General features: G+C 35.1%; 3 protein-coding genes across 3 annotated transcripts; 1 reads left to right on the top strand and 2 right to left on the bottom strand.

Annotated features, from left to right (window-relative positions):
• Positions 1-9,363: 9,363 nt before the first annotated feature.
• LOC102802122 (fibrinogen C domain-containing protein 1-A-like) lies at positions 9,364-11,168 on the bottom strand. The gene is made up of 2 exons (XM_006822632.3): positions 10,864-11,168; positions 9,364-10,458 (listed from the first exon to the last, which is right to left on the bottom strand). Exons 1-2 carry the CDS (start codon positions 11,150-11,152, stop codon positions 9,791-9,793), a joined length of 957 nt encoding a protein of 318 aa, XP_006822695.1. The 5' UTR covers positions 11,153-11,168; the 3' UTR covers positions 9,364-9,790.
• A 3,146-nt stretch (positions 11,169-14,314) lies between these two features.
• LOC144361203 (MAM and LDL-receptor class A domain-containing protein 1-like) lies at positions 14,315-21,946 on the bottom strand. The gene is made up of 11 exons (XM_078013388.1): positions 21,784-21,946; positions 21,314-21,682; positions 20,201-20,563; positions 19,999-20,109; positions 19,504-19,686; positions 18,590-18,919; positions 18,063-18,176; positions 17,054-17,395; positions 16,279-16,452; positions 15,027-15,419; positions 14,315-14,676 (listed from the first exon to the last, which is right to left on the bottom strand). The coding sequence occupies exons 1-11, from the start codon at positions 21,944-21,946 to the stop codon at positions 14,315-14,317; spliced, it is 2,904 nt and encodes a 967-aa protein (XP_077869514.1).
• A 13,755-nt stretch (positions 21,947-35,701) lies between these two features.
• On the top strand, positions 35,702-56,394 carry LOC100375888 (acyl-CoA dehydrogenase family member 10-like). Its single transcript, XM_002739636.4, has 18 exons — positions 35,702-35,842; positions 36,718-36,966; positions 37,431-37,579; positions 39,056-39,247; positions 41,520-41,678; positions 42,246-42,613; positions 43,402-43,583; positions 45,291-45,441; positions 45,953-46,098; positions 48,079-48,252; positions 49,625-49,852; positions 50,591-50,757; positions 51,558-51,836; positions 52,596-52,794; positions 53,157-53,296; positions 53,485-53,568; positions 53,978-54,121; positions 54,798-56,394. Exons 2-18 carry the CDS (start codon positions 36,747-36,749, stop codon positions 55,014-55,016), a joined length of 3,201 nt encoding a protein of 1,066 aa, XP_002739682.1. The 5' UTR covers positions 35,702-35,842; positions 36,718-36,746; the 3' UTR covers positions 55,017-56,394.
• The last annotated feature ends 15,695 nt before the right edge of the window (positions 56,395-72,089 follow it).

Here is a 72,089-nt window from a genome sequence, read left to right as displayed (position 1 = left end):
GCAACACATGTTGCATATTGATCAGAGCATGCTCGATTCGAAAAATGTACAATCTTATTTTTATTATGTAGTATCTGAGGCTAGCCATGCAGTTTGCTATATCTGATTGAGTAATATACAATATTTACACTATATAACACGCATCTTTATATTTAGCAAAAATAATACCATTGCCCTAAGTGGTCATGGCAACACACTGGTAAATATACAATTTATATTAATTCTATGGTTTACATGGCAAATATGCCATTCGAATCCATCAATAACTTAAATTTTGAGTTATAAATATTGGAATCAATCAATAAATGAGAATGCTGTTTCAATGGCAACTGGATCTACATATCTTCACCAATATTGAACGCATTTCTGTGCATCAAGGTCAAATATAATATTTTAAGTTGTAAATACAAATATTTCCTAAATTGTTTCCATATTTGAATTTCTATTAAAATGTCATTGATTGGTTCGTATAAAAGGTGACCCCTCCTTAAAATGTATCGAGAATTTATCATTAACTTTCTTTTAAATTTATTCCCGAAATTACTGTTTATATGGTCACCTTGATAATTTCATAAAATATGAATACATGTTAATGCAGTGATTAAAATATGACAGATTTTGTGCAACGCGTGGTGCAATCTGATAATATACCTAAATATATATATATATATCTATATTTGTAATATACTATAATGTATATTGCGTGTTTACTAGTTCCCTGATCAATAGTGCAAATAGTTTTATATATAAGCAGTGTGAGTCTATCGTTGTTGTCTGTTCACCAAATAATTGATTTTAATAGACGGCGATATACTCTTAATTTCATTGATACAACTTAACTGTGCAAATCCACGCAGAGCGAACTGTGTCTCAATATCCTTGCGAAGGCGAGTGTCGTTAAACCTTTGCCGCCAGTCAAATATGTGCGCACTTAGCCGAGCAGTTTAGTTCATTCGGAGGCCAAAATGTACTTAACATTACAATGTGTATACGCAAAGACTATAAAGGTCTTATAAAAACGAAAACATTTCACCACCTCCTAGGGAAAAAATCATTTGACCAACTTTGTTACAAATACTGTTGTAAAATATATATTGCATGTAAAATTGATGTCGGATAATTAACTATGTGATACGACGGTAAGATAATTAACTGTAGTGAAACATGCAAATGAGGGAATCATCGTTTTTTATGATGACGGGTAGACAGGTAAAACAAGATACCTATGTTATATCCCTTACATACGTACAGCATAATTCAAAAATAAACGACTAGTTGAACATTATTTTGTTATACCAGTGTGTTATTTCGTAATAAATCCCTCGTTATCGGGGGGGGGGGGGTTATTGCTTAAATACACAGTTCATCTGAAGTATTTATGGCAGAGAAATGGGCCATGGTTACAAGATATACTATACTCACAAACTTTGTGAAAATGTGTTATAAAGATGATGTTCAATATTGTCAAATCTGTTGAACTCTTAAATATTACATTGATCGTAGAACTGATTCTTGTCATGCTATAGATGTTATTCTGTAATTCCTATTCTCATACAGTTGATCCATTAGTCGATATAATGCCATTTAGAAAATGTAAAATTGCAGACGGCGTCATTAGGTAGTAAATGACCCACAATACATAGCTCTGAACGTCAGTGCAAGCATTAATGAAACATGAAATACAGGCATTAATAGCATTATCTACTCATTGGGGTGAACATTAGACTATTATCGATTCTACCGTCGGCAGAAGCTTTGTATTCGAAATGGTGAACAGAGGAAATCTTTACTATAAGATTTGCCTTGCAGCTACCGACTGACTGACGATGGAGCACGGAATGGTGCGTATTTCGAGCTTGATAAGTAGTTTTTAGGGGTTTTATCTACAGTATGATATCAATCTCAGTGCTATTTAGGAGAAGGTTAATAACGACCATATCAAATAAATACAACAATGGAAATAATGGCAATTATCATGTGCAACATCAACATACACTTACTGTTCAGAAATTGAGGCAGCACTTTAGATAGGCCTAAAAACTACATGGCTCCTTATTATTTCGAAACGATCGTTTTGTGACCATCGTTATCATTAGCGATCTTGGATGAATGCATTATGTGTATCGGGGATTATAGCAAAGATCACGCCCACTTAAGTTCCTTCAGCTAACTTGCTGTAACGTGTGACAGAACGTTCAGTGGCATCATGTCTAGGTACAAAAGTGTAGTCACGTATAATTTGTAGTTAAGTGCTTAAAACACAGTAGTTGCGAGATGTTGACATTTAGTTGCATCTCAAAGTTGACGTAGTAACATGTGCTTAAGACGAGGTAGTTGAGGACTGAATGTCCTCATAATACATTGCAGTAAGTGGCGGCCAGTTGGTAAAGGTTGACCACTCACTCACGCAAGCTCTCCCACATATTAGCATGTGATTTGGAATTTAAATAGAACAGTTATATTATTATTATTATTGAATTTATTACATTCATTCATTTAAATAATATTTTTATAATATTTTTCGGTAACCTTTTATTTTCATTGATTAAAGCTTTGTCAAAGAATATGAGCAGAAACAAACACAGTAGATACAATAATCGAACAAGTTATTGAAATTCTGTTGCCATTTTGTATTCCGTCATAGTCTGAAAAAAAATGATATATACACCCACATTGAACAGAGTATCAAAACTGTGCATTGTAATTACTATTTATGCTTCAAGTTTATTTTATATGTTTTTTTTTTATTTCAACTAGTAGCTCTAAGATGAGCGGCTTTAGCTGTGAGTGGCTTTCTAAGAGAGTAACTTTCGCAGTGAGTAGGGCTTTGTTGCAGTAACTGGTCCATTCGTCGGAGGTGTTTTGTGTGTCATGAACAACTGGTGTTAATCTGGGGATACTCCCCTCCCAGTTTCTTGCTTCGTTCAAGAACATTTGACCAATTATAGAATAGGCTATGCAACATGCATTCATGTTATACTGATTAGTGACACGTGTGTTGGTGTTGAAGAAGGATCGTTGAATATTGTTTATTGAATAAATCCAAGAACAATACAACAAATTAAAAAATATTGCAATAAAATACACCATCAGTAATACTTCACTGCTGTGAATGTTCTGATGACATTTGATTGAAACTGTAAACAATGAAAGATGTATATTAGATAAGAAAATGTGAATTTTTTGAATAAATTCAGAAATATGGCAAGACATTCCGGCCCGTAGAGACAATTATTAAATATAAATAAGTCCTGTCATAAGTAGAATTTCTTGTCGTATGCCAAATAAATCAGTTAAATTGCTACATTGTATGATTATTTGTATACAAATTGGAAATTTATTGCAAAGAATTTTTAATAGGGAATCTGTTCAGAACGGTTCGTTGGGGTCCGTAGCTAATGGCGACCAAGTGAATTTCTGGATTCCAACAATTTGGTTTTTGACGTAATTTCATTTCATGAATTGGTGGTAAATAATCGCAATTCAAATTTCAGCTGTGATTCTCGAAGTAATTCCTGTGGTGGCGACATTTAATTTCCAATAATAACATTTTGAAACAAACGGCACGAATAAAAATCTCCTCTCCATTTCGAGCCCAACAATGCGCAAACTACAATGTTACGAGTCAGTTCTGGTTTGACCTCCTTTTTTAATATTCATATAGATTAATAAGTGTTCGTTTCGTACATGACGTCATAGTCTAGAGCTAAAGCCGCACTAGCTGTTTCGTGGCCTTGCTAATTGAAATGAAGATCGACAAAATGTTGACTCTTAGTATATCAGTGTTCTTGTCAAACTGGGGACTTCCCACGGCGAAACTACCAGTGTCGGGTCACCAGTGGAATTCCTGAAAGAAGCGATTCTGTAATCATTGTGGTACACAACCTCTAATAACTAATGAAGTGAGTCGCATCGTAAATGGGGCGGTGAACAAAATCACGGGACTAAAACGTTGAACAATTGGACGCCAACCCCAACATATTATATCACTCAACACTTTCAAAAAGAAGGTAACACTTTCAAATAATGATGACAGTGAACAAAATTTTCACAAATGGTATGGCTGAAACTGTCCAGTTGATTAATGAACAATTGATATGCCGCGCGGAAACGGCGACATTGTTTTGTATTCATTTCTTTTTATGTCTAACTACGAAAAATCTCCACAGGTTACTCGAAAGTCCTCCAGTCTTATTGTGATTCTTATTCCTCACATAGACAACTCAATTTTGTTACAGACAATAAAAAATAATGTTACTGTTCTGTAGTGTACATTGCAGGTCGCCCACGAGATAATAATGCAAACTAAGCGTGGGAAGATAACTGATTGGAAACATTGTAAATCTCACTTGCTTTTAATCTATTATTTTCGTCGGGCACGTGGCCGCCGACTCGATGTGCAAATTACTGACAGCATCCCCTAGCACGTCAATAAGACAGTCTCGAATTAAATACAAGATCTTCATATTCGCCGTTAATTTCAAAATCTTATTTTCGAAAGGGCGATATTGCCACTTAGGGCATAACTTTGAAAACTACTGTTATTTTTGTTAAATTGTGATTACTTACCGCCAGTTTATCAGTTGAAATTACGTCAAAAACAAACAAATAAACGAGATTTAAAAATCACCATTATTTAGCGGTTTAGCAATTGTCAACTTGTCCATGGGGCTACAGTTTTATTTTATTTTTAAATATGTTATTCACTGACATTTATTTTGTAGTTACATTTTCATGTATAACACAGGGTCCGTAGAATCCTTTGCTACACTGTGTGCTCCAGCATAAATATCGGATTATTCTGAAACGTAAGATTGTAATGTGAATCTCGTTCATTAATGCTGTATGATGATGCCATCTTCGTGTCTTACCTGTTATTCAGATTCGGCTATGTGTCAGACCGTTTACCTATTTAATTACTTGTCAGTGGTACATACAAAATACGACAAGAAAAACGTCAGAATATTAAATATTAAAGCTAAAAGTCAGTTTCCCGTGTCAATTAGCCACAGAGTCACAACAATCTCATAGAAATTGAAAACGGTGGATGTGGGCAGATTACATCGAAATGAACACTAAATACAGCTATCCCGTACAGTAATCGAATATTCAATATTCATGAGTGATATAAATGGTATTACCATCTATTTTCGTCTATTCTCGGTATCCTTAAAACGCTCAAGTGTATTTTGTACAGTGACGTAAACATTTCCAAAATAGCAGACGCGCTTACACGAAGTTAATTCTGAGTGAAGGACTATCTATACAGGAGATGTTCCAGTAAGGAATTGGTAATTGAATTGGCATATAAAAATCCATGAATAGAACACGTTCTATATTCACCAAAAACAGCAGTGCTATTTTTCTATGCACGCAACGAACAAAGAACCCGTCCGATCCAAATGACCTGCGTCCTTGGAAATCTAGTCTTATTGTTTCTAAGTGAAAAAGGTCGTGGTGAAAAACAACCGATTTTCGCCTAGTCTTCTATGATTTTTTTGGTTATGTCTTTAATTCAGCCCAGCGGTTAGACTCCTTCATCAGAGGCGCCCTTGGAACAAAGATTTGAATTAAACATGGCGAGAACGGTCAAAAAATTGTTATGCTAATTGTTTCCGCCATGTTAGTTGAAAAAAAGAAAGTTTTTTTTTTAATTTCCTTGGTGATAGTACGTAAATTGAGACCAAAACGTTATTATCGACACGATTTCAGGGACGGCAGTAACGACCACCAAAACGTAATTGAAGGCAAATAAACACGTTTCAAATCATAGCATAAAGTACGGGACTAAACCAGTGTTTGCACTTGTGTCAAAAAATAAAGTGTCATAATAAGCGATGGTGAAAACAGTGTTTATGCTATGAAAAAGTGAAGCCCTTAAACGTACTTTATGTACTTTAGTACAATGCCATTTTTTTGGATTGCCTAACAATTTTAGGTTCATGTGCTGTAAGTTAGAGCGCATATATCTAAGCGGCCGTCCCTCAGAAAATTTAGCCCAAGCATTTTCCATGTCAAAATCGCGAAACTATTCGTTTTTACGCAATCTGGGGAGTCCGAATTACTAAACGAAATAGAGGACGACGAAGCTGAAATATCCAAGAACCAACACATACCAAGTATTATATATAAAAATGAAATATTTGTGGTATATTTTATGACTAACCGAACCGGAAGTGAGAATTGGTTACTTCTTTAAATATCCAAACATATTTTTGTATAAAATTATCTGATTGCAATTTCTGATATGCATGAAATATCGAATTAATAAGACTCTGCAATGAGTACATTCCACAGGGTTGAGAGAAAAGTAGAATTGATAACTGATGCTTATGTGTAGAAATTAAGTATTTGAACAAAATTGCTCATTGGAAATTGTCTGAATCTTTGTGCGCTCTTTTTTCAGACGTACTTATTTATTTTTAGTGTCCATTCAGAATAAGAGCGTATGAATATTGATGTATTGTAGCATTATTTATTTGAAGTGGTGCTGTGTGCTTTTACTATAGACAGTTTAAGTGTGTTGAGAATGAAGAATTAAAAACATGGCCTCTGGCCGTGACCTAGACATAATTTTCAATTACTCTGTGTGTATGAGATAGTATGCTCATATAGCACAAGTTCAATGTAGGTGTTGCTCTGGAGTGCCTGGATGCATGGAATCGGGAACAGCCACCGATGACGCTGCATACAATCGAAACCCATTGAGGCTTGCTTAAGCTCATTCAGACTTGAGTGTAAAGGCCAGAAACAGTTGTTAAATTTGGTGACCAGTCTAGTATGATGGAAAGCGTGTACAGTCTTCAAATTACCACAATATACGTGATTCTGGCGTTTCTATTATTAATTGCACTTTCAACAATAATACTCATGAGTTATGTCTACGTCATAATCTCGTTAAAGGTAATTAGCATATTGTGTACGCAGTGCGCATGCTTCAGTCCCCTTTTTCGTATTCCACAATCAATGCATCGTCACAGTAAGGTCATTTGCAATTTACGTTTCAGTGACGTTCAGCACCGTCAATGAGGTTTGTCAATCAAACCTCATTGATGGTGCTAAACGTTGTGTTTGTAAGCATAAGCGACGCTACCAGATATATACACAGGCCACGCCAGCCCAGTGACTGCTCAGCAAAAAATGTGTACACACTCCTACCATGTCATACTCTGTAATTTGCAATTACAATTCTGGTTCCCAAATAACTCTCGGTATATATAGAGAGTTGCGACTCTAGAGAGATTATGTTCAATTGTATGACCCCTATCACACGTCGTGGTATTGTTACGGTCATTCATTGTTATATTTGTTAGCACCAAATTGTGCTTATTTGTGACGCTTTAATACCACCACAAGTAGTGGGATTGTTGATATCCTGGGTTCAATGGTCTTCTTCCTTTTAGTCAAAATTTACTTCGGACAATAATATCTGATTGAAATTACTTTGAACAATGAGGGCGCTACATTTTCTTGCAAAAAGGTAGTTGCCACTGTTTTAACGAATCCATTACACTTGTATGTGTACTTTTATTTCTAATAAGCAACAATATTAATTAAAGACCATTATGAGGGGAAAATACAAAACAACATGCACTGCAAATATGGTACAGAAAAATACTAATATGCTGATTTGTGCACTGTGTAAAATATACTCAATATGACCATAACTTGCTTTAATTTACTACAATTGACACTGCTAGATGACCTATTTCTGTATATGCTCTATTAAGTGCATGTAAATCAAAAAAGCACAAATAGAGTAGATTATAAATCAGTCAGAATTTCCTTATCATGCTTTCAGCTTTAATATATACAAGAAAGGCTCCAGTTTCTTTTTTTGAGATTTACTGCGATAAAATGCACGCTCTTATGTAAATGATATGGTAATTAACATGGTAGTTTTGGATCACATTGCAATTTTCCAATAATATAAAACATTGTATGACTGTCAATTAATATAACCATAGAAATTAATAAATGTAATGAGATGTAATGATTAACTAATGATGAAAGTTACGAAATGTCTGATTATTCATTGATTTATTTTGTTTGTATTGGCACAACACACTTTAGAAATAAGAGGTCAAACATTATTACTAAATACCGAAATAAAAATATTTTTTTTTTAAATATGGAACTATTCTTTTATATTCAAAACGCACGCCAATATTAGAGCACTTCCGCCGCCACTCCATACCAATCAGGCCGTCCAATTTCATTCGATTCGAAAAACGGTGTGCTGTATTGAAAAATGATGGGAGCACAGCGTTCATATTTACACAGGATACTGTTCCGTTGCCTTTTCATTTAAAACAAATTTATTTACGTGATTTATGTTACACTGTAATACGTAGGTCCGGTTATATGTGGATGTCACTCGAACCTAAATTCCGACATTTCTTGAATAAAACTCATATTCGTTTATTAATTTCTAACAGTCGTTATGGAAATTCTCGACGAATTAGAAGACTTCGTGAATTTACAGCATTAACAACGTACCGTTATTACAATAATTTGCCTGTAAATTATCACCTTCAAACCGCGGCTGGTTATCACTCACTCGGTACGAATAGGTTGTTGGTCAACGTCGCTCGAAACGCTGTATATCCATTTGATAAATAGTGGATTGAAAAGGGTTTATTTAGATACAATCTGTCGCCATAGTTTTCTACCGATGTTCTTTCGGCATAGCGATAGTGATAAAGAGGTTTACAGTAACGATTTCACATAGAGGCAGCGGTTTCCATTGTATTACATTGCCAAGTCGGTACAAACCAAGTCAAAATCAGTAATGACATGGTACCCCCGTATCAAAACAGTAGAAATCGTCGACCATTTCTACATTAAATTACTGCTAATGGCCAGGTGCGCTAAAAAGCGTCATGAACGCAATGTTACCAAACCGGTTTACGTCGAATGTATTATATAATACTTATATACACGGTATTGCCATATATACATTAATATTTATATAATAGTTAGGTTCAGAAAAGCGGCAGATCACTCAATTCGCCAATTAAGTGTTAACGACAGTTACTATTCCGACTTTGAGCATATTCCTGTGAACAGATGCATGCGCCACCAATGACTGTAAGGGGGAACAAATGTCTGGTATATACAAATGACGCCGACGAGGGCGCACATGCATACAAGACATATAGTCAAATAATGAATTGATATTTGTAATTGATACCCAAATTCTTTGAAATGTGAAGCTCAAAGAAATGGACATTTTTTTCACAATAATGAACAACATTACTGTTTTATTCACTATATTAGATGATTATTGTCGCTCGGATGTGCATAAGATACGACATAACAAATGAATGATATTCGCTGCAATGACAACATACACACACAGTATATCCTACAACATACATAGTACATATCATAAAAAACGATCGAACGTATATAATTCATGAACGCAAACAAAACAGGCAAGCAAAACAAATACACAAAGCTGAAATATGTCTATTCCAAAATATTGTTAGTAAAACGTGTTGGGCCTTTTTTTCGTATATACGTTTTCTTGTTTCAGCTGGGTGTGTAATACAGTCATAAAACATTCCCAATCTGTAATATAGTATAGTATTATAAATAAAAGTTCAAATAGCATTGATGCGTAGTCTTCAATATGCAAATAAATGTTAGTTTAATAACAGCTGTATAATTTTTTGCATTCAAATAATCACTTGCGTGATTAGGCACCTCACCATTTTTTTACACCAAAAAATATTGCCTTGATAGTCAATGGTGAAACAAGAACGATCGATGTTATTGCGACTTCAAACTAAATCTCTAACGGCCTAAGTTTCATAACAGTTTCTTTAAGGGAATATTCTGCCCCGAGCCAGGAGGTCCACAGTATGCCATGCCATTTGGGATGCTTCTCGTTTGCATTGTAATACTTTCCGTTGAGATTTGCTTTAAAACAATTATTGTACCACCAAGCTCCTTCATAATCATTGGCGCAATTCGAGTCAGGGGCTTGGTCATGATCTAAATCTCTGCAAGTGAAAGACTGGCCGTGTGCTATGGCTATTGAACTGACATGCAACATGGAATCCCCAGCAGTCCCACCCATGAATGCCCCCAATGTTAGTTCGTACTTCTGTGTAGCTCCACCGACCTGAACGCCGCTGTACAGCGCAGACGCTTTCCCTTTTCCCCAGTCTGTTAATTCTATACGCATTTCGTAGAGTCTCCCGTTACCTTGGGTTATGTAATGAAGATTATCGTTTCCCAGCCAGTGTTCTCCAGAGAGGTCCCCGAAGCCATCCTTGTAATCAATCCAATCTCGAAAGAAATCGATAGACCCATCCGAACGTCGTTGGAAAACCACCCATCCTGTGCCTCGAGAAAACTGGCAGTATGCACTAATTGGGTAGGGCGCCGTTAATGGCCAGATGTCATAAACCCCATTGCTCCGCAGTCCCGCGCTGTATACATCTTGACAATCTGTAAGAATTAAATGAAAATTAAACCGAGTAAATAACAGAACAGAATACAATGTAAAATAAACTGAATCACTAAAATGAACTGTTATCATGTCATGGCATCTGCGAAGTCAGCTCGTTATACGTTGCCCGGAGATATACTATGTTATTTTTTGAGATATTTTTTTTTAACAAAATCAACACTAACTAACACCTTACCACGAAGAATATCGCCAACTGAAGATAATATTAATCAATCAAATCAAATCAAAATGCAGTTTCGGTTTAAGCCTTTGATACCGAGTAATATGATTCGTGTAGTTAATACGATTGAAACATAATGAAATTTTCAAATGAGTATGGAGTTACCAAATGAATTTATGTAAAATGTTAAAACGCAAGGCACTTATACACTAAAAAAATCAACCTAATAGTCTTGAGCCATCATTCAGGTTACTGCTGCTTGGCGGTGATATAAGCATCCGTTTCAATTCATACACATCATCTGCTAGTCGTTCGAGTTTTTCAGCTAGCTCCTCTGTCTGTACGCACGATTCCATCGGCGACTGGCTTGCTGGAACCACAAATTTATAAATGCATCTGTTGCTGGATTCTTTGGCAGGCGATTGGTTCAAAACCTTGGCCGCAACGCGGAAAGTATTTAGTATACCGAATAGCGTTACAGTAGCTATAAGGAACGCATGGTGACTGGCCATATTGCTACCGTGAATGAAGTTGTTGAACAGATGGTGTCTGGAGGTCATATTTGCAGCGCAGGCAGGTTATGTTTAGGTTAATGAACTTTCAGATGCGAGTATAATTTTGAATAAGCATATTTCATGTTATACACGAGCGATCACCCTGAAATTAACTAAGAGTAACCAGAACCTTTTTTACAACCAAAATAAATTAAGATATTTTACATATTTGTTTTACTTTTTTAGTTGCCTCAGTTATTAACTAGATACAATCGCGTCAATGTAGTTAATTTCCATACGGTTGCTCATATATATTTAATTAGCGAAATTCGAGCGTGAGCGCTACAATCATAATATGCGTCTAGATATAAATCGAGACATTTTCTAGCAAATGCATTGTATTATGTTGTTGCCATATGAATTGTATTGATATTCTGATTATATTATTCCCAGTCCGGTCACACATTAATACTAATGACAGCATAATTCGTGAAGTAAAATCGCGCAAAATAATTTTTGATATTGTTCTCTTTACTATTTTGAAATTTGACATTTTCTTAAGAACCTATGCCATATATCGAGGAATCTATTGCCGTACAATTCGTGCTATTATTATACTGAATGTCAACGAGTTATATAACCCACGGGTTAGTAGATTTTAATGTTCATTGCAAACACAGCCCAATACCTTATCTCTGTGGACTATCTGACAATTTGCTTACGGACACCAAAATGTCACAAACTATATTCCGCTTTTCACAATCTGGATAATAAACAACAAAAAAATTGATTCGTGGCTACTACCATAGTAACATCAGTCGACGCCTGTGGCTCGCATTGATACATCTCTCTGGCGGTGTTCACTCGTCAAGCAATATTGTGGGATTATATATAATTTTATTATAGCATTATCAATACCAGTGGATTTTATGACGTCATTGCAGCAGATTATTCGCGATAATGTATCCCATTATTGATTATCAAGGCCATGTGCCATGGATATGCATACAATGTTGTTTTCGAAAAGGAATAAATGCGAAACTATTGAAAAAGAAGAGAAATTGTTAGATAACAAGTATTTAATACTAAAATCGGCATCAATTAAAACGGTCCATTACCAATAACAGCAGATTTAAATATCGAAAAATCTGACAATTTTGTGAGGGCATCGGCGTCTGTTCTGTACGCTAGAGCGCGTTCGGTTCTAGATTCCGCGACTGATGCCGCTTGCCGCTATTTTGGTGGCCTCCCGTGCTTTCAGGTTACACATGTAAGTTTCGTTTGGCTTCAAAGTATTCTTAATCGCCGCCCTCCCTCCCTCACTATTACACAGACAGGACAGTTGCCAATAACATCTACATTCATGGTTTGAAAACACTAGTGGGATGGGGTAACTATGCAAGTACGTACATGGGATACGCACCCCTACGCACAGTCGATCCAACTGGACCACGGCGGCGATCTAGCGTAGCGTAGTGCGAGGCCGCGGCTGACACCGATATGGCATACCAATCACGGTGTGCCGTTCGCTCGGACGATCACTGCAATGCTACTCCACACCACACCACACATCATTCACTCGCAATGCAAATGAGTTCAATGCAATAATGTTGATGGATTAAAACTAGTTTCTTTCTTAGTTTGCCATATGAGATTGTGGAAACACTTTCCAAAACAAAATTTTAAATTATTCAGATTCACGGGCCAGTGTCTGAAAATATTCTGTTCACTGTGGATTTTTCTTTAAATTAAATCCGCTTTTTAGAGGCAGCAAATCCACTGGTATTGACAACGCTACAAAATAATAACAATAATGGACTCAAGCACACTTTGTGCTCCATATATGTCACACAAACGTAGACGTTGTTTGGTGGTCGTGGCTAGGATTTCAAAACGCTTACTGAACGAGTCGGGAAGGAACTTGTATGGGGGGGGGGGCAAACTAACATAATAAAGCACAATAAACATTCAAATAAAATAATAATAACTAGATTTAATACTAAATATCCCTATCACAATTAATATCCTAGCACATAAAGAGAAAGATTTATCCGATCAGGTTAGTGAAAAGTGGCAATAAAGTGTCAGTGTCAAACTTCCGTGATGATCACGTAATGAAAGCCCACGGTGTATACATCGTAGTTCTCCCACACAATGGAGATGAGGAGAGTAGCTGTGCGCAGTTGAGTAAAGTTTCTGTAGCAAGTTCAGATCTGGAGCTCAATGCTGTACCAGACAACAAGTAGTCGAACAGAGACACAAAGGCAAGGATCACGAATAGAGAGCCTTCATAGAGTAGGTTCTATAATTGGATAGAGGGTCCTTAGTAACACCTACAGTCTGAAGTGTTTCCAGCTCTCGTTGACTGTATATAACAGTACGGCGTGCAGTGTCGTCTTGTACCGCTTGGAGTGTCAACTGCTTTAAGGTTACACCAAGGGCTGATTAAATGTTAGCTTAACAGCTGTTCATCAATGTCATTGGTAATGCAACAATAAACACATGTGTATATGTTTACAGGAGATGGGGAGTGCGTTTAGGATCTTGTCATCATCTTGTGATATAGACACATACACGTGGTAGAGTGTAACTCAAACTAAACGAGTGTCTAATTGCAAGTTGGCTCAGCACAGTATCAAAGGCTTGTTTCACACATGTGTTACAATCCAATTAATATGATTCAAATATACTTTCCTGCATGAACAATCGTAAACTAACGTTTCTAATCACTATACGTAACCATGCATATTGTTTCAATTGATGACAAGTTGTGTGCATTTTAATACATACAAATATAACATATGTAATCACTTGCTGTAATAAAAAAAATATTTCACAAATATAATGAGCTTTTAACATAAAAGTCACGAGTTCGGGCCTAAGTAAGAATATTGAGTCAGGTGAAGTAACATCTAAATTTCATACCAATATATTTATATAAAAGTCGTGGATTTGTAGATATCCTACTGGCAAGCAAAATCTAGATATTGTACTATTTAGTATCTGGTCTATAGGGATTCAGTCTAGTTAGTTCTTTAACAACGTTTATTCAAAACACTCCTGGCTATAGTTCTTGGTCTCATGGGCTATCTAGCTATATATTGTTTTCAGGAAGGAAATCCAATAACGTGATTTCCACATCGGTTTACAGAAACCATTATGTTCTGATACACATATCCGTCAGTTAGAACTTTGTTCAATAACAGAAATTCTCCACCCATAGCTCATATTCTCGTTTTTGTAATATGTTATCCAATCAATCCATATTTTGTTGGAATCCAACCAAAGATCCCGAGGTAATTGGGACCCGGAAAGATGCATGACTCTTGTAGACAAATCAAATGGGTCCTGGTGCAAACCGATGTCCAGATAGTCCATCCCTGGTCGTGTTGAGAAGTCTTGGAACATTATCTTCATATTGTTACCACTCGATGTAGATATATACCAGAGACAATTGTCATTATTTGCATACAAACTAGGATATCCAGGTGACGTCAGATAAAGAGTCTGTCCGGGTGTTAGAGTAATATTATATCCACATTCTGAAATCAATAAGATAATTTACAGTATATTCAAAAATATTAAACAATAGTATCAATTTAATGGCGGGTCCAATCCATAAGGTTATATAAGAAGCTTTCTAAAATATGATTGAAAAGTATCTTTTAAGTTAAAACAAAAAGTCATATTTTCTCTACTTTTACCGCAGGTTTATTCTATGCTGTTGTACATGAATCCGTATACAAATATATGGTAACTGGCCCACGTTTCGCTCAAACATTCGCCATTTACCATTGTCCTATTCAATACTTATATAAACTTATAATTGCGATTTTGTTTTCCCATATTCACACGTATTGTGTAGATAGATACAATTTTTCTAACAACTTACCAGAAAGACATGCTGAGTCAGATATTTTTACATCATCAAGAGCCACATTAGTTTTATGTAAATCCGTTGCTTCGAACATAATCTTGTAGCTGGTTGGGGTATTGAGCGGTATTTGAGCGAATCGCCAGTAGTATCCAAGGTCTCCGTGGCGGGTTAATAACAAATTCGGCGTCCATATATTGCTTGCTGTATACGCGTAGATATATACATTCAATGTAGAAGTAAATCGGTAATAGTTAGGATGTTCATAAGAGAATTCTTGGATATTACCCATTTGATACCAGAATTGTAAACATGACTTGTCGAAACTTGGCGTCAGTGTAACAGTTTTCAGTTTAGCAATATAACTGGCTGCAGACGAGATATACATGTAGTCCGGGAAAATGTATGCTCCTGTAAACAAATGCACAACATTTATCAAGAATGAAACCAGTAGACGTGCAATTTAATTAATTGTTTACTGTGATATTATAACTCAGTAATGGATTTAAATTTACGTACACATGTACTTTATACAATACTCAATACAGTTTGAGACCCTAATTATCAAAATTGTCACATTGAAAATGCCAGATTATTTTCTTTTGAACAAAAATACGGCTTTTATATCCTGGTCGCCCTACATCTTTGAAAACTCGTGTATATGTCATTAGCTCTACGTATACGAGTTCCAGTCACCGATATACACACTCAGAGATTATAGTCGTGTTTGCTTTAAAAAGTGGCGACAGAAAATTATAATAACACAAAGGTATTTTTATTCAAAAAAAAAATTATTTGCATCTGTGCAGAATATAAACCAACAGTGTAACTTGAGTTCATGTGTTATGTGTGTTCGCCGAATAAGCTGTGGTTATGCTCACGATAACAGGTGTCTTTGTCACTAAACTGTTCAGTGGCCTCGCTAAAAACATTTTGTTTACATGCCAAGCCTTCAAATCTTTGTAACCGATGGATTCCCTAAATCATATTCTTAAAAAGACAATCCATACCAAGTTTGGAATACAATGTTGCCACCGATATGAAATTTACGGGATTTATTCACACAAAATGTTTGGAAATTACACATTTAGTTACATCTATCGTGGGGCTGAAAGCGGCCTGAATTGTCAATACCTAGTATTAGGTATTCTTGAATTATTATGTATCCTGTGATATTTTGAGGTACTTTGAGGTATTTGCAGCAAATGTGGTTAACTTGAAATCCGAACCACGTCAGAAATGTCGACTACTTCATAGAGCAATCACGTACCTGATGTCGTTCCGTAAGTATGATCAACATAGACATGAGTTCTTTCGAAGTCAGCTGCACCATTCCCGTCTACCCAATCAAGGTTATCAGAGCTATCTGTCACCTGTACAAGTCCGCAGTTAGAAATGGTCTGGTCAAAGTTGCCTAAATAACCACGTTCGATCAGATTAGGTGCTAGAATGAAAATATATACACATATATAATATATTGTTATAGATCTGTCACCGTAAAGCCATAAGTTACGCGGTAAGTGGTATTTTACGGAGTATTTTCATTCTATCATATTACGGAATGACTAAGCGCATAAGCGTCCTCTAATAATAATTAAAAAAAACATGGCTGCCACCAGGGTTTGAACGGACCCCACACACATATGTTCTCTGATTCCGTTCTAAACATTTTGGATTTCGGCATTCCCATTATTTATCCTTGGAAGGAAAAGAATGATGTATAATAATGATAGTACGAGGAAACCTCAAAGTATGCACTCAGACAGTACACCGTCGCATCGACTTCCGCTGTGCGTCGGTCGATATACCACCGTACTGACTTCATACATACTTCGAAGTATTATCGTAATAACCTCATAATATATTACGCAACATAATATGGGAGAGTTATCAAATGCAACTTCTTTGCATTTTGCATTAAATAAATTATAATTTCAAATCACTTGTTTAGCGCATACCACGCGCGAAATATTGAGCAAAATCACTTTGGGGTTTTATGGTGGTTTTGATACCTATAAACAACGTTTCGTGAAAGTAACATGTACCTGATATTGTACTAACTTGTAGATTCCATCCCTGTGCATTTCCGGATATGTCATCAGATGTGAACTGCAGCCACATATCACGTCCATCAGAATTCCAGGTAGGGATAGACGTTCCATTTACACGTAAATCGTAGTGCAAGCTGACAAATCGGTTGTTACTAAAGTCCAGGTAATCGTTACCTTCAATATCAAAGTCCAATATAGTAACAACTAATGCATATCCCTCATCTGTCTGTACATGCCAAACGCATTCTTGATTGTCGCCATAGTAATCCGGATAGTTAGGTGACTGTATATTGGACAGTTGGTTCGGTGGTATGTTCACAACCCCGCCACAGTGTCCTAGAGTGAATTAACATGAATTTACATTTCCTAGTCAAGGCTCACATTAATAAAAAGTATGAGACGTACAGTAACTGAAAACTCGTTAATGAAAACAAATTTATACGATGACTCTCATTACATCATTATAATAAAGCAAAAAACCACACTGACTAAACCAGTCACTAATAAATAACTCTAGACTGCATTTACGTTTCCTTTAAATATTCGTGTTAAATATTAGATGTTCAAATTAAACAGCGTATGCACAATCCTTTATAGTTATATGACAATGGATGACGACAATTACACATACATACAACCTTTTTAGATAATAAACCATATGTGTTATTACTTATCCAATCAACAAATAATTATTAGCTAATACAAACTTTAAGGTACAATAATATCTTAACTAAAAGTCTAATTATGAAACAATATTCAATGGTTAAGAGTTATTTTCATAAATCATGGAATCCTTAGATGAACGTAGTTTAAATTTCAGCCATGGTCATGAACTATTTATTGGTTTTAATATATTACCATTTTTCATCTATTACTTGCTAACTGAATTAGCAGAGTCATATTATTCGCGTTTCTGACCACGTGAATACACAAACATTGAAGCACCATATGTTATGATTTTGAGTCCCTAATCACGGAACTAAAATAAAAACATCGATCATACCGCATAGTAATGTATCCTTTCCGTCTGCGCAGTAGCTTGCCCCAGAACAAGTGTGACTCCACAATACACAGCCTTCCCCTGTGTCACAGGCGTCCATTCCACTTTCACATGAACCTTTAACAAATTAAACAATTACTGTTGATACTATGTAAAAGCAAGTGGAATATAATGGAATGTGTACATTTTGGATACACGATTCTCCTTACTATAAGCGTTAGTATGAATGAATGAATGAATGAATGAGGTACGTGAGGTATTTACGCACAATAAATTACATATCATTGCAGTATTCCACACCCCATCACGTGATAACAATACATACTTGCTCCGTCATTAATATGTATTGATGCAAGCCTAAAATGTTATGATTACCGACGCCGTGGTACATATAAAACGTGTTAACATGCGGCTTTGTTTCCATTTAAACATGGGCGAATGACAAAATATTTGGACCATTAGTTACTGTTGCATATGCAATAACTGTACAACAAGCTGGTGTATTGTGTGGCACAAAAATATTCCCTTACATATGTCACTTTGAACGATAAGATCATCTATGGCTACACGAACGCCTTCACAACAGGTCTTTAAAACAGCCTCAAATTTGACCTGGAAATATGGAGAATTATTAGGAATCTCTATACGTCCCATCAGCCATTTATTCCCAAAATCTCCCTTTCTCGTCCAACTAGGCGACTCCGTCCCCTTTTCTGTAATGATGTATACGTTTAGTTCATTGGTGTTAGACCCGGTTAGGTAATACCAGAATTGTATACATGAAGAACCGTCAGGGTGATATAGTAATGAAGAAGCGGTGTTTGTAGATACATCAATGGAACTGATCGCCATGTAATATCCTGTGAAAACAATGTAATGATCCTTGATTAAGAAAAATCATAAGTAACACTGACTGTTCAATGCAACATTGGATAACGTATGTTTGATTTGGTGCGATTCTTCAATACATTCAAGAGATTGAGGCCTCGATTTAATAAGTCACAGGACTGTGCAGACATTCTTGAACATTCACAAAATGCCTTATCCATACTATAAATGTATTTCTTATGTATGATATAAATATTCGATTCTGACCACTGTTAATGTATAGATGTCAGAATATATAGCAACGTTAACGTTCTATGAATTATTGATTGTGAATCCTCATATATCTTGTCTTGTGTGTATTTTGTCTTATCTTTGTTATATTCCCATATCATATGCTGTACTGATTTACGTATATAGTCTTCCATGTGTCATATATCAAATGTATAATCTATAATCGGACAGTAACAACTTAGTACCATGGAACTAAGTAAAACAGATCAACATGAAACACTGGTCGGACTTATGATTTAGCCGCGCTGCGCAAAACAAATTAGGTAATGTTCAAAGTCTAGATTAGTAATCTATTTACAAAGGTCGTCATCTGATTTCATCTTACCATTTTTGCTACCATATGTATGATCGTTTACAGGAAAATCACTCTCTTGAAGGTTTGCTATCGCCGAGGCACCACTTGTTCTTATCCATCCAACGCCACTATCCCCGCTAGACTCAAACGTACTTGATCCTGCTTCTTCGAAGTTGATTAGTTGATCCAATGTTCCTAGGGCAGCTGTGGGAACTAGAGTTTGAAAAACAGTTCTTCAATATACGTTACGAGAATGGGTATTTATTGAATATGCATTTATTAATTTTGAAAAACGAAACAAGGTTGACATATCATATGCTGTGGCAAATAAATTAAAGACGAAAATAAAATAAGTCTTCATAGAGTTAAAAGCTCACTGGTTGAGTTGAGTAACTAACGTGTGAGTAAGTGTACGTCGAGTGGTTTGCCCATGATTGAATATTAGCCCAGTTTGAAACTTAAACAGAACATACAAGTTTACAAATCAGTTTTAGCTTACACATATCATTGTTAGTTAATACTTACGTTCTTGACACGATGGCTCAAAATAAGGCCAAACGCAATCGCAGAAAGTCAAGAAGTCATCACTGTAACGACAAATGCCTTCATTATAGCATGGTGGTTCGCATACAGCTTCTGAAAGCAACAATAAATTGATGAAGTAATTTCCTAATTTGATAACTTGCAACAAAATCGGAATTAGAGATAATTGGTTACGTATGCTTACCCGACATATGGCTGACGTGTATTTTCCATCCTAGTTCTCTGAATTCATCAAATTTCCGTCTGCCAGCAATCCAACGAATCCATACTACATTCCCACTTGACATAAAATCGCCCGGTAGAGGATCATCACCAATAAGGCGTAGTTCGCGCGTGTTCTCATTAAACTCCTTGTTTCCATTGCCCACCTCTAGGCTATCACGGTATTCATCCCCCTTGACATGGTCAAATTGTATTCGAATACGACTATCCTCTGATACCTCAATATACCATAGACAGTAATCGGTGAAAAAAAACATGTCTGGATAATTGGGAGAGGTTAGAGTAATATTGTCTCCTTCATCTAAAGTTACGTTACCACCACATCCTGTTATATAGAATATAAATGACAGACGAATAATTAAGTGATTTTCCGTTCAACTGCGAGATCTCGCGAATTGTGTGAAAGCCGCGCGCCGAACGTCTGCCGCAAAAATCGAACGATTTGATTTTGAACTCGAATTTCTTTATTTGCGATCGGTAACTCACATCGAGAGACCGATCTTTGACAGGGAAATATTGCGTTTGACTACCCTTACTTCATCGAAATTGACCATCATCAAATGTGTACAGCACATTATTAAGCATGGAAAGATGGAAATATCCACCAATTTGAAAATACCTTCACGTTTGTCGAATCCCACGCGATGTGAATTTGAATAATAGTGATAAATAATGGATTGCTCGGAAATATACAGCACTATACTGATACATTCGATTTAGATTGTACTCTGAAACGATTGATGATATGTTGAACAATTTCATTTGAGTAAGCACTCAATGAGTTCCAATCACTGAAACAACGATTTGAAATGTTTAGATATTCTCGATTGTAGATATTTTAACTACAAATTTAAGTTCACGCTGACTGACAAAAGCTATCATACCTACAGAACATAGAAAACTACTCACAACAGATAACAACAATATCAACAATAATAAGTACATACAGACACACGAGGTGTCTTATACATTGATATATATATATATATATAATGATATCTGTAATCAACTTTGATTTAGATTAAATTATATATCAATGGTAAAAGGCTAAACACATTTTAATAAATATACTCACGAGGAGTTTCACAAGGGCGCTCCTGAATCAGTACATCATCAACCTTGATGGCACAAATCTGAGATCCATGTGATGCCTCGATTACAATAACGTGTTCCTCGTCTGTTGTATAGGGTATCTGAACAAAGCGCCAATCATTCCTATTAGAGTACTCCAGGGCCTCCAACTTGAACATACTTGTACTTCGTTCGTCTGTTTCTCGCTTGACCTCTAGCTGGCAGAACTGCTCCCCGTGTATCACGAACCAAAACTGGAAACACGATGGTGTGGTCGAACCTGGGTACATGGTCGATCTCAATCTTGCTATATCACCTCCATAATGAGTGTCCCAAATAGGTTGGGATGGGTGCTCAATGGTCATTACATATCCTGTTTGATAGAACAACAAATTAATACTTTGTACAAGTGTAAAATAAAATATTGTTAATGCCATAGGTAAAAATCCGCAAACAAATACAGTCGTGTCATACCATTGTCAGTGCCAAATGTGTGGTCCAACTCTTTGCTTTGAGCCCATGATGTTTTCCCCAGAGATTCCGTGGTGAATCCACAAATCATTTCATCTTCAAAAGTACACAACTCACTGGGTGGAATTGCTGCGAACATCAAGACTTTCAGTAATATTGATGACATACTATATTACTGAAAGAGGAAATACACATATCATGCATATTCTTGAAAAGCACGTACACATTTCTTGTCTTTCCTTTGTATTTAATCAATTCGCTAATTTACAATTTGCTTTTGGATTTTAGCCTTATTTATTAATTAATTAATTAATTAATTAATTAATTAATTAATTTAGTTATTTATTTATTTATTTATTTATTTATTTATTTATTTATTTATTTATTTATTTATTTATTTATTTATTTATTAGTTAGTTAGTTAGTTAGTTCCTTTTTGATTCTACGGGTAAATAATATATCAATAACGACTGGACAGTGAGAAAAATAAAACCGAAAAACCCCGCGGGCAGGCCAACACCAAGTGGCACGGGATAACAGTCATCCGTTTGACACATTTCTCGGTTCAAAATAAAACGATTAAACGATTACAAATGATTACCGGGGGTTACAAACAAGTAAACAATGAACAAATGACGAGAGGTGAATTAGAGACATGTACGACATTGGACAATAAAAATAACAAATGGTTGTACACTCAAATAACAATAGGTAAATGATAAAAAGTTTAGAAATTGCAATTCTAAAAATACTTAAAGGTACAATAAATCTATTAAAAAGCAATTGAAAAGGCGGGTTTGTAAAAAGGATATTATTCAGCCATTGTCTAAGATATCGGGGATTATCAGTGAGTTGCCATCTAGGATTGCAATGGCATCATTAACGCAGCACTGTGTTTCAAATACATCTAGAGACTTTGTGAGCAGGTGATAGTTGTATTCGTTAGTTACCCGATACCTAATTTTTGATTTAAAACACTGTAACACATTTGTTTGTACTCGATCGTTTAACCTTTCATATCGTGTTACGTGAGTTGCCACTTTTATATGGTTGTAATTATGTGACAGAGCAAACGATGTGTAGCGGTTCCTTTGCTTGGTGGGCTTAGTACGTACCAAGAAAGTGGTATAGTGTCTATATTTATAAGTTTATTGGTAATTAATTTCAGCAAGTTGAAAAGTGGGGCGAGTCTTGAGCATTCAATAAAAATGTAGGTAAGATCGTTCATTTCGTCACAGAAGGGACAAGTATCAGTGGTCTGGATTTGGTTTTTAAAAGAAACCCGCCAATAGGATGGGCGCCGTGGAGCTTGCGTCAATTAAGGTCGCCGTCTTTCTCTGTGATTGGAGTCATATAACAATCTTTAAAGATGGGTTTAGAGTTGGGAGAGAGAGAAAGTAAGTCGTGCCATATAGTGTTGAACTGTGAGTTGCGGTTGGAAAAATATTGAGACTTTATCAGGAATTTGTAAATTTCACCCCTCTCAAATTTGTAGAGTGGAGTATTCAGAAGGATATCATTATCGTCGTCTCTATAACAAAGTTTAATGTAATATTTGATTTTAGTTGACTCATCGGTCACTTTTTGATTGAGTATAGTTCTCTTCCACTCTACAGGTATGGCCCGATGAATCACATCGAGTGCCATCCCCGCTAGCCGCCTCGAATACACTTTTACTTAGTTAGTTAGTTATTTAAAATTCCGTGTATAAAATATCCTGTTAAAATAGTATATCCTTAACGTCCCTCGTTATTATTTTTTTAATTGCACAAATGTATGAATATCACCACAAATAAATTCAAATAAAAACACACAATACGATCCACTTACTGGTTAGCGGATTCAGCAGGTTCTCGTGATACATTAAATCAATTACCCTGCATTGACCGCAGGGTAAGACCGTGATTTTTGTTAACTACCGGACTGAGATTAGATGGAATATTCTAAAGACATTATAAGAGAAAGAGAATGTACGTATTTCATTTGGACACATTGTTTATTATTTAAAGGGTGTGATATGTTAGCAACGAAACGAAAATTGGTTTAAACAGCGCCCTCTGTCAGAGAATTATGAAAATTACTTCTTCATAGTGTTTTTCTGTATTTCAAAACAAAATATTGCTTTTCTCAATCGAAGGATTCCATTCGTTGACAGAGCTTTTTCAATTCTTCAATTCTCAGATGTTAAACGTTAAAGTTATTTCAAAAAATCCTCGAGAGAAATCAACACATGAAATGTTGGAGAGAGACAGCTGATTTTGTACGTCGGTCTTCACGCCCCCTATGAGAAAAAATATTAGGTCATGTCGATGCGATTCTTGAACCAGGTAAAGTTCCAAAGGCATTAAATATACGCTATTCGCAAATAACCATGTCGTTGAGAAGGTGACAGCAATGAAAGTTAATTTCTCCCACATTACATAAAAATATACATAGACCGTAAAATAGTTTCTATTGCAAAATAATTTAACCATCAGTTTAATTTGGTGCCACTAGTTTTGAGTATTACACGTGTATTTTTTAATGCGTTCAAAATTGTTCAATTTTAAAATGTGAGGTCACAGTGATTTTTCAAACAGCTAACAAATTAGGTAACATATTTTATAGTAAAATCTATTTAAAACTTTTTTGCGCAATTCTCAGTGGGCAATATCACCATAGTGAATCATCTAAGTGGCCATGCATTCTCAATAAAGTGCCGAGTATCGAAATGCATTTTGACACCGTTTTGCAGAGACGATTTTTTTGTATTGCTCATGAATATGAATTTATGCAAATGACGCGATCTTGTTCAGCCCATCATAAACAAGGAATGTGTTTAGAATGGAATACTGTGTATTGGATAAAAACAACTTGGTACCATGGTGCTCTCGCTTTCAATGACTCGGAGTTCCCGGCGGCCATTTTGCAAATACAGTCTATTGTCAATCATACTCGGCATAGTTCTTGTTTCTCTTTGTGATGTAGATACATTTTATTAGCTATACAAATACATTACCTGATATTCGAAATTGAAATAAATTTCGTTCCTCGGGTGAAGATGCTTTAAATTCGATTGAAGTTGGCGCATTCAGGATCCAGCGAGAGTTTGGCCTCGTTATCAAAGTCGGTGCATACGATTTGGTCCATTCACCCCCGATGCGCATACTCCAAAGGTTATCGAGGTAAATGACTGACAAATCTAGCAAGAAGTTGTCTTCAGCACTGATAATCCATTCGCAATCCATCGATGTCGAAACTGACTCTGGATAGCCTTGAGATTGTAGTATAATAGACCCGAACGCTGGCACTGAAATATTCCCGCCACAGACACCTTTTGAAATGTAACAATACAGTCATCGATAAAATTACTGTGAACTGTGATTTATTCAAGGTGTTGTCACAGTCAACAATTGTAGTTTTATAAAGTGTTAACAACGTGATGTTTCAACATTTATTCACGCACCATGGAACAAAGAACGTGTATTAGTTTAAACTGACATATAATGTCATTCGCTTAAATTATGTTAATGGACTTATGATGTGCTGACAAAGTACTGAAAATGGGGAGTAGAATTAGAATAAAGAGAGAAATATGCATATGAATAAAGTATTTGTATTTGATCTTGGTCATGTAATTAATCAATGCGGCATACTGGTGAAAGTTCAAGACTAGCGGGGTAAATTCTCGCCGCTTTATTGACGAAAATACAAACTCCTGCTGTTACATTGGCGGGAATAAGCGGCGAGTAACTGTATTCTTGTCGATGAAGCAATAAGAATGTGTAATATCGGCAATTGAGTGGTGATAGTGAAACCAATCCTCGTCGAATGCGGGAAAGTGTCATTTTCTAACTCTAGACTCGCATTACTTATCAATAGTGATGATGTTTGTTCATATGTAATACCTACCACACATGACTTCGTCGCTACCGTCGTCACACTGAGTGACATTGTCGCATGCGTCATCCCAAGCAACACAACCGAGCCCATCTTCACAATTAAAATCTCCGGGCATACACGAAGGACCTGCAATACAAATGCGGAACAATGATGTACCGCCGGAAAAAAATGAGATACTAAATTACTGAACTCAAGGTGTAGGTGATACAAGTAAGATATCATCAAGTTAATTGGGAGGACACCAACAGCAACCAATAAATCTTTGGCACATAATTAAAATGTGGTATCCATCTATCGGAGCGAACTAAAAAAAATAATAAATTCCAATTCATAAAATTAAGTTGAAATAAACAACACACCGGATATCGGGGAACTAACAAAAGATCCGATGTGCATTTAATCGTGAATAGCTTCCATTAGTTTAAAGTAAATATCTGACACGTTGAATGAATCATTTCACAAACTAGTACAGCCTTGTCGAACAACAGATTTGAAACAATCAGTCACTAGAGGGCGATGTTCGCCGAAATTATTGTATACACATGCTAGAGAGCATGTTTCTGTCCCTCAAATTGGGTTTTATTCGGTTCCGTCACTGTTAGTTTTTTTGGGGACTATTTTGTTTGCTTTGTTCTAAAATATTGAACAAATTAAACAAAAACAAAACAAAATACAGTGTCATTAACAATTTAGAAATGAAATAATCAGAAGAAAAATACTAATTTATACTTCATGACATACTCTCTACAGTGGTGTTTTCCTTTTAACAGAAATAAGAATAATTTCCATGAATGCCGTCGCGGAAAAAAAATATCGTTACTACTTACACGATGCGTTATGAAGTATGATATCATCGATAGCCAATGCGTTTGTACTTGCTTGTTCCGTGGTACCAACAAAAGCTAATTGGAAATTCGAAGCATCTGACGTAAACTGCACGTGTTTGAAAACCCACTGCAATGGTATCCGACTCCTAAGATCGGACGAACTCCAGAGAACTTCTCCTAAACTGCCATTGGTGTACACTTGTACAGTAATCTCGGCATTGTCTTGTCGAATGGAGTGTAGATACAAGTAGTACCAGAACTGAAGACAGTAAGGCCCACCATTGCCTTCAAATGTAGGTGATAATATTATGGCTGTACCATAATTTATATAAAACCCTGGATCCAAATACAAGTAATGTCCTGTATTGAATGAAGAAAAGTCAATACAATTTCTGATCAGTTATTTTGGAATTCCAAGTACGGACAGGTTTGACAAAGTAATACAATTAGAATAATATTTTCAATACAAATGCAAATACAACTGTTACAATAGTGTAGTCGCGGGGTGCTCACAAGATTTCTTCGCGTGAATCGCTAATCACACAACGTACTCCCGGTAACACGTGGGCGGAGCGAAACGAATTCTCGGCGTAGTCACACGTTATGGTTACAGTGAATGTACGCAATTATATTATCACGATAAGCTCCTAGTGAACGACATTAATGGTTATTTCACATTATAATTGTTTAGTGTTCCATATAAATTATTACCGTCATCCCAGTGTAAGTTGTGTCCAATGAATAAACAACAATATATAACAAGTCATTGTCAATGACACGTCCCCGTTCCGTTCATATTTGAGTGAAATATACATTCAAAGCAGATCATGACCGAAATGCACCTGCATATGTACAACACATTGTACTAAATCTGAACAAAATCCATCTATGCATGACTGAGATCCGGTTCTGGAATTGTGAAAATATGTGATTTTGATGCATTTTCGGCCTTAAAATGGCCGCCATTTGGTTATCGTTAATGAGATCATGAAACAAATGCACATACATATTTGTGACATGATGTACCTTGTGTGTGTGAAGTTTGAACTCGATCAATCCAGGCATGTCTCAGATACATATCCAGAACTGAATTCTTTAAAACAAAATGGCCGCCAGTCGGCCATTTCAAACCCGATCCCCCCAAAAAATGACGTGCATCAAGGTCCTATTATGTTTAATGTATGTACCAAATTTGAACAAAATCCGTCCATGCATAACTGAGACTCGTTCCGGAATGGTGAAAATGTGCAATTTCAATGCAATTTCGGTCTTAAAGCGGCCGCTGTTTGGCTATCGTTAATGAGATCATGAAACAAATGCACATACATATTTGTGACATGATGTACCTTGTGTGTGTGAAGTTTGAACTCAATCAATCCAGGCATGTCTCGGATACGGATCAAGAACTGAATTTTTTAAAACAAAATGGCCGCCAGTCGGCCATTTCGAACTTGATCCGAAAAAAAAATGACGTGCATCAAGGTCCTATTATGTTTAATGTATGTATCAAATTTGAACATAATCCGTCCATGCATAAATGAGATCTGGGTCCGGAATGGTGAAAATGTGCGACTTCGATGCATTTTCGGCCTTAAAATGGCTGCTATTCGGCTATCGTTAATCGGATTATGAAAAAAATGCATGTGCATATGTCCCATATAATGTGTGATGTATGAGTGAAGTTTGAACTTAATCGGTCCATGCACGTTCAAGATACAGGTGATCACGGACGGACGGACGGACGGACGCACACAGGGCAAAACATAAGTCCCCGTTTTCGGACTACGTCCGAACGGGGACTAAAAAACGTATTATTCATACACACTTCCAAGAAGTACAAATTTACCCGCGATTCGATAGAGTAGCTAATGAAAGATGCTTAACCATACGAGTCTGTAAGGTGTGTACGTTTTATACTTATGACTTCGATGCAATAGTTATTAAGAGGGGAGGCAAGGGGGGTAGCTGGTACAGTTTTACGGGAAATAAAAAGGGCTTTTTACAATTTGCAAGGAAAAAAAAGACGTTTTTACAGTTTAAAATGTTAAAAAATGGAACATTGAATGGTCCAAAGAGCTCTCCGACTCAAATGCTCCGCCATTACTGCGCCGTGTGTAGAGACGCATGCGCATATTACCCTCGTAATGCTCTTCATTCGGTTAGAGGGCCTTTTACGTCTTGGACATTGAATTTTGTAGTGAATTGTGTCATCTAGTCCTTTTACAGTTTCTGAAATGTAATTTCCCTAGATATTTTTTACGATTTTTTTATTTGGATGTAAATTCTTGTACGTACCGAGAAAAATGACACATTTTTACAGTGTACGAAAAAAATGTTTGATTGATTACGTTGTACGTCTAGCCTGTGATTACAGAATTACGAAATTTATTTTTTTCTATTTACGTTGTACGAACAAAAAAATATTGCAATTACGTTGAACGAAAATAACCCTTGCCCCCCCCCCTCTATTAACAGTTGACAACTTTCGGCGATAGTAAACTTCATGCGAGATATTATACATATATACGAATGACGGCGCTGTTTTATTTTATTTCTAGTTCGTTGACATTACATGTTGAATTGGACATGACATTTTACCATTTCGGCTTATCTAACAATACCACCTATCAGCATAGATAACTGTACCTACCCTTAAAATCCCCGTACGTGTGGTCAATGATAGCATCTTCAGGGTATGATTTAAAACCGTCCCCACGCTGTATAAGCCATACCGGTACGTAGTATATGTCATCGGTTGGCAGGTCCTTATACCCGCACATACCCGGGCTTTCAAATGTACATAGTTCGTTGAACTGTACAGGATCTAATCCAAGAAAAAAACAAGAGCGTATGTAATACATTGTTCGTGTTTAGAGTCGCGCGTCCGTCGCGTCAAATGTATCATTTTCCCAGTAGCCAAAGATGCAGGGTTTAACGTTTTTTAATGTTTTTTTTTTACTAAATACGAGAATGACATGTTTGTTTGTGTCGCCATGATATACTCAGTCGTCTTACTGGCACCATAGTTCCGGCCAATCTCGCTTTGGGATGTACAATCAGAGACCCCCCCCCCCTCCCCTGGGAAAGTGGTGTTATTACGAATTTTATTCGTTTGTATAGTCGGGTGTAATAATAAATCAAGCAAAATTAAAGCAATATATATAGTATATATAAACAAAAATTGTTTTTATTGACATTGTTTGGACGACGTTTTTTGTTCTCATGACTTGTAGGAAAGTTTTAGTGTATTGCCCACAAACTAGCAGTATACGCCATTGGGGGGTCTGCCGAATAATATAATTGTGATCTTCGCCAGCCATGGTTTTGTGTTTACTCAGGCCGTGTCAAACCGCCTGTCTAGTAGGTGAGGTCGACGCACACAGTTGTTACTATGTATGTTTTGTTGTTTTATCAATGTCATACTGCAAATTTATGAGAGTGAACCGACACATTTACATGTGCAAACCATATGACATAATATAAACTGACCATAATATACTGTAGTAGTTTCTGACACTGTAATCGTGGTTGCTTCGACATCAGCTTGTGTTACGGTGATCGTTTCACTAGGGGTTGCCGACACGGCTGAATCTTGCTGAGTGTTACTCTTTCCATCCCCGACTTGATCATCCCTGAAAACTATAGTTCAGTAGATGATAATATACAATATGTGATGTACAGCTGACTCTAATATCAATTTGATAATTATCTAATTTGCACATTGTTTACTTCGTATTACGTGATAAACTAATTCAATGAAATTTGATACACATATCTAAGCATAAAGTTATCTACTGTTTGTTTTGTTTTTTTTCATTGATTGATGTTTAACCTTATACATTTTCTAGTATTGAGTCATAAGTCTCAGTCTTGAGTCTTCAATCTTTTCTGAGACAAATACATCGCTCTCCGCGCACTGATATTTCGGCGGACAATTACCTTCTTGTTGAGTTATACGAAGCATTTGTGCACATACGCGGTTATATAAGACTATCTCGTCTGGTAATGTTATAGTGACGTCATAACCGTATCAAGATGAATGTGAGATTTACCCAACTTTTAGAACACTCGTGATATTCTGCACTACAGCGCATGCGTGTTTATTGAAAATTAAGCATTATATTAAACCAAAATGACATTTACCTTGGCTCCAAACAACATAACCAATAACAGCTAAACACACGACAATTACCAGTACTACAATCGCCACGACAACTGGACGTCGGAGCCTTCCGCGGTTTGATTCTTTATTCTGAGAGGATGGACCCGCTATGCTGACTGACACAGAGGGGTCGTATTTTTCTGCATTATCCACCTTAACAATCGACTGCAATAATAAACAAATAATGGGAAAAACAGAAAATGATATTTTTGAATTTAAATTCCTAATTTGAATAATCACATGTGAGCAACATATGAACACTAGATTTTGTGTTGTTCGTGTGAATTCTTATCTAATGCAATCATTATGAATCGAATTGAAAAGTTAAATCAAATAAAAGTAGCTCAAAAAGTGGCCTTCATTGATTAAAACATTGGAAATTATGTTTGATTTGATAATAAGACACGCGACTTTCAGTATAGGCTACGTTCAGTGCTCCATTATTTCTGGATTTGTTTCCATGCCAACAAATTTTCATAATTTCTCGCGATGAGTGCAATAGTGGGAGGCGATCTGCATACAGCACAATGAGAGAATGTGACTTTAATAAGAGGATAGTACATTAATAATTTACATAACCATTAAAAGACGTACGTCACTGTTTTCAAAACTCAGTTAATCACCGAGCCCAGATATGATCAATATATATATAGAAAATCTGGAACCCGATCACAATTTAAAGTTATTATGTCATTAGAATGAAGTATGTATGAGTACTATTGAACACTAGAACAACAACAGATATAACCATTTGTCGCCATGCGATGCAAAGTATAGACTACTCAGTATATACGTAATAATGTGGTCATACACGTACTAGACATAGGAGCTGCCATTGCCAGAAACAATTATATTGATCATATACCAGTAATATACCAGCAATGGGTCGACATACACATACCATAAACAGAGGAAAGTGATGAAACCTAAGACGAGTTCAAAGTCTCTCTGGTATGAGATATCATATGTATTCCCATTATCACAATTCTTTAATAGCAAAGAAAATTCGAAGCCAAAACGATTGCTAGAGTTGAAAAAACGTTGACATTTTAATGTTCATTACGTATTTCGTACAATTTGCGCAAATTGAAATTTGGTCCAAATGCCTGTCGTAAGGTTAATGCTTCAACTAGTCAATTTGATATTTTGTATATAACAAAGCTACCTACGAGAAAAATAAAATAATTTTGATCAGAAACGTGGTTTGGATGTCATTTGTTTTTCTTGAGCATTTTAATCAATCAATTTGATATTTTGCATGAATTTCTAAAGTTAATTTTGAAAAAATAAAAATAAAATAGTGTTGATCAGTCACATAGTTTGTACGCCATCTTAGATATTCGGCACAAATCGCCACAATTAGGAACATTTGTGTCTCATAAATGCTTCAACTGATCAACTGACATGTTTGCATTTTGTTAGAAAAATAACTTAATATATATAATATAACATTCCTTTTTATCTAATAGGAGAACTATTCTTGGTCTTATTTTTTCCAGTTCCGTCTGTTAATGGGTTTGCCTGTTGAACTTTGTATTGAATAAATAAAAAAAAAAATAAAAAAAATATCAGTACATAAAAAGGCATGTTCAATACACCCGACAAACTTGCTCTGTCATTGTTTTAGTCATGGACCTATCGAGATCATACACAATGAATACATATAAATTAACACATAGATTTGTAGCTTGAATAAAAGGCTCAAATCTAAAAATTACATTGAATATACATCGAATTATATATGTTTTTTTTTTTTTTACTATGACTTGCTCGTCAGCTGACTATGTCTCACCAATCCGGAATAGCACTCATCGAATGCGACGCAACGATCACCGCCCTTTGATTATGCAACATTGCTATGACCTTTATATATTGTCATATAGCATGTTATACATATACCAAGGACATGACAGTCAACGATCGACCTACTTTTAGCTGAATTCCTCCTTCAGTGGTCATTGTTGACTATAGTTGTAGCATGGGTTATTCACATATCTTCATTGACTCAGGTGCATGGGTCTGTCTGCGATGATTCAGACGCAGACAAATAAATATTGAACTTCGATGGCTTAAACGACCCGACGATGTGCCAGCCTTGTCTGTCAATTTGCTTCCAAACTGTAACCGCTAGATCAATATAGCTTCTAGCAAGGCATGCTTGTAATATGACGTTCGTTATGCCTACACAGGGTGGTTCATAAGTTCATTTTATATAGATGTGTATCAGATTACGCCATAGTCTGCAGTATTTTAAAGAATAGGATGCACTTGGATAAATTAACCTTGTACTCAATACACATACACATGCGCATTACAAGCTTTGTCTGCAAACACGCTGGTTGTAAATCACTCGCAGCATAGAAGGTTCATGACCTTCCGTGCTCATAGTGATATATCCGAATGAAAGATGGTCGGCTGGAGAAGATACACATTTTTATATTTCCGGTTTTAGATATAATAATGTCTAAAAATTGAATGAAAGAATGTGTCATAATAACTTACTTCGTATGACAACGTTCACAGATTGTTATCAACTTTGATTATGTGAAAATTTGTATATGACCCTCGCCCGATTAAACTTAAATCAAAGAAAGCTTAGAAAGAGCTCCCGTGTGCTGAGAGTATTGAAGACACATTAAAAATTAATTACAAATTACTTGTATTTAAGATATTGATGGAAAAGCTGAAAACTAATTATGTAAATCAGGTAACTAATATGAACAGATTTGAGTGTAAAACTAATAAGGCCTGCGTGATGAATATCTATGTTATTATTAGAGAATTAATATGAACAAATTTCAACCCAAAATTAATCAGGTCTGCCTATTGTCCAAGAGCATTTATGTACCAAATTTTATTCAAATGTGATGGTCAGTAATTGAGATATCAGTGTTAATTAATTATGTTAATTAGGTGATTAATAAGCACAAATATTTACCAAAAACTAATTGGATCTCTGCATAGTCCTAGGTTCATTGAAATGTGATGATGAGTACTCTTTAAAAGTGTCATTAAAATCCAATTGGTGGTTCTTTATATAGCAGTGGAACATTCATGGACAGGTAATTAGGTAATTAATGTCCACAATTATTTACTGTAAAACTAATCAGGTCTCTGCATAGTCCTAGAAGATCTATGTAGCAAGTCTCATTGAAATATGATGATTATTACTTGAGATATCAGGTGGAAAGCTGAAAATTAACTAATTATGCTAATAAGTTAATTAATATGCACAAATATTTACCCCAAAACTAATCAGGTCTCTGCACAGTCCTTAAGTAGCTATGTACCAAGTTTCATTGAAATATGATGATTACTACTTGAAATATCAAAAGCTGAAAACTAATTAATTATGCAAATTAGGTAATTAATATGTACTGATATTATCCTAAAAACTATCAGGTCTGTGCAGTGTCCTATGACATCTATGTACCAAGTGTCATTAAAATGTGATGATTACTACTTGAAATATCGAAAGCTGAAGATTAATTAATTATGCAAATTAGATATTTAATATGTACTGATATTACCCTAAAAACTCAGGTCTGTGCAGTGTCCTGTGACATTTATGTACCAAGTTTTATTAAAATGTGATGATTAGTACTTGAAATATCAAAAGCTGAAAAATAATTAATTATTCAAATTAGATATTTAATATGTACTGATATTACCCTAAAATCTACCAGGTCTGTGCAGTGTCTTATGACGTCTGTGTACCAAGTTTCATTGAAATATGATGATTACTACTTGAAATATCAAAAGCTGAAAACTAATTAATTATGCAAATTAGGTAATTAATATGTACTGATATTACTCTAAAAACTATCAGGTCTGTGCAGTGTCTTATGACATCTATGTACCAAGTTTTATTAAAATGTGATGATTACTACTTGAAATATCGAAAGCTGAAAATTATTTAATTATGCAAATTAGGTAATTAATATGTACTGATATTATCCTAAAAACTATCAGGTCTGTGCAGTGTCTTATAACATCTATGTACCAAGTTTTATTAAAATGTGATGATTACTACATGAAATATCAAAAGCTGAAAATTAATTAATTATGCAAATTAGGTAATTAATATGTACTGAAATTACCCGAAAAACTATCAAGTCTGTGCGGTGACCTATGACATCTATGTACCAAGTTTTATTGAAATGTGATGATTGGTACTTGAGATATCAGTGGAAAAGCCAAAAATTGATTAATCATTATGCAAATTAGGTGATTAGTATGCATGGATTTTTGCTAAAACCTAATCAAATCTGCGCATTGGCCTAGAGCATCTATGCACCAAGTTTCTTCAAAAGTCAATGTTTTTTCTCAAAATTTACTAAATATAATAAAGCGGGAGGGTCGTCACCTGCGCACGTGCGGGAATTGAGTCCCAAGCGATGATAACAACACACGCTAAAAATGCAAAGACGTGTTTGTAAACAACACAGTTACCCCCAACCAATTAGAAGTCTAATGTTAATCAACGGAAACTAGTCATATATCAGACTAACGAAATTATGGTGCTAATAGCTTGTATTATATTTTTTTCTTGATGACTAAAGGCCGATGGTCGTCGCGCGGCGCGTGTACGAATTTCATGTAAACAAACAATGTATTTTACACGCAATGTATATGTCGCATGAAAAAAAAAAAAAAAAAAAAAACGCATGACGATTCGTATCATCTGGATTACGCTTAGCTTCTCTGCGATTTACGGTCCGTATATCTTAAGCGTAGCTTGGACCCCCCAATACATTTGCTGGATCCGCCACTGTAAACGAGAGCGCAGTTTCTGCGACAGGAACTGAATAGATATTTACAACTATTTTTGTTTAAACTAAATTATTTTCATTTCAAGAGAAAACACGGTGATAAACAACAGGAAACGTTTAAGTGTATACTAATGTCAGCTATATTATGTCATGGACGTACTAGAGAAGTCCATGATTATGTATAAATTATATGGCCCCTCCCTCAAAATATGATGATCAATCCCTTACCATGTCACCTGATTACAAACGTGACTAACGTCGGTCGACCTTTGAACCTTCTTTGCCTCAAAAGTTCATCATGGTCACGGTGGTGTTCGACCATATTCGACTCAGTGCTCAGGCTGGAATCATAATGCATCGATAGAAATGCAAACAAACCACCGTTCCACCGCATTTTATTAGCTGTTATACTTGAACTGGTGAGTTGACACGATTTTGGTAACATGCATGGCTGTGTGGCATCGACATACCAGAACATCCTCGAACAATTCACTGATTCTGCGATGATTGGCTATTAAATGACATTGCCGCAGACTGTGTTAAGGTGGAAAATATATGCCGGAAACAATTGGAGCTGCTAAAACTGCAGCAAGGATAAGCCACGGTTCAACTCATCATGTGGGTTATAGTCCCGGTCATAGTCACTGCGTATGTATCATACGCAAAACAACATTTCTCTATGGTCTTCTCGTGACTTGCCAAGCTCGTGTGACAATGTATTTTAAGGTGTAGTAATATGTACTAGAGTTTTTCCGGAAGTAAAATACATTAATTAATTATATTCCCAGAAGAGTCACTCTAAACCATTTCAACCTATATATTTTATGAAACCCACGCAAAAATCAATATTGTATTAGGCGCAAACCTTTGTTAGCTGGAATTAATTTTCGCTGAAAAGACTTTTTGGGTGTTTTGTATGGAATTTATTTTCACTGATTTTTGGTGAGTGGAGTGTAAAATATAGGAAAAAAGTATTTTCGCTGGATTTTATTTTCACTGAATCACTCCTTCAGCAAAAATAGCGAAAATTAATTCCAGGCGAAAAGTATTAAAAGAGCTATCAAAAATGTGGTCATACCTTTGTTACTTGGTCAATTTGTGGTCACAGTTTAGAGTAGTCTCATGGAGGTAGAAAAGTCTCTTTTCTACCTCCATGGTAGTCTCTAGCACATCATCTTCATAATTAGAGTAGATACCTTACGAAAAAGTGCTGTAGAATATCAATATTAGTGTAGTTTTGTCTTAATTTCTCTATCACCGCATATAAGTATACATGTATATATATTTTTTACAGGACTAATACATACTACATGAATCTATAATATGCAGTGCCTAATGATAAATACTGTGCAAACAATGCCTCTTCTGGCATTAAAGCATGTACATATCAGACCTGTAGTGACTTGTAGACTGTATCATGCACTACAAATAAGGAAGAATGAGCAGCACCACAGGATCTGTACAAACGTTCGAAATAAAACCACTGCTGTGATTTTCGACATGGGAGGAGTTGTGATACCTGGCCCAGTTGCAGTATTTCCAAGTAAGTATTTTGTTTTACTATCATATATTCCACTGTAATATACCATACTTGTGTTTTTTTAATGTACCATATCTCATGATTAGAGGATATCTCTATATTGACAAATTTTGCTTATGAGAAATTAATTCATATAAATGTTGGCAGAAAAGAAATGTCATTCAGAAAGCTTATAATTGGGACCTCGCATTCATAGGGGCTGCATATATTTAGATATGGACAGCAAATATAATCTCTTCATTTAGGAGGGGGGTTAAGTAGTTAAGGAAATTTTAATTACTGTATACCATAATTTCACTTAATTGTTACTTATGTTAGTTTAAATTATGGGTTAATTATTTTTCTACCATGCCATTGATTCACAAATTCATGATTATAATTTTGTAGAAATTTTATACCCGACCACTTACATTATAGTTTTAGAAAGCATCATTACACAATATTCTTTTAATTGTTCAATCTCTCAGGTCTTGAAGATAAGCTTGGCATTCCACATGGAACGCTTGCTTCAGTGATGGTAGCAGGTGGGGTGAATGGTGCATGGTCAAGGCTCCTCAGGGGAGAACTCAATGCTCAAACTTTTGTACAACCATTTGCAGAAGAGTGTTTGAAAAAAGTAAGTGAAGAAAGTGTTTGTGGATTGCTCTTATTCCCTTCACTATTGTAATTGTTGATATTAAAGGGCGGTAGTCGCCGTGCCGCGTCCTGTTTGATATGGGACTCGTAGCGACGTGTACAACACGTGTAAAATACATTGTTTATTTACATGAAATTCGAAGACGCGCTGTGCGACGACCACCGCGCTTTAACCTTCTCACTCACCACCAGTTCTCTCTTTTCATCACAAATTCAGAAAATAGTCCCATTTATAGTCTTTTCGTCAAAAGATTGGGACAAAAATAGCCATATTTTTTGAGTAAGAACTGAAAATTCACTAAAAAGTTTGGCTGTTGGCTCCAAAATTAGGGTTTATTTCCAGAAATATTAAAAGAATATAAGAAAAAAGTGCAGAAAAATTTAGGCAAGAAAGTCTGGTGGTGAAAAGGTTATTTAATTAGCCAAACTGTGATTTCCTTGTTTTTTTTTACAAAATCTTTTTTGTTTATGATTGGAAACTTTTGCATATATAAGTACGACAAAAAATTGTAAAAGTCTGCCAATAATTATTTTTATAAATTAAGTTAATAATTATTTAAGTTATCAAGCACCATTAATTCTCATGTAATCAATCAATGTAAAAGTACACAGGCTGATAAGATTAGGGTGTTAAAATATCTGATGTTATTGACTTTTATAATATAGTTTTATTTGATGTGGTTGATCACAAAACCCACATGTATGGTTACTTAATTATTTTTCACACAAACATAGGTCAAATGTTGATTTGTTGAATATCTCAAAATTTTGTTCGGTTATACATAGATGGGTAATTACAGTCATGTGTGTTTACTGAAATCATTGATTTGTAAGTTAAAAATCCACTATGAATTGAATAATTCACATGAACCCTGTGCCTTGACCCCCCCCCCCACCATTTAAATTGTATATGTCTCTCTTCAGATCACACATAGTTTTACAATGTACGTGAACGGACATATATATTTAAATTGGGGGTTGGGTTGAAGTATAGTGTTTTGTAATTCTAAATGCAAATTAGTGACTGTGAAAGAACTGATCAGTGTTCATCTCATTTTTGGGAGAGTTTTTCATTATTTTCAAAAAATGCTTAATATGTTCATTTTGTCTTTGCTAATTTTGTTCGTTTGCATAATTGAACATTTCAAGCATTTAATTAATGTGTATGAAATGGAAGCACTTTCAAGTATTCGCAAATTGCAAGACTTCAGTTTTGTGAAATTACCATCACATTTTATAATGCATGGTTATAAAAAATGCATACCATTATTTTATTAATCTTTGTTAGTAATCATTTTTTTCTGAAAAACTACTTTAACATGGATACTTATGAAAATATAAAAAAAAGAAAAACTTTCAAAACTAAAATTTGTATAAATGATACAGTTCTATCTAATAGAATGCCCATGCATGGATGACCTTAATTTAAACTCCTTGCGTACTTTCCATAAATAAGGTTGGTAGACCGATGGAAGTTGATGGAGTTCTTACTCACTATGCCAAGCAAGCTGCCACCCCATTTCCTGAAGTTTTAGAGGCTATAGAGTGTATCAGAGCAGAGGGAATGAAAACAGCACTGCTGACCAATAACTGGTGTTACCCAGATGGCAGCACTATCAGACCAGTAGATACCAAGTACTTTGATGTGGTATGTGATATGTTATCTCATGAATATGTATTATCTATACACAACCCACATTGTTATTTATTTTGTGTATATTTTGTTTTTGACACCTGGGCATAGTATAGTGTTAGCCTATTCACCTCAGGTCAGCAAGGTTGGGGATTTGATCCCCTTAGCAGAATGTTTACTTGGTGGCATAAACTGAAGTATGTACATTTTGCCCAAACCACCAAACATGCATTACTGGGTTTTGAAAAGTGGTGCTGTTTAAATGTGAACCATGTACAGTTCTTTTTCTTAGTGCACATAAAAATAACAGCAATAATTACTGTTACTCCTTTATGGAACCTGTAAATAGAATCAGTTCCCATTGGACTTAACTAAAAGTGAATGTTTTTAGATGAAATTTGGTGAAAAATCGCACTCCCTTATTTACTGACGTGCTTAGCTTGGTGATGATATGAGGTTATTATGAGTACACTGTTAAGTATACACAAAGACAGTACAGCGAGATTATCGACCGACGTGCAGTGGAGGACAATGTGACCATGTATTGTCTGAGTGCATACTTTACAGTATTCTTGTAATAATCTTATTATTATCCTTTCCTCCCAGGAAATACATCATGAGAATGTCGAAATCCAGAACATTTAGAACAGATTTAGCAAACTTCTTTGTGTGGGGGTCTGGTTAGGGGATGCTTACAAGCGTAATCATTCCATATTTGGAATTCGTGTTTCCTAATATGGTAGGATGAAAATACCCTGTGCAATACTTCAAAATTTATGGTGGCAGGTGACAGATGTATAATAATATATATATGTGCATAGATTTAGCGTATTTAAAATCTTAGTCATGTGACTAATGTCAATCATAGTGGCAAGTTTTCATATTGTAAAACATATTTGTATCATAATTGGCATAAATAGAACACTGTATTTATATCATCCAACCAATGTCCTATAAGCCACAGTGTAGTGTATTTTTAGTCTGAGGTGTACAGTATTTACTATATCCATGAAGCTATAATGATCTCATTATAGCTCCATATGTTATGTCAAGTAGAATTAGATTTTATTATGATTTCAATGTGATACCAAACATTCATTCAAGCATGGACCTACTAACACAGGATGAACATCAAGATTCAAGTATTAAAAAAAACATTTTGTTTCAGGAGAGTTTAATAATCGGCTTATTATTTTGCGTTGCCGCTAAAAAGTGGGCGTAGCTCTGGTACGGAAAATTAAATATTTTGTGAATATAATACATATAGACATGCACATTTCATCACATTTGTTAGCTGACCTTTCAGCCAACCGGAAACTCTCCATAACCTCGCTGTTGCTGCTTTCGTTGGAAGTAAAACGGGTTTTCCCACTTTTAATGCTGGAAGTTTTTACATTTTTCAAGAAACCATTACTTGACTGCCGACAATTTCCGATTCATGCTGCTTTTAATGTCAATATTATGTATACATGTATTCCCTTTGATTGCAACATTCGGTGACCGTTTGCAGTAGTTTGCAGTTGTTGTTTTTTTTGCACTGAATATTGCTTTGATTTTTTTGACCAGAATTCTTTGTTTACATGTGTGTTAACTATCTCGTGGTATATTTCTATGTTGATAAACCACTATTTTTTTTTTACTTCTTACACATTAAATGATCGTCTGTTTCTCCTTCTCCACAGAGACAAAATGAACTATTATCCAAAATTATGTCTTCCAACGCTTGTAATTCTTGTAAATAAAAATCTTTTCCTGCAAGTGAGCCTCACTCGCGTCTACGGCAGCCATTTTTAAAGTATTTATGACTTGTAACGTGACGGTTCGAAGTTACACGATGTCATTCGAACATGTTTGGAAGGTGTGAATTGCACAGGATTAGTCTGATAGGAGTCGAGTGCCTGCAGTAAAAAGCTAATAAACATTAATTAATCTCAAGTAGAGAGTAAATAGCAGCAACGCACATAGATCAAATGTGGGTCGATGTTCATTCTGTGGTGGTAGGTCCATGATTCAAGAGTGCATGTCAATGTTACATCATATACACATAAAAAAAATCAAAGAAAATGATCATTGTACATTTTTGCTGAAAAAATTCAAAAACAAAAATATACCTTTAGTACTACATAATGTCCTAATGTAGTCACGTTTTGATAAATCCCAATTTTCATTGTGACTCAGTGCATGATGCAAGGAAACATTATGATGTCTTTCATCAGTTTTCAATCAAAACTCATTTACATGGAGTTTAGAGACGGTTGTTTTAGGTTTTCTTCATTCATGTCATTAGGTGATAGAGTCAGCTATTGTGAAACTAAAAAAGCCAGATCCGAAGATCTACCAGATGTGTTTGGAGCGACTTGGTGCAAAACCCGAAGAAACAGTGTTTCTTGATGATATTGGTAAATACATTAAAGGAGCAAATGACGTTGGGATCAAAACAATTCAGGTTTGGTTATTATGCAGCTATATCCAGCTATAACAGCTGGATTTTTGATTCAAGGATTTTTTTTATTTTGATGATTTTATGGCATTTATGAGTACATGATTTCAACTTTATATTTGCATGGCTAAAATTGTAAGTGCATGGCCACTGGAGGGCGCTTACTTCCTGTTTCTAGTTGTATGCCTGACAAATTATTTGCAAAGATAAGATATGCCATCATGCAAAAAGTGACTGTACAACAATATGGACCAAGGAAAATCCCGTTGACAAGAATTGATTGTACAAAAAATATGACAAAATAATAATTTCTTCTTGGATATATTAATCCATTTTATCTTTCAAATTTGCCAGAACCACACTATATTATTTGCCATAATTATTAAAATCATGTTGGAATTTTAGTACAATTTTTTGTAATGCTCATCATTTATTTTGGGATGACAGTGTCATTGCTAAATATAAAATATAAATATAAAATATTTATGTAAATACAAAACTGAACATCAAGTCAAGAGTTGAATAGTTGTGAATGTTGAAATGAGATGTTTGTACATTGTCCATTTCCCGTAGGTTAAAAATATCAAAGATGCACTGCTGGAACTCAGTGACATACTTAGTATTCCCCTCACGGGTTACGTCGATGGTACAATTGCAGTCAGGAAAAATATGGAATTACCAGTAGACTCACTTGTGAACTATCTCAACAAACTTGGCTTCTCATCAGATGTACCACCCAATGTGCGGGAATTTAAAAGCGGACAGTCAAATCCAACTTATTATGTTGGATATGGAGGGAAGGAATTTGTTCTAAGAAAAAAACCACCAGGTAAAATTCTACCATCGGCCCATGCAGTAGAAAGAGAATACAAAGTTATGAAAGCACTAGGTAGTGCTGGGGTTCCCGTGCCAACAGTAATAGACCTTTGTGAAGACAGCAGGTAAATACAGAACAATACGGTGATTGTTGGATAAAAAAAGCTTTTTTGAAAGAGCCTTTCATGAGCAAATAGATTACTTATATTGCCCTCTGTGTCCGATATTTGAAATAACTTTGTTTTTTTATATTTTATGGGTGATTTATTTGTAAAAAGCAATAGTTTTGTCTGTGAAATAAAAAGATTGAATTTAATATAAGTGCTGAGTTTTCTAGGCTTCAGTAAGGTTAACCTAAGAAGAAATCCATGAAATTATAGAACATTGGGGACGACGTCAAAAGATTGATGTCGGATAAAAAACTTAGTTCCTTTAGTTTTTTTCCAAACCCCCCTACCCCCACTGAAACTTAATTGATAAATATTGGTCATGGCATCAGCCTACATTCACCATTAAATACAAATTGATAATCGGACAGTAGTATTGCATAGCAGTTGGTTGTCGGGAGGGTGTAAAAAGATTTTACAAATGCACCTCATTTGACGCACAGATTTACACTCAAACCAAACCATTTTTCTGTTTGTTTTTTTTTCCTTTTTCGATTATTTCTGTCCATGATTGGATAGAAAAATATACGAACTACAAATACTCCAAGATTTTTTTGACTTCATTAAAAAATAAAATCGTTTTTGTAGGATGGAAACTTTTTGAGGTCAAAACCCCCCACCCCCAAACTAAAGGAAATAAGTTTTTTATCCGACATCGATCTTTTGACGTCGTCCCTTACTGATATTGTGTATAAATTTAAGTCATTAACCAATGTCACTTGCAAACACCTTGTATTTATTTTTAGCATTGTAGGAACGCCGTTTTATCTGATGAATTACATAAGAGGACGTATCTTCAAAGAGTTGGCTCTACCTGGCATGAGCAATTCAGAAAGGCAGGATATTTTTACTGCAATGTGTGAAACGCTTATCAAGATACATAAGGCTGATGTTAAGAAAATAGGACTGCAAGATTTTGGCAAACACGGTATGTATTTATAGTCTTTGAAATTACTACCCAAGATGAGTAAGTTTGTAGTTGTGCTGGTCTAAAAAAAATCTTTTCATATTTGACTTCAATTAAAAATTCAAATATGTGATTTGACTAAATAATCTTATTGAAAGAAGTTGTAAGCTATTTTTCTCTGATAACTGATACAAAAATTGTAAAACAGAATGAAAAAATTAAATAATAATACAGGTTTTACAGTATAGTACTGAAGAAACACAAATCATTTGGAACCTTGTCTATTTCTGCTACATAGGGCTGATGAAATTTGACAATTATGAGAAATTAAAAATTTTTATTTTGTTTCTGTAATCTTGCAGTGTATGATTGTTTCTGATATGTAAAAGTGTGTAATTTGTCATACATTTATTAGGTGGGTGGATGCAATGAATTCACATTTACAGCACAAATAATTCAAGTTACTGTTGAAATATACTGTATTGGCATAAGGGGAGCTCATACTGTCCCATCTAAGCTGCACTACACAAGAAAAAACAGTGAACATAACAATACACACTCTGCATGGTGACACGGTGAGCACCCAGACATGAAACGGTGGAATAAACACAAAGTGAAATAAATATCTAACAGGAATTACAGCTTGTAAAAAAATCCATTGTTTAAAAACACCTATTCCACCCGCCCTAAATAATTTTGCTAGAATTAGTAAATACATACGAAGTACATACTGAACTATCCAAGATGACTACAAACTGCGTCGCATGGACTTATGTGCGAACAAGCGAGGCTCATGTCCTAAAATATGATTAATGCAATAAACATATAACAATTTAATTATATTAATTATTTTGATTAATGTGGGACAAGAAATTAATTTTTTTTTAATTTGCTTAAAAAAACAAAGCACATTCTCCAATTGGCACCAAAATATGGTCAACCTGTTCCCTGGCAAAATACAGAGATCAAAGCCACTGGCAAAGAATTCATCCCACATTGTGTTCAATACAGATTCTATGCACTGTGTATATTGAATGTGTGTAAAAGACAACATATTGCATACAAGGGTGCTTTATATAAACTCTGATAGTATCAATAGGTACCCTCAATCATTCATTTGAACATGTCATAAACTACAGTATCCTACCGAGGCCAAAAAAAACAATGTTGTGCTTCTAGTTCCAGATAAAATTGAAAAATTATGCTTTGCAGAGTGGAGCTGTTCATATTACTGATTTTCTATTGTCCATCGTTTTAAACTATACATACAGCTGTATGGATGTCATACACACCACCCATGTGCCTTGAATTGGTTCTCAGTCAGATTTGTTCATTTTGTGAAGAAACCATCAATTTTCTGATTTTACAGAATATTTTTGTCATTTTGGACTTATTCTTGAAAATGACTAGCCTAATTGCTTTAATATTATATTCGTAGACATTTTAAGTGGACTTCTAATGCTGCATACTGTAAAACCATTTATTTTCACTGACATTTAATTTCACTATTTTGATGTTTCGAGCATATTCACTGTGTTTTAATTTCACAAATTTGTCAAGAAAACTATGAGTTTTATTATTTTACATGTCCACGTAGATTTATTAATTTAGTGGATTTTTCTTATCAGCAAAAATAGCCAGAAATTAAAACCCAATGAATAATTAATACATCTACAGTATTCAATGCATGATTCCCATACACAGTTTATATTTTTGTATATACTGTAGGAAGTTACATCTTACGACAGACTTCGAGATGGAGTAAGCAATACAATTCCAGTAAGACCCGTCAGATAGCATCGATGGACAAGCTGATAGACTGGTTGCCAAAACATGCACCACAGAATGACAAAACAACTGTAACACACGGAGACTTCAGGTATGGGATTATATCAATATCAAATGCCCAAAATCTGTTTTATATGAACACAAAATGTTCTATATTCAGAACTGTATTATACAAGAGTTCTTTCTAAGCTTCCTTTGATTTGAAACTTGATGTTAATTTGAATTTTTCAAACGCTTTTTATTGTTCGATACCATTTTTGTTGTGTGTCCATCAAAACAGCCTATCCTGTTTCAAAACCTTTGTGGGCGCCATTTGGTTATAGTTATGCATACACAGAATAGTGTTAATGTTTTGAAAAATCATAAAAAAACTGAGAATTTACTTTGAGTGCTAATTTTTTTTATTTTCCCTGTTCAATTTAGAATACAACCACACACAGTGTGGATATTCAGAAATTTTATTAAGAGAAAAAAAAATATGAATCATTAAATGTGTATTTAACTGGAAATTAGTTTGAAACATCAGTTTCCTATTTAATTTAAAACCACTGCAATAAACACACAAATGTTAAGGTTGTGAAAAAATGTATTATTTGATGCAGATTGGATAACATGATATTTCACCCAACGGAACCTGTTGTTTTAGCAGTATTAGATTGGGAATTATCAACATTGGGTGATCCACTATCTGATGTTGCTTATTGGTGTATAGCACATTATCTAAAACCAGATAATATGATAATTAAAGGTAAGTCTCAATTTTGATTCTGGCGTGTGCATACCACAATGAGAAATGTCTTAATGTCTTAGCACAAGTATTTGTAATTAAATACATATTTAGTTATCTTTTCCACATACTTTTTCACTTTATTGATTTTTTTCTGGCGAATCTTTCGAAAACATAGCATATTCTTTATTTTGCCAATTGTTAGTATTTTTTTTAGAATTCCACAGCAAATTTGTATGAAAAATGTGTCGTAGCTGACTCATTCATAATAATTACGCAAACATAAACATACCATACATCAAATTAAATTTTACTATAATATAATAAACTCTGGGCAGCGGACTTCGATCGCATTATTCACGTACATTTCGACTGAACTCTAATAACCACGCGTTTGAATTACGTGCGGCACTGGGCAATGACATCCAGAGTTCATGCACTGATATTTAAGTTCGGGCCACCCAGCTTGACGCAAATCAATATAGTTACTTGTCATTTGTTCGAAAAATCTTTCAACTCTCACAAATACCATGGACGCGAAGAGTTAACTGAGGGTTAAATGAAAGGGGACGTCTTTCTTGGACAAAAAACACATCAGTACAAGATTATGTGTGCAAGGTTAGATTTATAGAAGGTACATAACCGCTTAAACTCTGTGTTTTTTACCGAATCCGGTTTAATGAAAATGTGACACGAGGTCAATCACCCGACCAATCAAAAATGTCAATTTACGCACCATAGGGCGATTCACTTATTTGACGTAATAGAATAATGGCAGGCAGATTGTCGATGCAACCCTGTAGACCAGCGACGAAAAAGCCCTGTACTAATCTATAATCGATGTGCTGACTGATGGATATTTATTGACTAAGTAATAATCTTGCCCAACATCTGTAGTGTCGTGGGGGAAAGATTTTTTTCACGTCAAATCTTTACCGAACCTAAACTGCTTGCTAACTGAAAGGCTGTGATGACGGAGATCATCTGCGATTGCGGCAACTCCAAGTACTGATAACATAAAATTATATGTATATTTTTAATGTCTTCATGCAATATATTCTGAGTTTTCCACGAATTAATAGGATACAATTTTAAACATGTTTTTGAACGCCGCGAATTAAAAGGATACATTTAAAAATTAGCGTTCGAAAATAAAATCGGTGCGCAACTAATAGAGACCGCGAGTTAATTGAGTTTTTACGGTATATATGTGTAAATGTATTGTACCATCCGGCAACACGGGTGAGTACTGATGTACTGGACTGATGCCAAAAATAACAAATAAAAAAATGTATTGGTTTTATTTTGACAAATTAGGCCACCCACCAGCTGTTTTAGATTGTGGAGAACACAGACTTCCTATTTTTATTGCAAAATGTTCCTCACTAATGTATTGCCTGATTCAGTTGAAAATTTGCATACAAGTATGTGCTATACTCCTAATTATCTATGTTGTGATATTTTATGATTAGAACAAATTGATGAAACCTGTATGAAATCGCACTTGAACAACAGTTTCTTTGAGATGAACTGGATGATTTCTCTGAGATGGCTTGCAAGATTTTTTTACAAAATTAATACAAAGATTCTACATACTGGATTTTGGTTATACACACATTTTTTGTGATTTAACTGATTATACTCAGCCTATTAAATTTACATTGCCAGCAATGGCTGATAGCATCACAGCACTATTTACCAGAACGTACACCCACACTACTAGATTTCTGCTAGTGGTTTTGCATTATATACAGAGCTGGATCTGAGCATTGTCAATGCTTGTTTAGAATTTGTGTTAAATTTTGACAATATAGCCAACAATACATTTCTTGATTAAAAATTTTGAAAAAAATATGGATGTAAGCTTGACTTCGGGATGACATGTATATCTAATGAGTAAATTTTGTATTGCAATATTTTCAGTTTAACAACAAATACTGTTTGAGAACATATATTTTTGACAGAAAATAATCTGACAACAAAAAATTCTTCTTCATGTAGGTTTATATGGACTTGACTTTAAAAGTTTAGGCATCCCCACAGATAAAGAAATGGTGGAGCAATACTGCCAGACTGCTGGTATCCCTGGAATAGAAAATTATGATTTCTATATGGCGTTTAGTTTCTTTCGTATAGCAGCTATTTTGCAAGGAGTTTATAAAAGATCTTTACAAGGTAAATCTTTTTAAATACTAATTTCTTCTCCAATCCACAATTCAATTGTGATGTAAACAGCAACTTTGAAAACCATTTATTTTCATTAAAATATTCATTTTGTGCTCAGATATATAAACTATGGTAATATTCACATATCAGTAAGTGATTTTGGACATCAGGGCAGCAAGTTTCTTCTTGACTTCACCAAGTATGTGCTCGATCTGTTAAACGAATGCAGATTTTCACCAATAACTTAACAAATTTATGTACCAGACTAATATTGTACATTATTTAAGAAAGATTAAAGAAAAATGACTTAAGTCATCTTTAGATAAAAGAAAATTTTAAGTCACCAACATGGCAACACAGACAAGCTATACTTTATATGTCACTTCTCATTTCATTAAAGGCAAAGCTTAATACTTAATACTTCTCCAACCCACAACTCAATAATGATGTAAAAATGAAACATTTAAAAGATTACCTTGTTTGTATAATATTTATTTCATTTCAAAATTATGAAAAGAACATACAAACAATTATTTTGTTCTAAAATTGCTGGAGGGAAAGATATAAAAATGTGTGTGATTTTTTTTTCTTGCTTTGCCTTTAATGAAATGACTACACAAGTAAATGCAAACTTGCCAAAAAAAATGTATCAAAATTTGTTTTTAATTATAGCTCACTTTACGAATCTGAATTCTTTATACAGACTGAGGGTTTGTCTCTTCTATAAAAGAGGTGGAGGAAACCATTGTTAACATAATGCTGTTAATTAGATGTACAATGAACGACTTTCAGCATTTTATTTTTGGTATTCTAATAAAAACTGTTTTCGTAATGGTTTAAAACTCAGTACATGAAGTGTAGTTAAATGTCAAACATAAATTGGAACTAATCTGCATCTTAAAATTAGCTAATTTCCATAAAATTAATTACATACATGTTGTTGAAATTGTTGCACAGATGTGTTTACATGGGACATGGGACAACCACATGTCAATATTCACCTATTGGATAAACCATGAAAACATGTCATGAAACAAAATACAATTTTTTTTAATGAGAATGTTAGTAATACATTTTTATGAACAAAATTAATGACACCATAAAATGAAACTACACTGACCTTGTTTGATTCTTGCTTTTTTGTGAGATTTTAATGTACCAGTGATTGAACTATGAATGTGCTATTTTAAAGACAATCGTTTTCTAAAGGTGCTGATTAAAATTGATACTTTGTTTGTATTGTTTTTGTGTAGTTGAAAATCAATTTCGGAATTATTTAATTTTCAGTCTGTTTATAGTGTATTATTATTTGTAGTAGTTTGTTCAAAATTGTTTTAAATTTTACATAGGTGTAGTTGAATATCTGTGTTATCATTAATAGGACAATCATCATCACAGACTGGCCAGATTGTTGGTGCCTATGCTGAAGATATGGCCGACACCGCTTGGTCATTTGCTGAGAAGTATAATAAAACCCTATCACAAAAACAGTCTGGTAAAATTGAAAATCAGCCCGGGAATCGGAGTTATTCCACATGGACAATCAATGGGCACCACACAGGACAAAGACATTACTCCACACAAAGCAAAGATAACAGCACTACTTATGGTAAAATAACTTTACTTTACTTTTGTACACTTTCTGTTGCTGTCCAGTGTTTGAAAACACTTGTCTTGTTATTATCGTGTACTATTAAAAAAAAGTACTTTTTATAATCGCAAACACTTTTCTCATTATGTTTTATGGAATTAATATGCATTTATACATGTACTGTAATTTTTTTCCCCTTGAAACTTATTTACAAAAGTGGAAATCACATACCCCAACCCTAGATCATCAACACGAGTATATAAGGAAATTTACCTCCCTGAAAACACAAAACAAATACAGGGCACCAATCGAAAATCCCAATCAAAAAAGAACAAGACAATTAACTGGCGAGTACATACGTGAGAGAAAGATAAATGGACCCTGTGGTATAAATGAAGTGATCTCAGAGTGAGCACATCTTGATTCCCATATGACACCTGCCATATATCTCCTCAAGACGGGAAGGCGCATGTGCGGGAATTGAGTCCCAAGCGACGATAACAACACACGCTAAAAACGCAAAGGCTCATAGGTAGACGCTTGTTTGTAAACAGTGACACGCTATGGCCATCTGACGCATGTGCAGGTGACGACTCCCCAGCTTTAATAAGTCATAATGAAATGGGTTCAGCAGATGAGTGACATTGATGTCATCTGCGTAACACTATTATTGCATTTAACCACAAGCTCAATGTTTTCACCTAGAAAAAAGCTTTTTGAATTGTTTGCAACTCCACAAGTCTTCTCTTTTCTTAGGCCTACTTCCTGTTTTGGAATCAGCTCTCCCAGACCATGTTCAAGATCTACATTCCAGAGTAAAAGCATTTATAAATAAAAATATATATCCAATTGAGAAAGATATAGTTAAACATCAGATGTCTGCTGATAGGTGGTCACCACATCCACTTGTTGAGAAATTGAAGGTATGCCTAACGATGCATGCATGCATTGGAAAGCCTCGGATTAACTCGCAACATAATCCTTCTCCGGTTATTTGTGGAGATAAGTACAAATTAAAAAAGTCTATGTATAGTCGCATGCACACTCTCTTCGGTCTAAAAATTACAGTATTTACTGGTACAAAAGCTTAGTAGAATGTTATTTTAGTTGTGGCTTATGATTTCTACTGAGATGTATCATTCAGAAAATAGGTTTGTTGGCAAGATAAATTATTTGAAAACAATGTGTTTTAAAAACACAAAAGAAAATTTGTTAAATGGTTAAGTAGTTATAGCTCTTGCGATGCAAACTAATATGGCTCCATGTATAGTACATGATTATTAACAAAAAGATCAAACCACAGACTTGATGAAAAGTTAAGCACTGACAAACACAGTTTATTACAAAGACGATAAATTCAAATGGCCAAGACAATTAAAATAATTTGGACGCAGCGTACGTTTGGGCAGTTTTCAGAACATTAAGTATTACTACTATTTGAAGTCGAAACAGTAATATAGAATATAGTGTGTCACACTGTAATCGTCTTCAAACTAGAAATTTATCGGCAAGTCTTAAATTTGCTTTCAATTAGCAATTTGTGTTTAGATGTTATTTTGCATAAGTAATGTTTGTTTTGAAAATGTACTGTAAATATATTAAACTAAAATGGCATCATCCATAGTAAATTAAAATAGTAATATTAAAAAATTTCTATTATTTCTATTTGTTTTATTTTGATTAAAGTATTCCACACTATGGTTACATTTCTATTTTTTTATAGGAGAAGGCAAAATCAGAGAATTTATGGAATCTGTTTTTACCAAGAGAAACTGACCCAGATGTAAAATATGGTGCGGGCTTATCTAATTTGGAATATGCTTACCTTTGTGAAAGTATGGGGAAGTCCATGATAGCTCCTGAGGTGTTTAACTGTTCAGCACCAGATACTGGTAATATGGAGGTGCTGGTGAAGTATGGAACAAATACCCAAAAACAAGAATGGCTAATTCCCTTATTGGATGGGAAAATAAGATCATGTTTTGCTATGACAGAACCTGAGGTGAAGCTTTAATGGAATCAGATCAATTTGTCAAATAGTAAAAAAATGTTTATACTCAATATTATTACATAGATCCTTCCACAATGCTTTCCTTGTGTATATATCGATTGAATTACAAATAAAGTCCATGGAACTTATGATTGTTCAAGCTCTATTCAGACAAATCAACAAACAATTTTTGAGATAAAGAGCTGTTTACAAAATAAATTTCATGAATCATGTTTCCGTCGTTAATTGGTTTCTAGGGTGATGATTATTCCAATTTCCAATACAGATAAAATTGTGTGTTTTTTTTTTGCACAATACTATCATTATAAACTTCATGTCACAGCAACATTTGTAACGCATACTAGATGTAGGACCTGCACCATCTGACCTGTGGTGAAAACTTTATTATGAAAGTTTGGGTAGAATTTGAATATTAATACCATTCGGTTACCGACAATTAAAAAAAATGGGTCACTGGACGTTTCGAACAAAAAAGAATCCATTGGTCCCTTTGGTGAATTATTTTTTTTTCACATCAAGATTTTGGTAGTGGCATGGTATGAGAAGTTGGCCAATATTATTGGCATGACATTTTTAAATCGTTTCATATAAACTATATGTTTTTCACTAGGGTTATGTTGTGATATTAGTTTACCATTATATACAATGCGATGTTGTATTCCATAATACATTTGCGCAATGACGTACCTAGTTATGCAAAATCTGAATTCAAATTGAATTACTTTAACTTCGAATATTCTTGAATTACAGGTTGCGTCATCAGATGCCTCTAATATCAGATCGTCTATCATACAAGAAGGAGGAGAATACATCCTGAATGGGAGGAAGTGGTGGACGTCTGGAGCTATGGATCCAAGGTGTAAATTATGTATATTTATGGGAAAGACCGACACATCAGCAGCTCGACATCAGCAACAATCAATGATTCTTGTTCCCATGGAATCACCAGGTGTGTACACGAGTTGTATTAATTGCAGTGAATGCGATTTTACTGTGTCATGGATATGTGTAAAAGTATTTGCATCATTACAATTGAATAACAAATGATGTGTGTAACGCACTCAATTCATGATGTACTTTTATTTGTAGAATGGCCATGCCTTATTCATAAATTTGTTTCGAGAATATTTGACCACAGAATGATACAGAAATTGCTTTCCATATGAGCCAGAGGTTTTGTGCACTATAAGCTTCAGTGCTTGGATACATACATTACTTTATTAGTATGTATTATACCATTGTTAAGTTTGTCAATATGAGTTTATTGTTAAAAGCTTAACTAGAATATCTTTATCTTTTCTTACAATCAAGGTATTACAAAAATTCGTCCTTTATCTGTTTTTGGATTTGATGATGCCCCTGCTGGCCATGCAGAAATTGTTTTTGAAAATGTCCGAGTGCCAGCTACCAATTTGTTATTAGGCGAAGGCAGAGGATTCGAAATTGCTCAAGTAAGCACAATTATAATTGACTATTGTGTGCATATTTACTGGTTGTGTGTAGAAATATATTATCAGTTTCAATTAAACTCATTTTCATTTCATTACTGTTTACCTTCCAGAATATGTATTATCAAAAAATAGTGAAATTTACATATTTGTGGAAGGCTAATAATCACTCATCGATTTTCTGATTTCAGGGGCGTCTTGGGCCAGGTCGTATACATCATTGCATGAGGCTCATTGGGTATGCAGAAAGATCGCTAGAACTGATGATAAAGAGGGTTAGTGCATAAGGCTAGATTGTTTTCGACACAAGTACACATGATTGTGGTTCTATAGCATTCTCAGTTGTAAAATATCAAACCTAATATTGTATTGTTAATGTCATAATTAAGAGTTCGCAGAATAAAATCATTCTGCATTGCATATTTAGTTATACAACAATAATTACTGAAAGGGTATAATGTTACCTGAACTCATTTATTAATAGAGCTGGTTGACATTTTTGGCGTCTCTGACTGAATTAATCCCTCACGTTTGATTTGTGAATAATACTTGCTCATGACATTTTTGTATCAGTATGACATAGTATACACGTTCTTAGGTCGTGTAACTAGTATTATTATTATTGTATGCATAATTACACATACTGGGAATTTTTCAATTGTCTTTGATTATTTCATTTTGTAGGTGAAGGACAGAGTCGCATTTGGCAAACCATTGGTAGAACAAGGTACAATCCAAGCTGATATCGCTGAATCTAGAATGGATATTGAGCAAGCAAGGCTGTTAACTCTTAAAGCAGCTCATATGATGGATACCGTTGGAAACAAGGTATGATAAAATGCAAAAAAATCGTTTTGAATCTCATTGTCTGTTGGATGAATTGTATATATGGTTTACCAAGCTTCGTAATCGGTCACATGGTATGAACACATTATTCTGTTCTTTCTTTTGCATTAGATTTACTAAAAACGTGAACGTGATTTTATCTCAACAAATGTCGTCATATAGGCACTACACAATGTACAATTAAGAACGCCACTGTTTATTCATGCACGTCATCATTTTGTAGGGTACCATTCGAAATAACAAAATAACCAACATTACCCGACATGCATGGTTTCTGCATAATTACTGAAAAAGCATTATCTTGCAATAAATGGAACCCATTAAGTGAAAACACAATCAAGCATTCCTATATTGTTGGAAATATATCACTGAGATATTATTTAAAGGTCTTGGATTCTCAAATCAAATGATTTACTAAAATGGGCGACAAACATAGGTCAAACTCTTTGAAAGTTTCATTTAATACTTCTATGACGATGACGATGAACAAATTATTAGGATAGGGGAATCATTTGGATTAGATTCAGTATGGGAGGCTTGTGTCAGACTAGCCATTGCCTATTGTGTTTTTAATTTATTTGTTCGTTATTTATTTATTACTAAACCTTGTATTCTTAATTTATGATAGCACTTTTTTGTCAACATTTAATATTTAAAGGTTGCAGCACCAGAGATTGCAATGATTAAAGTGGTAGCTCCTCGTATGGCGCAGCGAGTGATTGATAGATCTATGCAAGCACATGGAGGTGGTGGACTCAATCATGATTTTCCCTTGGCAATATTCTTTGCATGGGCTCGCATATTGAGACTTGCAGATGGACCAGACGAAGTACACAGAAGAGCAGTATCAAAAATGGAAATCCGAAAACATACATAGACAACAAAAACTACTGATATATGCTTGATTAATTTAAAAGTCGAACCGCCATGTATGTAATGTGTAATTTAAATTGAAATATGAATGAACAGCAACGTGTCTTTCTGGAAAAATCAAGTGTATTTTCAGTCCCCGTTCGTGCGTCGGTGTGTCTGTACCTGTATCTTAGACTTGCCTGGACTAATTACCATCAAACTTTACACATACATCATACATAATATTATACATATTAACATCAATTTGTTTCACGATCTGATTCAAGATGGCCGAATGGCAGCCATTTTTCTACTGAAAATAATCAAAATCAAGCATTTCTCGGCTGACACAGGTGGGTTTTTGTTTGTTTGGTATATACATTGGGCAGTATGGGTCCTTGATGCACGTCATTTTATTTTTTCAGTCTGGTAGCCATTGTTTTCAATGAACGCGGTTCTAGTTCCATATTTTTTACATGCTTTGACTGCTTTTATATTTTATACATTCATTATATATCATTTCATAGATATACAGATGTATTGATATGACAATCCGATTCAAAATGGCCGACCGGTAGCCATTTTGTTTTAATTAATGTTCCAGAGCAATATTTCTTAGTATGAACAAGTACTTGTACTATATTACTATAAACAAAACTATATAACTTAGATTTGATAACTAACGGGGCTGTGCCATACATGGCTTGTTAATAAATAAATGATGCAAATTGGGTATTAGTTGAAATTGATTTTATTATAATTATGTAAGGATATGTTAATGGTTCATTTGTACAATTGTACATAATTTAATCTAGCTGAAAGATGCAATTTATATATGCACACAGTTTGAACACTTTATTTGAATCAGTGGGAAGTGTGTTGGTTCCCCGAGATACATACTCAAAAACGAACTTCTTAGTTTTATGCGACATTTTTCGGCGCCTTTATAATTCGTTCATGCCTTCACCGATTTTTTTATATTCACACAGAACATGTATACACCAATATCTGTTCGTTTGATCTTTCCAATTTGTATACATAAATGCATCTAAATATGTCAGCTGTTTCTCAGGCATGTTAGTTTAAACTGGGTTCGATCATCACTCAAAGTAGATTATTGATGACTTTTTGTGACTTCCTTCAAAGTGTCTGTACTTTCACGGCCATTGCTTGACTGGTGTTGTTCGAAGTAGTTACAAAAGCAAGACTTATTAAAATCATGTGTACGTTGATTTCGTTTTACTTAGATCAACTGGCGGCTAGTTTTTTTTTCTTTAATTTGGTAGGCCAATTTATGTTTTGTGTATTCTACCCATTATCAGAATTCTACGGATTTGGTTGAAACTTTGAACAAAAGATAAACATACTTGAGATGAAATAAATGTAAAACCATTCAACAGTAATTTTCTTTTTTCTCTGATGCACTTGAATAATTTTGTTTAAATTTGAAACAAAAGCAAGACATGGTGGGTTTCATGTTTATTTCAATTTGTTTCCGCTCCGATACAGTTTCCGTGATTTCCATCAAAATCTAATACAATCATACATGAAGACACTGACGAAGATATCGAGGGTGTACCATTAGGCCATGGGCCAGGATAGGCTATCGTGCATCTCCCCCCCCCACAACTCTACCATACCATTTTTTTTTAACCATTGGGGTCTACTCAATATGAAATCAAGTGGTAACAGTGAATAAACTGGGACTCTGTGTTCATTTTCCCCATATTTTAGATGGTACCTCTGAAAAGTCATATTTCTGCTGTTGTCACCACACAAAATGAAAACCATATTACCATGACTATTATGATGTTTAAATAAATAGCAAGAATAGCAATTGTTGGTAAAATTGAAGGATAACATCTGCTGATTATAACGAAATGTTACATTTTATGTCAAAATTTGCATAACGGTGGCCATTTTGAATATTTGATGAGCAAAATGCTTAATTTCAGTATTTTTTGACAAATGCTATATAATCATGTTTAATACATGTCATTATAGGTTTGTTTGGTCAAGGAATTTATTTTTGCTATTAGTAAGGTAAGAAAATCAACTGATATTAAGAGATTAACATATTTTCTAGTGATATTAGTGTCAAGAAATGGAAGAACCTCTCACATATATGTGTGCATGATTCTTATAGATAATCTGTACATTTCCAGATACTATGTTTTGGCTGTAACAGATTTGATGACCATCAAATAAATTAATGCCATCATAGACAATTTACTCGCCCTTCATTGAACGCACGTTTTGGTATCCTTTTAACCATTTTTTAACCAATTTGTTTTCTATTAATTTGCAGATTGTGCATTGTGGCTGAAATAACAACAAAATCAATGATTTGAAGTAACACAATGGAACCATCATCGAAAAAAAAAAAAACGGCCATGTGTACGACTTCCTTCCACTGTCTGTATAGTTCATGTGCCAGGCTTAAAGTATGGCGAACTGCAATTATTGTCTGGGATGAAAGATGCTCAAAATAAATTGGCCAAACTGCGAGAGATTAAAGAAATGCGGCTTGCACAACCTTTTGGATCTAACCACATGATGAAAGATACATGTCAGCTCATTCCAGATCAGATTTCAGAACACCATGGTTTCCACTGGCAATGTTATAAGCGTTTTACAATGAACCTTGATAGACTTAAACCAACTGCAAGTACATCACAGGGTGCTGATACAACTCCACAACGTTTGAGTCGCAGAAGTGCAATTGACAAGATTATATTCAACCCTGATTGTATTTTCTGTGGTTCAGAGAAACGAAAGAAGGTCAAAGTACATCAGAGCTGGACTAGCCAGGGGATGAGCCAGTTTGAATTTGATGGCTGGAAGTCGGTTCTGGAGATGGCTGAGAAGAAAAGGGACGAGTGCCTATTAACAAAGATCCGAGGTTTTGATCTTTTTGCTTGTGAAGCAAAGTTCCATAAGAGCTGCTGAATGGAATATATGCAGAACCCCGAGAAATGGTAGTAGAGTTCTAATGAAGAGGCACGGCAGCAGCAGCTTGATTTAGAAGATGCCCATAAAAAGGCCTTTGAAGTAGTGTGTGACATTGTGGAGAAAGAGATCCTTACAGAACAGAATATTGTGAAACTATCTGTCTTGAGGCAGGTGTATGTTACCAGTTTCGAAAACAGCAAACACTATAATCGAATTATCGAAGTGAGAAACTGAAGGCAAAGCTGAAAGGTCACCACCCTTTCAAAGAGAGACTCTCATTTTGTGATCTTGGAAAGTTCCAGTCCTACATTGTATTCAGCTCTGAAATTGATGTCCAATCAGCAGTAAAGCATGCTTTCCAGTTGGGATTATTGAAACTGTTGGGTCACAGTTGAGGCAGTCTATTCTAAATGGTTTCTATGAAGCACCTGATCCCAAATGGCCACCAAATCCCTCTGATCTTCCTCAGATAGATACTGTCATACCAGACTTACTCAACAAACTACTATGTTACATCATAACTGGAATGCCAGCTGCCTCAACAACTCCGAGCCAAAGATTAGTTCAGTCAATTGGACAAGATATCTGCTGTGCTGCCACCAGTGGATCTTGGAAACTCCCAAAACATATACTAATGTGCATGTCTTTAGGACACATGTTTAGAAGTGAAAAACTCATAACACTTCTGAACAGAATGGGACACTGTGAGAGCTACTCCTTTGCACTGGAATTAGAAACTGCCCTGGCTCAGGCTGCCATCCAGTCAGCAACACATCTCTCCAACCAGATCGTCAGATTACCATCAGGTCCATCTGTTTTCCATTCTGAGTTTGATAACTTTGATTCATTATTGAATGACTTAACTGGCAAAGGATCCGTCCATACAGCTCATGGAATAATGCTACAAGAGGTTGAGGGTGACATAGGTGAAAGTTTTCTCGAAATGCCTTCTCAGACAAAGAACAAACAACGTTCTCTGCATCTAACAGAAGAAGTCACGCTTTCTGACTGCTATGTCACTAACAGGCAGAGTCCAAAGCTTCAAGTTACAAAGCTACATTATCCAGACAGCACAAAAGCAAGGGAAGCTTCAACTTAGCTGCAAATGATATGGATCATGATAAGAATGATGGCAAAATATAAAGAACATGTCCCTGGCTGGGCAGGTTTCATATCTGAGACAGGTAAAACACCTTCAAAGCTCACAACAATAGATTATTATTCAGTCATCAACCATCCTATTACCGAGTACAAAACTGAACAAGAGTGCTTGCGTGCTGCAGAGGAGGCCACCAAAGAAGTTGGACAGCCTTATGTAATTACCACGTTTGACCTGGGGGTATGCATGAAAACATGCCCTCTGATATGGAATTCATCTGAAAGGTACAAAAATCATATCATCCTCATTGGAACCTTTCATTTGGTATGTGCTTACATGAAGATGATTGGCAAGAAGATGGCAGGATCTGGCTTGATGGATTCACTCCTGGAAGCAGGGTTGATTAGTGGTGGTTCCCTAGCTGGTGTGATTTCTGGAAGGCACTACGACAGAACACTACATTGTCACAAGGTAATGCTGGAATGTCTTGAGAGACTGTTGATAGATGAGTACCTTAGAGATAAGGATGATGTTGAAATATTCTCTTCCCTCTCTGGAGAATATTTAATTCAGTGAATTGCTGAACGACCTGCGATCAAGGCACCCTATATAGGGCTGCATTCCCCGCTGTGGTTGCTACAACTTCTCCGCGTAATTTGTTTTTTATTTGCTTCACAAGTACGAACGGGGACTATATCAGCCATTAATAATGGCATGTTATGCATTAAATAAAAACTTATTTGCTAGTTAAAATTCTGTGTTTTATGTTTATATGAAAGTGATTAGTTATAATGGAGAGTGTCTTCGTACATTATCTAAAATTAACAAGTCCGTCAAATTATGTCTTTTGATACAAATTCATAGCACATTTTTTATCGCTGTTGTTTTTTGAATCGTTCTTTGCATTCCGAACTTTGCTTCTTTTAGAAAGCTGGATTCTTGCAAATAATTACTTATCGAACTCTCATCGAAAAATGGTTTAAACATCGATGGTACGACCTCTTCTTCCCGGTTTTATACAATGTTTAATAACATAAATTAACAAGTCAAACCCCGTAATTTGCACAACCCGGCAATGATATTCGTCACATCGTTGTGCAATTTTAATTTCTACTAATTTGAACAATCTTGTACCTTGTTTAGCTTAATAATTATGACAATTTTATGATTTTTTTGTTTTATTTCACAGGCATTTTCTGTATCAGTAAATTATCTCTTAACTGGTCATTATTTCTAGACATAATTGGTTGTATTGCTAATCCCACAATCGCATAAATATGATCCATAAATATACTCCCATGTTTAACACGGATTTCAGCATGGGAAATGTCACCTATCAACTACATATGAAAATTTCTGCTTACAAAACTTCCAACAGAGATTTGTATTATAACACAATCGAAGTCCTAATTTAAGCCTATAAACGTTCCTTTGTTAAGTACAACAGCAACAATATCGTTGGTGTTTATGAGCTCTCATGTGTCTGGTCAATGCATGAACAGCTCTTCCAATACTGTGCTTTACATCCTGTTAATTGTGGCCTTGTTGGCAAGATTTATACCCCGTGGTTACGTGCAAAGATCCTTAGAACTGTGGAAGATTGGCACTAGAAATCTTTTCTTTTTTTTAAAAAAACATCTGATTAAGATCTTTATTGACTTGTTCCGACGACTGAACCATGACTGGTAGATCTTACTTGAATATATATATATATATATATATATATATATATATATATATATATATATATATATATATATATATATACTGGAGGTGGCACCGAATTCGATAAAAAGATAAAATAAATATATAGAACATCAGCGAGGTATGAGAATGCTTCACACCTCCTACAGGCAGCGTCAATATCTAATGCTGCTCTCTCAACTAGAGAAAAGTAATCCCATTGTTGTTGCGGTTTACGCGAACGATGGGCAACCTGTTATGTTTTTAACATCACTTCGCAATTTTACAGTATTTTAAGTCAAACAAAAATACTTACGATAAACAAAATAAATATAAAACACTTTTTAAAAAGAAAAGTTTTGAGATACGTCTCGTAAAGACCGGTGCCGTATTTCCCATGGCAAATTGTTTTACAGGTGAAGCGCCACGACTGAGAAAGCCAGCCAACCATGTGTATATGGCGTTTTGGAATTAAATTAAGGATGTTTAGCTCACCTGGCTATGTAAATTCTGTCCCACAGCTCTAGCACATAGTTATGGTGTTAATGTGAGTATATCATATAATACTAAACAAATTAACATCAAGGTTAGTGTAGCAAAGATTATAAACATCAACACGCTAGGCATAGATACAATGTTATTAACGAACATTATTAACGTCAAAGCACTATATACTATCTTAACACCACTAAAAATTAAAAACTATTTTTGATAGTACTGTTATGAGCAGGAGCTTCGTATTCGGATCGGGGAACTTTGTCTCACTTGACTGTTAGTACTTACACATAGTTAATCTCAGATAGTCCAGCTTTATCCAGCTTTAAACCCTCGCTGCATAGTTCTCCCGGACTTCTCCCCTTCTTTTACAAACTCTCTGTATCTGTAAAAGTCAAGTCTCTAAGACGTGGTGAAGTACGATCACGTGATTACTAGAGATGTGTCTCAGGGTTAAATCCTTGCAAAATTGCCACTACTAAATACAATAATTATAAGTAAACAATCTATTTATCAAATTCCTGTTAATATGTTTATAATCTCCACCCTAAACATGCATTTTTTTCCTTTCTTTGTGAAACGTATGTGCATTCGCGTGAAGTCGATATCATAACAAAGTAACCAGTGACCATTTACTCGTGGTTGTGTTTTGGGAATCAAACTACTCAACTTGTTGACCTCATTTTCGACATCAGCTTTATAAGGTTGGCAGTTTAAATTCGCCTTTTTTTTGTTTTCCATTTATCTGTTGGTACAGAAACATTATATATAGATCCTTAACGCCAATTCAATAATAACAGTGTGACTAAGGTCTTATTGTTTCTCAACTGTATGCTTTCCTTTATAGGGGTATTAACTTACGAGTATGAAATGTATAAATAAATTCTAATCGGTATTAGTGAATAATTCATACTGCATGCAAGCTGAATATAAATCTGTTTATTATTAGAATACATACTTACATTCCCTTCAATATCATAAGCTGTGGCAACGAAATTTATGCCAGGTGAACTACCCATTCCTCAGTACGCGCTGTACTAAGAGGGAATGGGAAATACCACTGGGCAAAATCGTTGATATGCGACTGTATACGCAGATATACATTTTGTGTATATTCACGGTATACGTAGAACACTGTCCAAAATATTAAGGAGGCAATAAACTGGTTGGACGTTATCTTTATGGGCTGAGTTGGAACCGTCGTTTTGATAGTCATTAACAAATCAAACACTATGTCATTAGTACGAAGAGAATTGTATAATCAATAATATTTGTATTACTGGTGGAAATCAACAATAATCGAACGTGATGAAACTGTGAAATGTCAAATTTCATAATCGCATTAATATTTCACACCCCTACTAACAAAATTCTATACGCCCAACATGATTTTTAAACACTGAACTGACGAGCCTTTCCGAAGTTATGTAATTGTTGCTTGCATCAATTACACTGCTAGTTTATTAATCCAGGTACAAGATATCCATTTCGATTGTCTGACTTTCAGGCCAATCTCAAAACTCCCCTGATATGTTTAGCCCCATCTTACCTTCACCCATTCGAAGTTTATTTGCAAGTTTTGATAGATCTAGCCCACAGTCTCCAAGCACCTCGGATCACCATTGAAATGATACAAAGTATATGTGATATGTGATTATATGCATAAATGATACACCTTAATGGGAATTAGTGTTATTTACGAAAATATTTCTTCACAATTATATAAACCGGCATGGAAATTCCGCACCACAATGCAAATTCACATAATTTTGTTTACTTTGCATGTGTACTATGATTGCATATTTTAATACATACACACTCGAAATATTTATCATATAATCTGGACAACAGAAAGCATTATTTTTCCATGCCATGAGACATTTTCCCTATCTGTGTAACTTCATATTTTAGTATAAGGTAGTAAGAATGCATATACGTTAACTGGGATGTACATATCCTAGCTAGTTTCAAGTGCACGCTGTCATATTACTTGACAATAGTCTACAAATATTTTGTAAGCTATAAATTTGGTATATGTTAACTCGAATGTAACAGAAGTAAGTGAAAGTTACATCCCAGTAAGTAAAAGAACTAATATTTCGTTGCATCTTGTATTTAACTGGCCGTAAAAGGGCTGGGAGAGACAACTTAACACTTACTGTACGTCAATTACTGAGATACAGAGGGTGACAGCCGCCTGACTCAGGGTGTTGATGGGGTGTCAAATCGCGACTTTACGTACTTCTTGGCCGGTCTGCCTTTGATATAGCTCTATAAAATTCACTAAATGAGTTGAATCTATGTGGGCATGGGAGCTGTGATTATTTTTCAATAAAGAAAACTTACTACGAACACATGTGTGTATATGTGTTATTTATTCGTTTTCAACGCATGAACCTCTCCTCACAAACCCTGATATGTCGTACTTTTTGGTTTGAATCCCGACATTCACGATTTAGCGAGGGGTCACCGTATCACTAATGTGTTGCAATACAACAAAATAAAATTAAGTAATTTCAATATAAAATATTTCATCAGTGACAATGATGGGTGTATTTTACGGTTAGTGTTTGTTACGAAAATATTTGTTCACTATTTTATAAAATGGCTTGTTAATTCCCACAACCAATTACATATAATGTCACATCATGTCGGCAAAATTTTAACCGGTAATCGAAAATCACTCTCGATAATTGTGTTTACTATGTATGTGTACTACGATTGCATTTGAATTATTTTAATGGTGTGCATATTTTACCTGTAATAAATAAAGGTTCACTTTACAAAAACATCCATGATATATTAATTATAGAATCCATTATACAACCTGGACAAAAGATTTTTTTTCTTGATAATGTGTTACTTCATGCGGAAATCCTAGTAAATGAGATTTAAAAAAAAACGATTGTCACTTGCCCATTAATGCTGTACATGTATGTTGATGCTACTTTCAGGTCCTACCTGTTATCCAGAGTCTCATGTTGACTATGTGCCGGGTCATTTACTAACTTATCAATGTAAAATTCGACCGGAGAAAAGTCAGTATAGTAACAAAAAGATAAAAGTATGTTGCCCGTGTCAAAAAAGCTTACAGAGTCAAAATAGTCTTTCAGCCATTGCTGTCCATCCCAGCGATATTTTACACATAGAAATTGAGAGTCACAATTGCATAGAAATAAACAATACAGCTATTCCGGCTATCGGGTTATCTCTGTGCGACCACAGTCTTTAAAACAAAATTGAGGGACTCTAAAAACGCAATGTATGGCGTGACAAAAACGCAATGTAATTGTAATGCAATATCAAGAAACGATTTCCGCCCAATCATCCATTTTTTGGGTGATATATCATTGATTTAACCCAGCGGTAATATAGCTCATTTATTAGAGGCGCCAGGAAACCAACATTTTGGACGTGAATTATTTAGACGACAATTATAACCAAGAGGTGAGAGACTACTTACCGCGGCGATAGCTACGGTGACTGCGACCCCATCATACTTTAATTTCAGTAAGCGAGGGTAAAACTCGTGTTTATGCTATGAGAAAGAACAGATCTTGAAAGTACTTTAGTGCAAATACATGTTTTGATCGCCTAGCATGGCGAACGCAATTTAATGGGAGTGAATTTCCCCTACTAATGTTTTAAGGTTGTATAAGAATTGTCGGAAATATTCAATATGGCGACACGACAACTTCCGGTTAAAAATTGTTGGAGTTTTCTCGGCGATAGCTACATGAATTTGAACCAAAATGTTATCGGCAAGACTCAAAATACGACAGTGACAGCCACTGAAACGTTATGAACACGTCAAGCAAAAAAGAATATTCCGAGTCATGACGTAAAATGGAGGCATATACCATTGTTGACTCTTGAGGGGAATGGAAATCAGTCAATTTGAGGGTGTCACAATAAGCGAGTTAGCAAATCGTGTTTATGCTACGAAAAAGTGAAGACCTTGAACTACTATTTGGACTTTAGTAAAACGTCATTTTTGTATGATTACCTAACGTTTTTAGGTTCATGTGCTGCAAGTTACAGAGTACATACCAAAGCGGCCGCCCTCAGCGAATAATGAAGCCAAGGCATTTTCGACGTCGAAATCGCGGAACTCTTCCTATTTACGCAAACTGGGAAGTTCGAATCACTAAACGTACAGGTTGACGAAGCTTAAATACCAAAGAACCAACACATACCAAACATTATATCTCAAAAGTGAATATTCATGGTGTATTTTAAGTCTAACCGGACCGGAAGTGGGAATTTGTTAGTACCCTAAATATCCAAACATATTTTAGTATAAGGTAGTAACAAAAACGTAAGTATGCAAAAGTCGAAAATTTATGTCCGATCTACCTCTTCCCCCAAATTACTAGTAATTCATGGTGGCCTGGTGACGCCATATGATGTCAATTGTTTCAGCTTGTGTCTGCTCCTTCATTGTTTCAAAGGGCTCTAATCAAATTGACAAAGGGCTCAGGGTTTTCAGCAATTAACCGATACAGGCTAGTGTAAAGTGGATGTTAGACTTGCATACAGTCTCTTGTTTATGTTTTAATTAAATAAAATATGGTAGTGTATAAATTGCGAAAGCGGTATCCCAACTTTCGCGGTGACCCGACTTTTGTCGTTTACACGCTCCCATTACAAAAAACGGAGCTACGTCACGATCTCCAAAACGTTGCCTGGACCAATCACAAACAAGAATAGACAATGAATTTTCGGATTAACACCTTAGTTTCTCCCCAAGCTGGCCAACTATCCCCTACACCATGGACGTACTATACCATCCATGCCCACAGTAACGAAACAAATATTTTGTCTTCTACTGACTTTCTGTTCTGGCCCGTCTTTAAGAATTATATTATATTATATTATATTTTATTTTATTGAAAAAAAACACAAAAAAATAAACAAGAGACTGTATGCAAGTCTAATTGGAAGTAGTCATATAGCACTAACATTTCATACCAACTTGTATTTTAACAACAGTTTTATGTGGCATAATATTTGGGGCAAACATTTGAAATCACGGTCATGGTCAATTTATTTGCCACGAAGCTGTACTGTACCATTGCATGTTACTTATTGACCTGTCAATCAAACACGCCAGGCTAACTATCCCACACGACCCCACCGTCGCCACCCTCGCATAAATAAATGCTATAGTCCGGCGTATGTAAAATAAATTGACCATATCCAAAATCACGGGGTGTGACCATTGCATTTAAAATTTGTTCCACGTCGTCTTATTATTTTTCGTGAATGTATCAACGTTTGCGTGCATTTTTATTCTTGGTAATTGGCTTACGTTTTCTTTTCAAACAAATTACCACATCTATAATTTCAAATATATGGAAATGTACGGAAAAAAATACATATACTAGAATAATGTCTTGTACAATTTAGTATATTTATAATCGTTTTGTAAAAATACATAACAGAGGCGGCGGCACGAAATCTTGCATGGAGCAAGATCTGCTCACAAACTTACTTGGGGGTCTGGGGCATGCCCCCCTTGATAATTGTCAAATCTAGACCCCTTGCAACGCTATTTCCTGCATTTTGAGGGGCAATTTTCGCTAACACAAGGGGGTTTGGAGGGGCGACGCCCCCAACATTTTTTTCGATGGGCGACTGCCCCCTCTGCCGCCGCCAGTTATTACTACGACGGTTAGCACGTTTTGATTTCAAGGAGGGAGGGGTAGGTTTGAATCTCATTGTTCGGTAATATATTAAGTAAAAACTGTCCAGGTCACCAAACATTATAATAAAACAGCTTTTTCGATTCAAATTTGCTTGACAAATCTAAATCAACCTGTTATTCTATTTTAGAGAGACGAGAGTGTTTTAGACAGCTTGGAAAAACAAAGAAAAAACAGAAGTACTAGACTAAAGAACAAATAAAAATTAAGGAGACGAGTAAGTGTTAATTAATAGTTTTTATAATTTTAAATTTGTTTTATTTAAGCTTGTTAAAAATAGCAGTAATAATATAATAAATATAGCGTTAGTTGTAATTAATATTTCTATCATTGCAGCTGATGGAATGCGGGAAAAAGAAGTTAAAGCGAAGAAAAAGAGATGTGGGAGATGGTGACGAACATTGTGGACATTATGATGTCAGATGAGGAAGACGGCGAAGAAGATCTGAAAGAAATGTTCATTGTGGGGTCTCCAACATACAGGTCATGGGTACTGAACGGCTTGATTTTGAATTTAGACAACCGAATGGCCAGGAGGCAACCAACCCACAGGATCCAAAAATAAGGAGGACCTCCATGTACCCGTCAAACCCCACGTGATTGTTCTACGTTTTGATGACCAACATGATTTTTTTAATCAAATTTAAATCAAATAAACCAACCTCTGTGATTCAATGTAATTTCATCTTATTGTTTTGAATGGTTATGGTTCGTGGCAGTTAATTTCATCGTGGCAGGTATAATTATAAATAAATAGTCAACAACTTTATATATTTGGAAATATATAAATTAAATTCCTACCACAATGGACCCTTTCAATATTTTTTAGCTTGTTACTGGAAAGTAACACGGAATTCCATTTCTTTGAATTTAATAATAATAAATGTAATAATTGTTGAATTTCGTTATTTCTGTGATGATGAAAGTCTACTAAATTTAAGCCATTTGAAATGAACTTATTTTTCGCCTTTAGTTATATTGAAATTAAAAACCCCATTTGATATACTTAGGTATGTCCAGGTAGATTATTATTAGGGGTTGTTATTACAAATAAATATTGATGCACTAGAATCACAAATGTCAGTCTTTTATTTCTATCTTTGCAATTACCCAAAACAACTTCCTAATATTTATTAACACGAAATTTGTTATCGTTGACCGGAGATCTACTGTAAAGTTTAACGTTATTTCTGATTATGAACTGTTCACGTTACCTTATCGTACTTGTGTTGATTTCCATTTTGTGCTTATTTCACGAACATCGGGTGGCCATATATTTAATTGTAAATCACCTTTCGCGTTTGGGTTCCAGTGGTATGCGATCTATTCCGATGCAAGTCACTGAATCACACTAACATACAATTAAAGAAAAGGTTAATGTCGGCTCGTTGCTGGTCCCGTGATCATAAAATAACGACTGATCACTGGGATGGCCATGGGTGTGGCAATAACCATTTCTTTATCTTTACGTGTATATGACTGTAACAGGAGCTCGTGATATTGCTAGGTTGTTGTATTTTGTTTATAAATAAATGTGTTGTGGTAGCAAACACGAGTAAAACTATCGATACTTTATTTATAAACAAAATACTAGAACCTAGTAATATTAAGAGCATCTGCGGCCCCCAAAGATCAAATAATTACGTGACTGATGAGCCGGAAATGATTTTTGACCTATAATAAGTGACCTGTATGCAATTGTTCCTGAAAAATCAGCCAATAGCATGTGCTTCAAATATGAAGAGTATACACAAACTATACGTAGATCTGCGTCAATTTCAATTATGTGCACTGGTTTGTTGCGTGATCATATACGCTACGCATACTTTAGTACGTAGACCTGCGTCAGTATTGACTATGTGCAGTGGTTTATCACGTGTCCGTATATACCACGTATACGTAGGAATACGTTAGACAGCATTGTTGTGCATTATGTGTACGTTAATGTGTGCACTGTATACTTTCGATCTGTGTAAATATACTGCTGTGTATATTTACGTATCAGTATGTTCCGAATGTGTGAATATACGTTGCGTATTAACCGTACACACGTTGAATATACGTGTGCGCCGACTAATAACGTATATCTTCGAATATCGGGAATATACGCGAATGTACAACGCCGTATATCAACGATTTTGCCCAGTGTACCTGAGTGATATTTTTTTTAATAAACTGTGAAGACAAATTATTTCTTTTTATTTCATTCTACCTCTTCATCTTTTTGTAAGCAATGCTGTTTGTAAACAGTATTTTTTATATGTTTTTTTTTCCGGTATGGGTCTTGTAATAGTATGTCCATGCAGCAAAACATGTACTTTCCCCGGGAGCCTATTGCTGACTTGCTCTCCTACGAGGACCTGAGGGCACATGAAAAGTGAATTAGTCTAATTATTCCAATTATATTTAGAACAAAAGATGCTATAAATGCTGGTCAATGTTTTGGTCAACGCGTGCTATCAGAATGGCGAACAGTGGCAGCGATTTCACATTGGACACTAAATGTCAGAGTGCCTTAAATAATGATGGACATTCAAGGATTGGATCGTACACACGGTTATTGTACACGAGTGTGTAGAAGTGGAGGAATTATTAACCATGCCAGAAAATGGGTAAATAATCTATACTGTAGATGTTGCTACAAACAAGCAATTAATTCAATCCTAAAGGCAACAACGCGCTGGAGGATTATTTGACCAAATGCCAGTACGCGACCATTGTAGAATACACCGCGAAATTACAGATACATATTTAGGCTGGGTACGTTACTTCTGTAGAGGCATATTTTGTCTGATCTTATACCTAAGAAATGACCTACGAAAAAAGATCAAAAACAACTCATTTTAATAGCAGTATGCAAGGATGACCTGCTAGGAAACGTTCAATCTTGAAACGCAGTTTTTGTAGGTTGCCATTCATTAATATAAATTTATTCACAGTTTATTCGGATTGAATAAAAGGTCAAATGCACTGACTTTGCGACTACTTTGCAGCAATTCGGGAATTTTATAAAATTCTGAATGCATAGTACAACACATATATGACATTCGACAGTAATAATAATAATAATATTAATATTAAAATAGATGTCATGGTGCTTTAAAACAAAATATTGCATTAAAAAGGTTGCCCTTTGTTTTAATACTAACAGCAAGTACAATACAGATAATAAATTCAAAAATTGCGCTTAAAATATCTCACGTTGTTTATAAATAAAAATAATCCAGAATTGCGTCTAGATGTATTCAGTAATTCACATAAAATACGCATGAATACAAGTTATTTTGGGATCCAGTTCAGGGTGAGAAAAAATCAAACAATCAGAATTACAAATGTACAATCCCCCAGGCAAGTCACTGATAGAGGGATGGGAACCCGGATGTTAAATCCAATTTTTCAGTTATTGTCTAATTTGTTATACACACACCAATACAATGTTATTAATAAGTATCTGATAGTAATATCCGATAGGCCGATTACAACCTACGGTCACTGGTATATGTAAAAACAATTGAGTGAATACAACGTTTTCATATATTGTAAGGGGTCATATTGTTTGTTGAGCCAGACAGGTACAGACCCATTTACAATTTTTGTTTTGTATTTTTTTGGCTCATTTAAAATATACGAACGGTGTCATACTTCAAAACTGCATTTTATATGTCTTTGGCGTACACGTTTATAGCTTTACGGACATCGTCATGTGAGGGCATTAACATAATAGTTAATAGTATATATAGAAAATAGGGAGGTAGTTTAGAAAGAGAACAACTGACACACGTTTACCTTGAAAATGTGAAAATCTGGATCTGTGTTTTATGAGTAATCTTGGGCAGCACCTCTTCCAACCTGTGAGCAATACATTTTGATGCAATTTTATAATCTGTATTAAGCTGGGAGATTTGTCGCCAGTTGCAGATTGACCGTTCGTTTTTAATCTTTCTTTATAAGTGTGATGATCCTCTGATTTTGACTATTTGAAAATTCACCAGTTACATATGCAGCATTTAATGCCTTTAACCAAATATTCTCCATATAGAGGCCATAAAGTAGTAATAGAACTCAACACTTAGACCAACATTGGCTGAGGTTTTATTTCTTAGCATAGCATTCAAAGTTTCAATTCTAAAGGCAACAAAGCGTTTGAGCGCTACTTGAATAAATGTAGAGTCTCTCGAAAATTTGAATTGACAGAATAGTTTGTTGTGCCAGACAGGTTCTTGCCCAAGGCACTACCTATATTAACGAAAAGGTACAGATACCTGTAAATGTATATTATGCTGGTATTTAGTTATAAATGGAAGTATGTTGCTCTGTAAATAGTATAGAAATATGATAAAATTTCAGGTTTATTTATCGCTGCTGTTGTGTTGTGACATGAAAAGCATACTACATACAAAAACAATATTTATAATAAAACGTGATGTCGACAATGGTATGGTAACTGAAATATGACATAGTAGATGAATTAAACTCAATGATTTTAAAAGTCTGCAAAATTATTTATGGAAAACCCTGTGTATTTTTTTAAAAGCAGATTATAAAATTAGAATATGTCAAACACAAAATTAAAAGAATGCAGTATGCAAATCAGACCGTGTTTGCAATAACATTAAATTCCTTTAGTTCATCATAACAGGGCATAATGTATATGAGTGATGTCCAGCGTTGGAAACTGGTTGGAAAATTATCGTGCTTTTTCTAGTAACCTTCATATAATATATAATGAAATTTACCCAAACCAATAATTTTGGCTTAATTTGGGGACTATGAGAACCCCCAATATTGGATATTTTAGCAAATACATCCAGTTTTTTCCTTCGGCATGTCAGATGATCCTGTTTTGTATTATTTTTACTATCCCCACATACGTCTTAAGGGAGGTAATCAGAATCAAACCAGCGGATTCCAGCCCGGTATCCGCAGAGCTCCGGGGAGCACCGGGAAGATACTATATCCTCCGCATATTTCACTAATGAGCTGAATGTAATGAAGTCTCCCGGAAACTGTTTTTGTCCCGAATACGAGCAGGTTCAAAGTTCGGGGAGCCGAGACTCCTATCCTGCTAGTGATTTCCAATTTGTTTTAGTGCAAATGCGTCGAAGTCAACGAACTCGTATTTAATTATACTCACTCTGTTTGACCACGATGGTTTGAAGGGTGA

Source organism: Saccoglossus kowalevskii, chromosome 16 (assembly GCF_978046115.1).
Source record: "Saccoglossus kowalevskii chromosome 16, keSacKowa6.1, whole genome shotgun sequence".
Taxonomy (NCBI): Eukaryota; Metazoa; Hemichordata; class Enteropneusta; family Harrimaniidae; genus Saccoglossus; species Saccoglossus kowalevskii.
This window is presented reverse-complemented; position numbering and strand designations above follow the sequence as displayed.

Coding starts and splice junctions, on each gene's coding strand:
- LOC100375888 (XM_002739636.4), top strand. CDS start 36,747: ATGCAGTGCCTAATGATAAATACTGTGCAAACAATGCCTCTTCTGGCA. Junction 48,253..49,624: donor TTATAAAAGATCTTTACAAG/GTAAATCTTTTT, acceptor TATCATTAATAG/GACAATCATCATCACAGACT. Junction 51,837..52,595: donor TTGCTATGACAGAACCTGAG/GTGAAGCTTTAA, acceptor CTTGAATTACAG/GTTGCGTCATCAGATGCCTC.
- LOC102802122 (XM_006822632.3), bottom strand. CDS start 11,152: ATGGCCAGTCACCATGCGTTCCTTATAGCTACTGTAACGCTATTCGGT. Junction 10,459..10,863: donor TGATGGCTCAAGACTATTAG/GTTGATTTTTTT, acceptor TAATTCTTACAG/ATTGTCAAGATGTATACAGC.
- LOC144361203 (XM_078013388.1), bottom strand. CDS start 21,946: ATGTCATCAATATTACTGAAAGTCTTGATGTTCGCAGCAATTCCACCC. Junction 20,110..20,200: donor ACACGTCAGCCATATGTCGG/GTAAGCATACGT, acceptor TGTTGCTTTCAG/AAGCTGTATGCGAACCACCA. Junction 15,420..16,278: donor TACTTACGGAACGACATCAG/GTACGTGATTGC, acceptor ATTTGTTTACAG/GAGCATACATTTTCCCGGAC.